Source organism: Choloepus didactylus, chromosome 11 (assembly GCF_015220235.1).
Source record: "Choloepus didactylus isolate mChoDid1 chromosome 11, mChoDid1.pri, whole genome shotgun sequence".
NCBI lineage: Eukaryota > Metazoa > Chordata > Mammalia > Pilosa > Megalonychidae > Choloepus > Choloepus didactylus.
Genome location: NC_051317.1, coordinates 54,057,049 through 54,129,137, shown reverse-complemented (window position 1 = coordinate 54,129,137; position 72,089 = coordinate 54,057,049). Strand labels below are relative to the sequence as shown.

Below are 72,089 nucleotides of genomic sequence, written 5' to 3'. Positions count from 1 at the left end.
CCAGACACTTAGAGAGAAAGCTACTAGAATCAGAAGCTGAAAGCAAAGCAACCCAGGAAGAAAGGACCAGCAGACACCAGCCATGTGCCTTCACAGCAGACAAATGTGTTCCAGATGCCATCAGCCATTCTTCAATGAGGATATCCTGTTGTCAGTGCCTTAGTATGGACACTTTTATAGCCTTAGGATTATGAATTTGTAACCAAATAAACCCCCTTTATAAAAGTCAATCCATTTCTGGTATTTTGCATAATGGAAGCATTAGCAAACTGGAGCAACTAGATATTTATACAACTAGCCCACTAACTTGCTTTGGGTGTCTGCTTAATATTGTCTTAATTGTGAGGCTTCCCCTGATGATCCTTCACAGAATATCCCTACTACCCTCAAATATACAGACATATGGTTATATTTTATCATTATGTTCCTCTGCTTTATTTTTTCTACATAGCATTTATTAACTTCTGAATTAATGTATTTATTTGTTTTGGTTTGGTTTTCCTTCCCCCTATAAAATATTAGTTTGGTAAGAGAGGGACACTTTAAAAAAAAATTTTTGTTTACTTTTAAATACCTAGAAAAGCACCTGGAAAAAACATAGGTGGGTAGTAAATATTTGTTGATGAATGAATAACACAATTGAAACATCATGCTTCTTTGTCTGTTTAAATAGAATTAGATTAAACTTTGCTTAATTTGAAGCAAGGGATTTCAACATCAATTAGGAATGAAAGAGTTTGATTCCTCTCACATTTTATTTTGATTACATGAAAGTAGAACATCTAACAAGCTCCTTCTCAGTCAAAGGAAACATGGATCACATCAAAAAGACATGGATCAAAGGGCATGGGGACTAGGAGAGAAGAATTTAAATGTTCTTTCATTTTCTTTCTTACTTTCTATTGATAAGTAATTATAGGGGATAGTCCACAGTTCTTTGATTTGCTTTAAACCAAGCTGAAAAGGAACAAATTACCTGAAACCTTGAAAGACAACTTCTGTTAAGAAGCAAAGTGCACTTCATAAAGTCCTTGTGAATATCCATGTAATGTAAACAGCTAATTCCAGACCTGAGCGAATAAGTTCCATGCTGTTATTGTTGGGTTAGTTCACTCAAATTAGCTGATCTCCTACTCACACCATCTCATTTCTTGGCTTTTATCTTAGGGGTATGGAGAATAGTAGGTCAATGACTGCATTTAAGTTTGAAATGAAATGAAAGCTCTTCTTGGTGTTTTAACGATGTTCCTTGGGCAGAACTTACTGTTTTGTTTTGCTTTGTTTAAAAAGAGGTAGAGACAGAGACAGAGACAGAGAGATGCATCTTCTAGCATGTTTCTGGCCACAAGAGAGTTAACCTTAATTCAAACTGCATTACAAATGACAGTAAATGTATCTTACAATACCTTGTTGAGAAGACAGTAAATGTCAGGCATGGTTGAATCAGGCTCCCATGATATCCTTAAAGATACAACTTGTTTCCAACTTTTTGCTTTGCTATCCTGTGAACATTCACTTTTATTTTAGACTGCCATCCCTAAAGGTTCAATAAAATCCAAGGTATAGAAGGGCCCATTTTTATGATATCTAATTTAGAGAAATGTGATCTTTCCCCGAGAGATCATCCACTCACCACACCAGATATTTTCTCAGATTAAGATTCAAGTGATTTTGCCTGTGGCAAAGTCACTCAGTAACAAAGGAATAATTGTCTTGATTGGCTTAAATGAATCATGATTTCCTTGAAACTGATGGTATGGTCCCCCTGATGATACAGTGGAAACCATAACAAATGTATGTTATGTTAGCAAGAAATAATTGGAGAATGGATAATTGCAAGACAATCTACAGTGTCTACATGAAACATATGTCTTTGCTGGCATCTGATGTTATTTCTTTACCCCTACCCCAAACTTTATCATTGGGACTTCACTGCCTTCATGATGCTTGCTGATTATCTAAAGTAACAATCCAGGTCTTTCCTCTGATAAGACACAATATACTCCAAAGTTCTACCTCACTCGTTTCCATAGTCTCTTCTTGATACACATTAGTTTCCTTAGAATTGTTAGGACTTAGAAAGGAATGTGATAACATTTACTTGTGTCTTTACCTCTAAATTTCTGGGTATTTCCATAATTTACAAACTTATATTGAAGTTTAAGCTCAGTACCCCAGTCTCATAAATAAGGCTCTCTTGGCTTAAAATGGTTCCACAGACTAAATCAGCTACATAGGCTTTTGTGATAGTCAAGACAGGTGCCCAAACTTGATACTAGATGTTTTACTTTTGTCAGTGTGCTGATTTTATTTTTACCTGCAGTTTCCTCAGTGAGGACCAAAATGTGAAACTGACAGCACTTTCTTAATGAATGTAAAATGCTTAACAACATGTTTGATATCTAGCAAGTGCTCCATAAATGGTTGTTCTGCTTTTGCTCTTATTAGTGTTATTATCATTACTATAATTATTTCTAAATCCCCAGGACCTAGCATAGTATTCAGGCTCTGCCAGCCCTCAGGAAATGTATTTCAAATACATAAATTAATTAATTTTATAAGAAGGGGAGATATATGTCTGTGTCTATAACTTGTTCTAGCACTTAGTTGAAAGGAAGAAGAAAACTGTTGAAGCTAGTACATGCTGAGAACCTCTTAAACAATACCTTTGTAGAACAGATCACTTGGGTTTATTCAATATATGCTTTTTCATCTCTGGAAATCTTTCACATAAGATGGGCAAATCTGTTAAGTAGTAGATTAAAGAGCAAGATGCTATTATAGGTCCCCAATGAGATACAGCTTTAAAGAGGGCCATTTTTTTTTCATGTTTCTTCTTTCTTATATGGGATTTATTCTTTAATTCCTTTAGTTAAAAATCTGATATGCAAATGGGATGGCAGAGTCTTTTCCCATGGAGATAAATTTAGAAGGGGAATGTAGGAGTAACTCACAGAGGGGACAAGGATAAGTGGTAGCTGTAGCAAGACAAAAGGGAAAGTATATTATGGTCACCAGGTCCGGGAATACAGAGTATTATGCCTAGAATAATGCCTTATACCAAGTGGGTGTGGCAAGTGCTTATTTAAGTGGGGTGAAATATTTTAGCAAATTTATTTTCTTAATGCCACAGCAATGTCTTGAGTTCAAACCATTTTTCCTTCTCACCACAAGCTTGATTTTTCCAGGAAAACTTTGAAAGCAACTACTTGTAGAGGCTGACCTAAAAAAGCCTAAATTTATCTGGCTTTATATATACTACATAGTCATTTATGTTAACTGCTTACTAGTTCTGCCTAATCAGCATGCAGTACAACCAGGGAAAAATGATGTGGACATCTGTTTACATAGTGTGGAGCAAGTTGATACATGGTATGCATGGGAATAGTGACTTGGGCACAAGATAAACTTTCAGCAAATGACTGCTTTATTGTTTACACAATGCAAAGGGTCCAAAAGACCAGGAGAAGAGATTCTATTAGGGTTGGTCTCCTAGGAAGGTCAGAACTGCCCTGGTCCAGGTCAGTGGATAGCAGCTCTCCATCCCCTGGAGAGGACAGGGAGGGGGCCCAGCCAATAAGCAAAAGGCATGTATCAAGCAACTTTGTATAAAGTTCCCATCCTGATAAGCAGCTGGGGCTGCTTGTTCCTGGTTTGGGGTTCAAAGTAAGGTCAGGCCTTTCCATTAGACCTAACATCTCTCCCAGGCTGCAAAATGGAAACATTGTACACCTGCACACAAAGAAAAAGAAGGGTAGAAAGAGGCTGGGAGATGGCCGCCAAGGGGTCTGTGACATCCCCAGCACATATGGTAGAATGAATGATGCATTTATCTCTGACAATATTTGAAAATAGACTGAATGATGCCACAGAAATAGGAAAAGAACAGAGAATAGACAATCAGGCAACAAAGAGGGAGATGTCCTCAGTGTTCTAGAGTGAAAAGCAAGTGAGTTGGTGTAGCAGAGTTGAAAAGTGAACACCTACTCCTCTGCAGAGGAGGCTGCCAGTGAAAAGCAAGTTGGTAATTTCAGAAAACCAAGTTATAGGGGTTCCACTGAAGGCAAAATTAACTTTGCAGAGAGGAGGAATGGAAAGGATTGAACACTGGAGGACTGATTGAAATTCTACTGCAGTAGGCAGAATTCTAAAATTGCCACCCTACCAGAAGTTTTCTTGCTCTAATTCTGGGGACTGTGATTATGAAGAGATAACATGTTTGTGGATATGTTATATTTCATGATAAAATGAACTTTTCAGATGTAACTAAGATTACACCTTAAAATGGAGAAATAAACTTGGATTATACAGGTGGGCTTAATCTAATCATACTAGCCTTTTAAAAGCAGAGAATTTTCATGTGCTGGTATTTAGAAGGCTAAATCCTTTATTTGAAGCATGAAGGGGATTTGAAGACGGAGGGGGCCAAGTGCCAAAGAATGCAGGTGAACTTTAGGAGCTGAGAGTGGTCCCTAGCTTATAGCCAGACAGGAAACATGGACTTCAGCCCTAAAATTGGAGGAAATGAATTCAGCCAAAGCTGCAATTAATTTGCAAGAATATCATTCCCCAGAACCTCCAGTTAAGATCTCAACTTGGCTGACAACTTAATTCAGCCTGTGAGTTCCTAAACAGAGAACCCGTTCAAGCTTGAACCAATTTCTGACCTACAGAACTGTGAGAAAATAAATGGTTTTTTTAAATCAGTATGTCTATAAAAATGCTACCCATTGTCTTAGGTAGCCGGAACTGCTACGACAAATACCACACAGTGGGCTAGCTTAAACAGCAAGAATTTATTGACTCACAATTTTAGAGGCTGGAAGTCCCAAATCAAGACATTGGCAAGACCATGCTTTCTCCTGAATTTGGTCACATTCTGGCAATGGCAGTCCCCAGTCACATGGTGATGTCCTTGGTCTCCTGTGACTTCCTCTGGCTTCTGGCTTCTTTTGAGGTGGGATGACCTCCAGTAATTAAGGCCCAACCTGATTCAGTTTGGCCACACCTAAATGGGATCTTAAAAGATCCTAATCACAAATGAATGCACACCTTTACTGATACATATTTAAAGGATCCTATTTACAAATGGAGTCACACTCACTCACAGGAAGGTAGATTAAGAACATGGATTTGTTGGGGTACATGATTCAATCTAGTCACACTCAGTGATAGAAAACTAATAAATCTGAATTCAGCAATGAAACAACTTGTCCCCAGTCAAAACAGGAGAGAGGGAATTATTCTCTGAGGAAAAAATACTGTACTCTCGTGAAAACAGAGGTGGTGAGTGAATGCAGATATATTAAATAATTTAGGCACTGACACCCTCCTCATGTTCCAGGGCCAGAATTCTATCAGTCAAGTGCATTGTGCCACAAAGGAAGCAATTATGAATCATACATTTGGGTGTCTCAGAAAGAAATGGTTATATTCCTGCCTCTTTACCATACTGCAAATCACAACTGTTGACAAGGCTGGTCATCTCTCAAAGAAAATTTTGTTGGGGAGATGGGGCTTTTGCGCTCATGTTCAAGATGTATCATCCACTTTCAATTCTTGAGCAGCAGGGTTGCATTTCTTCCCCACCCCCGATTTTTCCTATGTAGAGAGAGTCTTAATATTGCAGTGTTCTTGGCCTTGTCTTCCCTTTACTCATTTATCCTAGCATGGAATGCATGGTCTGTTTTTAACCTTACATTTGGAGGAAGAAATGGCATGTGTAGCTCAACCCCTTTTCTTCCATTTTTCTCCTTGGGAATCATGATGGCAGGTATTCTTTTGCAGGTGCATCTTGTTAGCTATTAAAGGCCTATCAAGGGGAAAGGATCTGAGGTTTTCTAAGATGGCTGGGCCTGAGGGTGGGGATGGGGAATTTGAGGGGGTGGGGTGAGTCTTCAGTTTCACTCCTTACTAATAGGAAGCCCATTTGACAGAGATGTAAAAAAAAAAATTCTCTGAAATAAGTTTATATTGCAATAAATATATTTTTTTAGTTTCTCCAACTGCCTTTTTGACAAAATTCTCAATTGGTTAAAGTCTTTATTGGGGAAAAGAGAGGTTTTTATGATATAAAGCCCATAATAATTTATCTCTGCCTTTAATTAACTATGCACATTGTCCAAAAAGTCACACTAAATTTAAGGAAATCAAATACCATGAAAGGAGGGAACAGGTAAATACCAGGAGATACAATCAAAAGAAAGTTATAATATTTTTAGTTTTTCTTGTGTCTGACCGACCTAATAAGAGTAAAAGCTATTAGTAATTGATATTCTATTTATTTCTATTTGGTAATTATTTTTGTTTGCATATTTCAACTACTGAATTAACAATTATTAAACAATTACATTGCATATACAAAGATAAATTCTCCAATTATTTGTATTATTTTAATTTTTCTTAATATTTCTGCAATCTATTTGTTTATTTTTTTCATTATTATGACCTCTGTTTTTTAAAAAATAAAATCTGTTCTTACTTTTTGAATGTTTATCTCTTGAATTATTCCTGGAAGGGCTCTTGGACTCTGTCAAAGCAGAAAATCCAGAGAAGAAAGGGATGAAAGCAAACAATTTATTCTTGCTTGTATCAATAGTGGCAACTTTCAAAAGAAAATAATTATTTGTGTGTATGTGTGTGTCTGTGTGTGTGTGTGTGTTTTAAATGGGGTATGGCTCAGGGTAAAAACATACTAAGAGCAAATTCACTGATTCATAGGGAGTGGTCTACAACTTGTCATTTTTTAATATTCCCATGATTTTTATTCATTAGTTGGGGGAAGTCAACAAAATCTGTTTGCAAACATTTGCTTCACAGAATTCATTGTATTTCAGAACTTGTAGCAACTATCTGCTTTTCTAAATCCTGACAAGGACTTTAGGCATGGAACTTCAGTTCAAGGTTCATTAGTTGAAAAGTACAGCTTTCACACTCTGTTTTGGAATACCTCTATATGCAATATAAAGTCTCATTACATCTTAAATGTTAACATATTTTTCCATATTTTCTATATTACATTAACTTTTTTCCTTGAGGGATTATTTACCTGCCTCACTATTGATCACGTTGGTAAAACAGAATTAATTGATCTACTGGCTGTGTTCTTAATAGGAATTTATAGCTTTATAACTGCCTCCATAGCAACTGTTATCTCATTAGATCATGAATATCTGCTTACCTTAATGCTTTCATAATCTGTCCTTGAGGTCAGTGACTATTGTTATTTATAGTTTTTTCCCCCAAATCTAACACTGAACCACAGACAAAATAGATAATAAAAAATTATGTTAAATTGAATTGTGTTAAGTTGTGTTTTTTTTTTAATTGAACGACTGCCACAAATTGGGTTATAGTACACATAGCTAAAATAATAATAAAATACAACTGTGATGAACCTTTTGTTTCAGCTACTTTCATCTGAGATTGAAATAACCTAAAAATACTAATTCATAGGAAAAACTTTTTTTCTCTGCCAACAAAATTCCTACTTACTGTATTTTTCTTACTTGGAACAGATGGAGCAAAAATGTGTACTTGCCGAGATTTTTTAACAAGCTGTGTTTTATCAACACAAAACATAAAACAAATGATGTACAACTATATTAAAATTTTGTTAAAAAATAGAAATGCAAGTACACAGTTTTTGTTCATTCTATGATGTGTATACATCATTGAGAGTAGTCACAACTTAACTTATCCTGACCATAAATCAACACAAATGATACCTATCAATGCCCCATTATCTGAAGGAAAGTTCTATCACTTAAGCAATGGAAAACATATAATAAGATGCCTAATAAATAGTTTCAGCCCCAAGAGTTCATGGTATAATTGAAGGCACTAGGACAATTTCAAAATATAAGAAGCAACAAGGGATTTACTCACAGCAATGCAAAAGACTACTTAAAAAGAACACAAATATAATTAACATAAATAGTTTCATAAACATAATGTGCAGTGTTCATATATCTTTACAGATTATAGAAAGTTATGTTGAGTTTTATTATACATTTTACATAGTTTAGCCACACTATTATCTCTTTTACCATGGTTCATCTTTTGTGAATATTTGGCACATTTCTCTACTATCGTTGAGTTTCTATAGTCCTGTGGTTGTCATTTTATAATCATGCAATACCACTAACAACTCCATAATTTGGTTTTATAATCTCCATTTTAGAAAATGAAAAAATGGAATTCCCAAGAGTTTACATAACTTACCTGGAATCATTTAGTTTGAAAATGACTTAATAAGGGTTTTAAATCAAGTCTATATAACTCCAACACATAAATAATTTCCATTCTTCTACATCCAAAGAATGAGTCTCATTCTTTTTCTATAAATGATGCCACAGTATCAATCTACAATAGCTTTTTAAAAATTCTGGATCAAAAGACATATAAAATCTCAGGAATGGCCTTCCTTGGGTGGGGGTCAGTCATCTAATCTGCCTACATCTGGTTGTTTAGGATATTTTTCCAAAATATTTGGTGAAGTGGTCAATCTCATTCTTAGAAAGTTTATTTCAGAACAAATTCTGTGCCTATATAATTTTTGTGCTATATTCTTTAGGACCAAAGATAACATATTTAGCTTTTCTAAAGAGTCTCTCGCCTCTCAATCAACTTGTTAATTTTGGGGCTCCATTTAATAATAAGTGAGATCCAAAATTTTGATTCTTTAAAATTTTTGGTTGTGACATCTCAAGATTAAATGAATGGCTAGAGATAACCCAGACAGCTGGGAACCAAGTGTTCCAGAGGTCCCTCTGGGTGTTCCAAATGATTCTGGTTTTTGTGCTAGGGCTTCCAGGACACTAACAGAAAATCAAGGATATTTAGTTATTTGGGGCCAATTTAGGTTTCCAAAGAGATTGGGCTGAATATGGAATCTAAGCCCAACAACTTTGCAGCCATTCAGAATGAGGTTCTTAAGAAGAGCAGATTCCCTGACATTGCTTTCTTATCCTTGTCTTTCTTTCAACATTTCCCCAAGATATGAGCATTAGCCAGATCCTTTCTGAGAACTGGACTGGAATAGATGATTAGTGTCATAATGAGATTGCTATACAATTTGAATTATTATAGGGTTTACTCTATTTTATACATGATCTGACTAGCAAAATATGGAGTCCCTTTGTCTAGCCTTCCTTACTGAAGATTAAAGTAATTCCATCATTTATTTATCTTTCAGTGATGATCCACCAAAAAGTTATAACTGAGGGGACAGCAAGATGGTTGCATAGAGAGGAGTGGAATTTAGTTAGTCCCCTGTAACAACTAATGAATAACCAGTAACAACTAGTAGATAATTTGGAACAACTGCCGTGGGGCAACCCTGACTGTCCACACATCGTACGCCAACCTGGATTGGGAGGAATGCCTGAGATCACAGCATAAATCTATAAGTAAAAACTGTGGAAATGTGCCAGGTGCTCCCTCCCACCATGGTAGGCCTTGCTGCAAAACCTTGTTGTGGTAGAGAGCAGCACTCTCCCAGAAAGCGAATATAGCTCATCTGAGCTCCAACTGGGGTTTTAATTAACAAATGTGGACTGCTGAATACAAACTACAAACCCCCAACAAGAAGAGGCTTTTAGTGATGACTGATCTTAGAGAACCAGAAGTCTCATCGGTCCTGGAAAGAGGAGCCCAGAAGTCGAGGTGTTTATTGGTTCCAAAAGGGGGTTTTCTGTCCCTTTTTCTCTCTTTCATCCTGAGGGGCTCAGAGGAGAGAGCCACAACCATTTTCAGTGGAGAAAGCCTCAGCTATTTTCAGTTCTCAGTGCTCTGATTCAGACAGGGGTGGAGATAACAAAGTTAGAGAGACTATTCAAATGCAAATGATAACTCCCTGGGGGGTATATCTTGCCTAAGAGTAAAGAGGTGGGCCCAGCTTTATCTTCAGAATCAAACCCCAGAGCCTGGGGGAAAACAGCAAAAACAAAAACTAAAGCCAAAATACATCTCCTTATACCAGTCAGGAGTGATAGGCTGACAGGTGCCATGTTTGGGGCTGGTTAGGAAAAGTCCAGCAACTGGATACCTCACAGGAATATCTGTCATTCTTCTAAGATACACCCTGAATATAACCCCATTCTGAGACCTCAACCTGTTCTGGTCTGGGAAAATCTGATTGTAGTAACCAATGAAACCAGATGCCTAGACAACAGAAAACTACAATCTATACTAGGAAAAATGAAGATATGGCCCAGTCAAAGGAACAAACTTACACCTCAATAAAGATACAGTTGAGATATTGTTTGACTTTAATGAAACAATCTATTAAAGATTTTCAAAGAAATATGCTAAACCAAATCAATGAGTTCAGCAAAGATATAACAAAAGAGTTGAAGGCTGTAAAGAAAACACTGGGCAAACATAAGGTAGAAATTCAAAGTTTGAAAAAACAACTGGCAGAACTTATGGAAATGAAAGCCACAACACAAGAGATGAAAAATACAATGGAGACATACAACAGCAGATTTCAAGAGGCAGAAGAAAACATTCAGGAACTGGAGAATAAGACACCTGAAGTCCTACACCCAAAAGAACAGATAGGGAAAAGAATGGAAAAATATAAGCAACTTCTCAGGGAATTGAATGACAACATGAAACTCATGAATATATGTGTCATGGGTGTCCCAAAGAAGAAGAGAAGAGAAAAGGGGCAGAAGCAATAATAAAGGAAATAATCAATGAAATTTCACATCTCTTGTGAAAGACAAAAAATTACAGATCCAAGAAGCGCAGCATATCCCAAACAGAATAGATGTGAATAGACCTATGCCATGACACCTAATAATCAGATTACCAAATGTCAGAGACAAAGAGAGAATCCTGAAAGCAGCAAGAGAAAAGCAATCCATCACATACAAAGGAAGCTTGAGAAGATTGTTTGTGGATTTCTCAGTAGAAACTATGGAGGCAAGAGGGAAGTGGTATGAAATATTTAAGATACTGAAAGAGAAAAACCACCAACCAAGAATCCTATATCCAGCAAAACTGTCCTTCAAATATAAGGGGGTTTAAAATCTTCTCTGACAAACAGACAATGAGAGAGTTTGTGAACAAGAAACCTGTGCTACAGGAAATACTAAACAGAGCACTACAGACAGATAAGAAAAGACAGGAGTGAGAGGTTTGGAACACAATTATGGGTGATGGTAGCACAGCAATGTAAGTACACTGAACAAAGATGATTGTGAGTATGGTTGAAAGAGGAAGGTTAGCAGCACATTGAACACCAGAAGGAAAGAGGAAAGATAAAGAGTGGGACTGTATAACTCAGTGCTCAGCAATTGTGATAAAATGTACAAATATGTTTTTACATGAGGGAGAACAAATGAATATCAACCCTGCAAGGTATAAAAAATAGGGTGGTATTGGGGAAAAAAATACAATCAATGCAAACTAGAGACTATAGTTACCAGAAACATTGTATTATGCTTCCTTTAATGTAACAAAGGCAATATAGCAAAGCTAAATGCCTTTAAGAGGGGGACATAAGGGAGGGGTATGAGACTGTTGGCATTGGTGATGTTTTCTGACTCTTTTATTCTATTTTAGGTTAACTCTATCTTTCCTTTTTATCTATCATGCTTTTTTTTTCTCTTTCTTTTCCTTTTTCTTTTGTTTCTCTTCCTTCTTTGACTTTTCCTCCTTCTTTGTGGAAGAAATGGAAATGTCCTTATATAGATAAAGATGATGGAGGTGAATACATAAATATATGACTATACAGGGAACCATCAATTGTTTACTTGGGACAGAAAGTATGGTGGGTGAAAATAACCATGTTTAAAAAAAGTGGATTAATGAAGAAACCTTGAAGGCACTACATTGAGTGAAGTAAGTCAGACACAAAAGGACAAATACAGCATTCTTTCACTGATATGAACTAATTATAATATGTAAACTCATAGACAAGAAATATAAGTTACCTGGTTACAGAATGAGGTTAAAGAATGGGGAGCAGTTGCTTATTATGAGCAGAATGTTCAACTAGGTTGAGCTTAAGTGTTTAGAAATGGACAGAAGTGATGGTAGCATGTTACTTTGAGAATAACTAACAGTGCTGAATGGTGTGTGAATGTGGTGGAGAGGGGAAGCTTAGGGTTACATATGTCACCAGAAGGAAAGCTGAGGTTAAAAGATGGGAATGTATAAGACAGTGAATCTTGTGGTGGACAATCTCTGTGATTAACTGTACAAATATTAGAAATCTCTTTCATGAAATAGAACAAATGTATGACACTATAACTAGAAATTAATAATAGAGGGATATATAGGGAAACATATATAGCTATTGCAAAATACATACTACAGTTAGTCATATTTTAAAATTCTTTCATATATAGTAACAAATGTACTATACCAACACTATGAGTCAATAATGGAGGGGGGCTGGTTATGGGTATAGGAGGATTTGAGTTTTCTTTTTTTGTCATTATTTCTTTTCTGGAGTAATAAAAATGTTCTAAAAATTAAAAAAAAATGATTGTGATGAGCGATGCACAGCTGTATGATGGTACCATGAGCAATTGATTGTGCACTTCGGATCTTTGGATAATTGTATGGTATGTGAGCAATCTCAATAAAATTAAATTTTAAAAAAAGTTATAACCAACCAAATTGCTATCTTAAATTGCTGTTTTCTTCTGCTAAGATTTTTTTAAATTTTCCTTTAGTTTAGATGTTTATTCTATCAATGAAATTGAGGGCTTTTGTTATTATTTTTCATTTTAATTTAAGTATTGATTTGTTCAACCTATCATTCCAAACAATTTATATTTCTTCAGTATCCAGATAATTTGAAGTGTATGTTCCCTACAATTTCAATTACTTAACCTCATTGTCCTCCACAAAATTAAAAAAAAAAAAAAAAAAAAAAAGTTGAGGAGGTGAGAACTAACACCAGAATTAATACCATGTTTTCCAGTATCCATACACAGATCAAATGCATTATATTGGTGTACTAAAATTTAATGCCTGAATGAATGACTTGATTTCAATATGTGGATTTGCTTTGGTATAGCCAAGGTACATGGAAAGAGATACAGGAATATCAGTGACCAATCTGTGCATGTATGGGACCTAGAACATATGATAGAAATTCATTCATTGACAAAAAACTGTCAAGTAACAGTTTTTTTTTCTTTTTAAAATGTTTTTTCCTCCTTATAACATCGCAGTAATGGCATACAAAATATTGCCAATTACATTCTGCTTTCTGTTCAACAGAGTTCAGATGAATTCTAAACTTTTAAATGCAGTGTTTCACAGAGGCCTCTTAATTATTGTCTATAGCATTTTTCATAAATACATTATGCTATTAGCATGTTTTTGCATGAGTAAAGGCTGAAAGCTTTAATAGACACTTCCTCAACCAATAACCTTGCTTGACATGAAACACACATTGTTTTCATAAACAAAGCATGTTTATTTCACAGTCTGTATCTGAGATGAATATATTCAAAATTTATTGATCTTTATTAGAGTATTATCTATATGTTTTTAATGTCTCAATAGGTCATATCAAAATCAATATAATCTTCTGTTTTAAAAATGCATATTTTATATAGTTTGCCTCTCATTATTGGGAGTCCAAAATACATTTTTTTTTATTTTATAAAAATGAGTTTATTCATAGCCACACGTATCTATTTATTGTTGTAAAATGGATTCTGCCTCATAAATTTAAATTGTTAGACTATTAGTCAGATTGAGAAATTTCTAACTTAATTGGTTTTGTTGGGGTAGAATGGGGTGGTGATTTATGGTTAGAGGCAGTTCTAAATATTCCACTTGAAGCATTCTTAAGAGTTGCTCTTAAATTTGCTTCACACATGTGGCTGTCCCCACCCTATCATTGCCTTCTTTCATCTAACAGCCCTTATGATCTATTTGGACTCAGGACATTTAAACGCCAAATGATCTTGTGACCTGATATTTGTGTGGCCTGGGCAACTCTGTGTCTAAGATGGCAGAAGTAAATCAACATTTTTATCAAACCCAGTTTCCATGGCACTGATTATCAAAAAGGATAAGAAAACTGATGGCATGCACACAATTGAACATTTCTATTTGATATAATGTTTGATGTGTTACAATTTGATCTATCTATATATATATATATGTTGTTTATGTATGTATAGCCTTGTGTTTATGGGTATTAGTTTTCTGTTGCTATGCAAACAATTATCACAAACTTAGTGGCTAAAGCAACATTATTATCTCACATGGCACAGGACTCTGTGTACAGCTTAGGGTCTCACAAGATGGCATTCCAGATGTCAACTCGGCAAAGTTCTCCTATGTAGGCTCGACTAGAGAAGAATCTAATTCCAAGCTCATTCAGATTGTAAGCAGAATTCTTTTCCATGTAGCGGTATGGCTGAGTGTCTCAGCCTTTGCTGGCTGTTGTCTAGAGGCCACCCTTAGGTTCTAGAAGCTGCTTACAGTTCTCAGAGGCCATCTGCATTTCCTTGCCTCAGGGGCTACCTCAACATGGGAAAGTCAGCTAGGAGGATCTTTGCTCCAGTTTGCTGAGATGGAGTCTTACATAACACAATGGTGTCTTGCCACATAATGTAACCCAATTAATGGATTCATTAGAAGAAAGTCACAAGCCCTGCCTGCTTCCAAGAGGAGGAGATTACACAAAGATGTGGACACCTGAAGGTGGAATTTTGTTAGAGGTCACTTTAAGGTCTGTCCACCACAATATGTGAGATAATTATTTTTTAAAGTTGGTTAACTAGGGTTGCCATTTTTTTTAAACTCTCTCTTGTCAATGAAAGGAACTCCAGAAAGATTATGAATCAAAGAATTCCAGCCAGCATGTAGTTGTCCTCAACTATGTCAAACTTGTGATAAGTTTTTGTGTGTTTCCATGTTCAGAGGATAATAATCCAGAGAGACATCTTCCCCCTAATATCTATAACAGCAGCACCCTTAGTTTTATAGATCTGTAGACAATTACAGATTATTTTGTTTACCGTTCAGAGAATAGCTCTGCCTATAAAAATGTGGATGTCTCATTCTTAAGTTTGTCTTAAAATTCTATTGAAATATTAAATATAGTCTTGGTCAGAGAGCTGAGAGAAAAAAAATACATGCTGGTATTCCCCAACCAAAAAAAAAACAAAAACAAAAACAAAAAAACATCGATTCACTACACAAATCCATGACTTTTTATATATTATCCTATTTCAAGGTATCTATAAACCTCTGTAAAGATAGACTTTAAATAATAAGTAGGCTTCGCTCAACCCATAGAAAATGATTTGAATTTGATTTTAGATTTTGCCATCATTTTGGATGTATTATGATTACATAAAAATAACATAATTGAGATAATGTAGGTGAATGTGCATAAAAAATGCAAATGAATATTAAAAATAAGTGAAAATTGTAATAGTTACTCATACTCTTAGTATTTTAAATATTTTTCTCTTGAAATTATATATTATTAAAGTTATTCTTACCATGCTCATTATTCAGAATTGAATTAATTTGTTGATTGCCAGGGATGCACTTGTCAACATAATTAGTGCAATGCACCTCAGCATTATTGCTCAGTTAGAGCTATAAACAGTTTTCTTAGCTACTTAGGCCAGCTAGCTTTTGAAGTTCTAAATATAGAAAAAGGTTTTAGCAGAAAAATGCACCTAGTGAAATCAAACAAAAATCTATATAATTGCTCTCAATTGAGTACAGGGATGCTTACCTTGTTAGAAATACACATGTGAATACATGTGTGAATACACGTGTGAAGTGTTAAACTACTTTCGTAACCATAGAGCAGTGAAGAAGAAAATGAGTCATTTGGCCCTTTAATCTGCTAGTGGCAGAGAGAAATTTTCAAATGTCTGCCCTGCAAACCTGAAAAGGCATTTAGTTTTGTGTTTAAAGGTGAACAGGTAAGATAAATAGCTTTAATTGCCTGCTTCCTTCTCAATGCTGGACAAATCTCAATGTCTTCTTATGGAAATATTCCTTGAGAAAACATTTCTGCAATTTAAATAGTACCAATTGTACATTATTTTTATGGTGTTATTTAGGAGAATGATGTGCTTACTCAATGGTAACAGATTATGCATAGAAAAGCCATTTGTCATCAATCATTTGTTGATGACAAGTATCCTGTTACTTGACTAGCTGTAGCCAGGTTCTAAATTCACACAAAAACCTAGCTATGGCCTGGTGAAATTGCAGGTATGCATCTTTCCCCATAGTGAAAGAAACAAAATAATGTATAGGTGCCATGTTATGACTACCTTCTCTATAAATTTTATCGTCATGCTTTCAATTTTCTTAATATAACATTGTTTTATTAATCTTAAAAGTTATGTTAATATATCACCTTTAAAAATTACTGAAAAAGTCATTATTTTGAGAGTGAAGATATCATGTGAACTTCCGTTTCCTCTTTCTCCTTCCGACCAACACTCCCCCTTTCCCCAAGACTTCCCCTCTCCTCACTATCCTTCCTCAGTACACATTCACTATTGTTTGCTTCTGGTTATTTACAAACAATAGAATTGGCTTGCCTGCTCACTCAAGAAGATATTTCTAAGAAAGGACAATGAACATCAAAAGATGTAGATGATATCACCAAGATAAACTGAATAAAAATGATGCTGAGATTAAAATATCTGTAAGAATTTAACAACTGAACTTCCAACATCTTTAAAGTATTCATGATCAAATTCTAGGGAAATGCTAGGGAAATTTTTGTTCATTTGATCTTTGACCTGTAATGGGGTATTTAACTTAATTTAAGTGCCTATGAGAGAATGTTTGGGAAGACAGAGTAATAATTAAAATGGAGATATACTACTGATGCAGAGTCATCAAGAGAAGATTTTTAAAAGAAAACATCTCTAAATTTCTAAATAATATACAAATTCTTATTCTTTTTACTCTACCACAATACCTTTAGTAAGAGAAAATATTTCATGTCAGAGTAGTAAGCAAAATGAAGCACAGTGCCCACATTTTTGTGTTACATGTGTTTTTTTTAATACTTGTGTTCACTCAAAAAAAAGATACTCAACAAATATGTAATGACCTCCTTTATGCAAAATACTTTTCCTGTTGCTCTGAGAAATACAAGGATGAATATATTATTATTATAAATAAAATAATCTCAAAAATGTACATAGAAGTAGAATACTATATAAACAACTCTGTACTATAAGAATATATTAAATATAAAGCAAAGTACAAATTGGAAGCACAATGGAGGGGGCAAAATCTTCAGTCTGTAATTATCAAGGAAGAATTTTGGAGACATTGATATTTCCTCTTGGTTTCTTTAAGGTTAGAGGAGGGTTAAATTTGAATGTGTAATGAAATACTAAAATAAATCTATAGGTTAGGAAGGAAATATCATAACCTATCTTTATGTGTCTTTTCTACATAAGTAGGCTTAAAGATAACTACCTTGTTCTTTCAAAGCACTGGTCTAAGAATGGAGAGCAATTATTATGGAAATTTCTACCCAAAATAATGAGCAAGAGTTTTATTTATTTTCTCTCTAAATTTTGTTGTTTTATTTAAAACTTAGGAAAAAGAGTATTTAAAAATCTTGACTGTATTATGTACTGGTTACACACTCAAATCAATATCTCGAAATAAACCCAGGCTCAGGCAGTACATTTTTTGAGATATTTGTTCTTAATTGATTTGTTATGAAATTCAACAACAAACGATCTATGTCTCCTTGTGTCAAAGTGCCTTATCTGAACTTTTCCCGTTAAAAGAAATTTAACAAATCAACATTGTGAATAAATCTGAATAACATTGTCTTCCTATCATGAAACACTCCACACATGAAAATAATAAAAATAGGATGTCCATAAATCATGAGTTGCCTGGGGCCATCCTGATTTAGGCTTATTGTCTTGAAGTAATGATTAATTGCATCTCATTTCACTTCTCGAAGTGGCTTGGTTTGGACAATAAATTATTTGGTCTCCCTAAATCAAGAGAATGCATATGTTCCAGCCATTCAGTTTAATGATATACTGATATACAACATTAGAATTCTAATTGTCACTACTGCAATCCCACCTTCCCATCTCCTCCAGATTTTTTCTTGAATTTGAAGGCTATAAACATACATGGTTACATCCATGTATGTCTTGATAGTTTGTTGCATGTATATACTGACCACATAAAAATACATGATATCATTTTTCATACTAAAATTTTATATAAATGGAATCCTGTCTCTGCAACTTGTTTTTCTGCATATTATCTTCTTTTTATCATGACCACAGAATACCATTCTGTCTCATATATATATTATATATATGATATATATTTATTACATATAAAATATATATATTTATTATATATAATATATATATGACATATATATGTGCAATGACATATGTATCACTTCTCTTGTTAACAGATACTTAGATTATTACTAACATGTGTCCATTACAAAGATATGTTATACTTACTTCTTTCTACATGTCAGTAAATATAAGTAGCAATGCAGTTTCTTCAAATTAGTGTGGTATTGCTAAACTTGCCCAAACTGGTGTACTAACTTTTAACCCCATCAGGAATGCAAAAGAGGCCACTTTGGAGGGGCAGGGCAAGGTGGCAGAATGGTGAGGTGTAGGTTTTAGTTACTCCTCCAGGGCAGTAGGTAGAAAGACAGAAACTGCATGGACCAGACACCAGAGAGCAACTTGATTTTGGGCATATATCATACAACATTCATGAACAAGTGGAACAGCTTAGTTCAGCAAAATCTGTAAGTTCTCATGACCAGGGGACCCATGCCCCTCCCTGCTAGGCTCAGTCTCATGGGGGGAGGGGCCATCAGTGCTGGGAATGAGGCTTTTATTGAAAACTCAGACTGCAGATCCAAACTCCAAAGATAGATAGACTGTGAATAGACACCAGGGAATCTGGGAGCAGTCAGCCCAGTAGAGGAGATAGGGCTAGCAAACAAACAAACAAACAAACAAACAAAAATAAATACATAAAAACAGAAACTTTGTGGAGTTCTGGTGAACATAGAATGGAGAAGGGCAGGTCTCAAACAGAGTCATTCTCATATGCAAATCCAGAGGACAGGTTTCCTTGTCTGAAGGGCCAGTTTCTCTGCTTTCTTGATTGTTCCTTAATGGTCCTAATCTCCGTGTCTCTTAGCATTCCAATAGCCCATTAGATCTGCAAGGAGGGTCCTTTTTTCTCTTTTTTTAAATCTTTTTCTCTTTTTCTAAAGTAATTACTCTGAGAAGCCCATTACAGAAAGCCTCAAATACTTGCAATTTGGGCCCAGACAAGAGCAGAGCTAAGAGCTCTGAGACACAAAGCAATAAGTCCAGTGGATGAGAAAATTTGCTAAACACAACTTCCCAAGAAAAGGGGGCATAATCTTACAGCAATCTTCCTGGTGGACTGGGAACTCTCCTGCCCAATGCCAGCACCACAGCCCAGAGCTGCTCAAACAACCCAGTGTGACAGGAAGTGTTTCCAACAACACACGCACACACCACAATATCAGGCATGGACAATAGCCTTTCCTGCATGCTCAGCTAACTGTCCCAGAGCTGGGAAGGTGGAGCTGTGTGAAAAGGGGGAAATTAACATTCCCCATTCAGCCATCCTTTCAGCAGACTGGGAACACCACACAGCCCTGCAGCCCAGAACTTCCCTTGGGGGATGGAGTTCACCTGTGATGTAGCACAGTTGTCCCTAAGCAGAGGACCTAGGAGTACACAGCTTGGAAGAGGGACTCACTTGCAAGCCTCAGAGACCATACGCCAATACCAAAGACTTGGGGGTCAGTGGCAGAGACAAACTATGTCAAGACTGAACTGAAGGATTAGACTATTGCAACAGTTTTAAATACCCAGGAACTCCTGGGAGATTTGATTATTAAGGCTCTCCCCCTCCCTAACCACTCACAAACATGCCCCATATGCAGGGTGGGTAACACCAACTACATACCCAAGCTTCGTGCACCAATTGGACCCCACGAGACTTACACCCCCACTCACTACAAAGACAAAGTGGGGGAGAACAGGCTTGAGGGGAATAGGTGGCTTGCAGATGCCACCTGCTGGTTAGTTGGAGAAAGTGTACTCCATGAAGCTGTAGATCTGACAAATTAGAGATAAGGGTTTGAATCAGTCCACATATCCTAAAAGAACCCTATCTAGTTAAGCAAATGCCAAGAGGCCAAAAACAACAGAAAGTATTAAAGAATATGAAAACACCAAACAATATGGATAACCCAAGCCCAAACACCCAAATCAAAAGACCAGAGGAGACACAGTACTTGGAGCAATTAATCAAAGAGCTAAAGGTGAACAATGAGAGCATGGCACAGGATATAAAGGACATGAAGAAGACCCTAGAAGAGCATAAAGAAGAAATTGCAAGAGTAAATAAAAAAATAGACAATCTTATGGAAATAAAAAAAAAAAAACTGTAGACCAAATCAAAAAGATTCTGGATACCACAGGACAAGACTAGAGGAAGCTGAACAGGGAATCAGTGACCTAGAGGATGACAGAATGGAAAAATGAAAGAACAAAAGAAAGAATATGGAAAAAAATTGAAATCAAATTCAGGGATATGATAGATAATATAAAACATCCAAATATAAGGCTCATTGGTGTTCCAGAGGGGAAGAGAAGGGCAAAGATCTAGGAAGACTATTCAAAGAAATTGTTGGGGAAAACTTCCCAAATCTTCTAAACACCATACATACACAAATCATAAATGCCCAGCAAACTCCAAATAAATAAATCCCAAAAAACGCACTCCAAGATATATTCTGATCAGACTGTCAAATACTGAAGAGAAGGAGAAAGTTCTGAAAGCAGCAAGAGAAAAACAATTCACCAGATAAAAAGGAAACAACATAAGACTTAGTAGTGACTACTCAGCAGCCACCATGCAGGCAAGAAGGCAGTGGCATGACATTTAAAATTATGAGAGAGAAAAATTTCCAACCAAGAATTCTTTATCCAGTAAAGCTCTCCTTCAAATATGAGGGAAAGCTTAAATTTTTCACAGACAAACAGATGCTGAGAGAATTTGCTAACAAGAGATGTGCCCTACTTGAGATACTAAAGGGAGTCCTACTAATGGAGAAACAAACAAAGGAGAGAGAAATATGGAGAAAGGTTCAGTACTAAAGAGATTCAGTATGGGTACATTAAAAGACATTAAGAGAAACTGGAAAAAATATATCTGACAAACATAAGCCAAAGGATAAGATGGCTGACTCAAGAAATGCCTTCACAGTAATAACGTTGAATATAAATGGATTAAACTCCCTAATCAAAAGATATAGATTGGCAGAATGGATCAAAAAAAAAAAAAAAAAAAACCATCAATATGCTGCATACAAGAGACTCATCTTAGACACAGGGACAAAAAGAAACTGAAAGTGAAAGGTTGGAAAAAAATATTTCATGCAAGCTACAGCCAAAATAAAGCAGGAGTAGTAATATTAATCTCAGATAAAATAGACTTTAAACGCAAGGAGTTTATGAGAGACAAAGAAGGCCACTACTTACTAATAAAAGGGGCAATTCAACAAGAAGAAATAACAATCATAAATGTTTATGCACCTGATGAAGGTGCCACAAAATACATGAGACAAACACTGGCAAAACTAAAGGATGCAATTGATCTTTCACAATAATTGTGGGAGACTTCAACACATCACTCTCTCCTATAGATAGATCAACCAGACAGAAGACCAATAAGGAAATTGAAAACCTAAACAATCTGATAAATGAATTTGATTTAACAGACATATATAGAACATTGCATCCCAAATTATCAGGATACACATTCTTCTCTAGTGCTCATGAAACTTTCTCCAGAATAGATCATATACTGGGATATAAAACAATCCTCAATAAATTTAAAAAATTGAAATTATTCAAAGCACATTCTCTGACCACAATGGAATACAATTAGAAGTCAATAGCCATCAGAGACTTAGAACATTCACAAATACCTGGAAGTTAAAAAACACACTACTAAACAATCAGTGGGTTAAAGAAGAAATAGGAAGAGAAATTGCTAAATATATGGAGAAGAATGAAAATGAGAACACAACATACCAAAATCTATGGGATGCAGCAAAAGGGATACTGAGGGGAAAATTTATAGCACTAAATGCATAAATTAAAAAGGAAGAAAGAGCTAAAATCAAAGAACTAATGGATCAACTGAAGAAGCTAGAAAATAAACAGCAAACCAATCCTAAACCAAGTAGAAGAAAAGAAATAACAAGAATTAAAGTAGAAATAAATGACATAGAGAACAACAACAACAACAAAAACAGAGAAAATAAATAACACCAAAAGTTGGTTCTTTGAGAAGATCAACAAGATTGACAAGCCCCTAGCTAGAATGACAAAATCAAAGAGAGTGAAAACCCATATAAGCAAACTAATGAATGAGAAAGGTGCATTACTGCAGATCCCAAAGAAGTTTAAAAAATTATAAGAGGATATTATGGACAACTGTATGACAACAAACAGGATAATGCAGAGGAAATGGAAAATTTCCTGGAAATATATGAACAACCTAGACTGACAAAAGAAGAACCAGAAGACCTCAACCAGCCAATCCCAGCAAAGAGATTCAATCAGTCATCAAAAAGCTTCCCACAAATAAATGCCCAGGGCCAGATGGCTTCACAGGGGAGTTCTACGAAAATTTCCAAAAAGAACTGACACCAATCTTACTTAAACTCTCCCAAAACATCGAAGAAAATGGAACGCCACCCAACACATTTTATGAAGCTAACATCAATCTAATACTAAAACCAGGCAAATATGCTACAAAAAAAAAAAAAAAAAAAGGAAAACTACAGGCCTATCTCCCTAATGAATATAGATGCAGAAATTCTCAACAAAATACTTGCAAATTGAATCCAAAGACACATTCTAAAAATCATACACCATGACCAAGTGGGGTTCATTCCAGGCATGCAAGGATGGTTCAATATAAGAAAATCAATCAATGTATTACAACACATTAACAAATCAAAAGACAAAATCAAATGATCATCTCAATAGATGCTAAAAAAGCATTCAACAAAATCCAACATCCGTTTTTGATAAAAACACTTCAAGAGGTAGGAATTGAAGGAAACTTCCTCAATGTGATAAAGAGCATATATGAAAAACCCACAGCCAGCATAGTACTCAATGATGAAAGACTGAAAGCCTTCTCTCTAAGATCAGGGACAAGACAAGGATGCCCACTGTCACCACTGTTATTCAACATTGTGCTGGAAGTGCTAGCCAGGGCAATCTGGCAAGTCACAGTAATAAAAGGCATCAAATTGGAAAGGAAGAAGTAAAACTGCTATTGTTTGCAGATGATATGATCTTATATCTGCAAAACCCTGAGAAATTGATGATACAGCTACTAGAGCTAATAAAGAAATTTAACAAAGTAGCGGGATACAAGATTAATTCACATAAGTCAGTAATGTTTCTATATGCTAAAAATGATCAAATTGAAGAGACACTCAAGAAAAAGATACCATTTTCAATAGCAACTAAAAAAATCAAGTACCTAGGAATAAACTTAACTGAAGATGTAAAAGACCTATACAAAGAAAACTAAATAACTCTCTTAAAAGAAATAGAAGGGGATCTTAAAAGATGGAAAACTATTCCATGTTCATGGATAGGAAGGCTAAATGTCATTAAGATGTCAATTTTACCCAAACTCATCTACAGATTCAATGAAATCCCAATCAAAATTCCAACAACCTACTTTGCAGACTTGGAAAAGCTGGTTATAAAATTTATTTGGAAAGGGAAGATGTCTTGAAATGCTAAAAACACTCTAAAAAAGAAAAATGAAGTGGGAGGACTTACCCTCCCTGACTTTGAAGCTTATTATAAAGCCAGAGTAGTCAAAACAGCATGGTATTGTCAAAAAGAGAGACATACTGATCAATGGAATCAAACTGAGAATTTGGAGATAGACCCCCAGATCTATGGCCAACTGATCTTTGACAAGGTCCCCAAAGCCACTGAACTGGGACATAACAGTCTTTTCAAAAAATGGGGCTGGTAGAGTTGGATATCCATATTCAAAAGAATGAAAGAAGACCCCTACCTCCCACCCTATGCAAAAATTAACTCAAAGTGGATCAAAGATCTCAATATAAAAGACAGTACCATAAAACTCCTAGAAGATAATGTAGGGAAGCATCTTCAAGACCTTGTATTAGGAGGCCACTTCCTAGACTTTACACCCAAAGCACAAGCAACAAAAGAAAAAATAGATAAATGTAAACTCCTCAAGCTTAGAAGTTTCTGTACTTCAAAGAAATTTGTCAAAAAGGTGAAGAGGCAGCCAATTCAATGGGAAAAATTTTTTGGAAACCATGTTTGTGACAGAAGACTGATATCTTGCATATATAAAGAAATCCTCCAACTGAATGACAATAGTACAGACACCCCAATTATAAAATGGGCAAAAGATATGAAAAGACAGTTCTCTGAAGAGGAAATACAAATGGCCAAGAAACACATGAAAAAATGTTCAGCTTCACTAGCTATTAGAGAGATGCAAATTAAGACCACAATGAGATACCCTCTCACGCCAATTAGAATGACTGCCGTTAAACAGAAAGGAAACTACAAATGCTGGAGAGGATGTGAAGAAATTGGAACTCTTATTCATTGTTGGTGGGACTGTATAATGGTTCAGCCACTCTGGAAGTCAGTCTGGCACTTCCTTAGAAAACTAGATACAGAGTTACCCTTCGATCCATCAATTGTATGTCTCATTATATACCCAGAAGATCTGAAAGCAGTGAAATGAACAAATATCTGCATGCCAATGTTCATAGCAGCATTATTCACGGTTGCCAAGAGATGGAAACAACCCAAATGTCCTTCAACAGATGAGTGGATTAATAAAATGTGGTATATACACATGATGGAATACTATGCAGCTATAAGTAGGAACGATGTGGAACAAATGACAACATGGATGAACCTTGAAGACATAATGCTGAGCAAAATAAGCCAGGCACAAAAAGAAATATTATATGCTACCACTAATGTGAACTTTGAGAACTGTAAAACAAGTGGTTTATAATGTAGAATGTAGGGGAACTAGCGATAGTGAGCAGTTAAGGAATGAGGAGTGATAACCCAATAAGAACAGATAAGCTATCATGGGTAAATTTAATGTTCTGGGAATACCCAGGAATGACTATGGTTTGTTAATTTCTGATGGGTATGGTAGGAACAAGTTCACAAACATGTTGCTATGTTAGGTTATTTTCTTGGGGTAGAGTAGGAACATGTTGGAAGTAAAGTAGTTATCTTAGATTAGTTGTCTTTTTCTTACTCCCTTGTTATGGTTTGTTTGAAATGTTTCTTTATTGTATTTTTTCTTTTTTTTTATATAGTAGCTTTAAAAGAAAGAATTAATTAAAAAAAAAATAAAAACAATGAAAAAATATGCAGAGCCCCCTTGAGGAGCTGGTGGAGAATTCAGGGCTGTTGGGCTTCCCCACCTCAATGGTTGTTGATTTGCTCACAGACATAGGGGACTGGTGGTTTGATGGGCTGAGCCCTCCACCACGGGACGTGTCCTTAGGAAGACTGTTGCTGCAAAGGAGAGGCTAGGCCTGCCTATAATTGTGCCTAAGAGCCTCCTCCCGAATGCCTCTTTGTTGCTCAGATGTGGCCTTCTCTCTCTAGCTAAGCCAACTTGGTGGGTGAAATCACTGCCCTCCCCCCCTATGTGGGATCTGACACCCAGAGGAGTGAATCTCCCTTGCAATGTGGAATATGACTCCAGGGAGGAATCTAGACCTAGCATCGTGGGATGGAGAACATCTTCTTTACCAAAAGGGGGATGTGAAAAGAAATGAAATAAGCTTCAGTGGCAGAGAGATTCCAAAAGGAGCCAAGAGGTCACTCTGGTGGGCACTCTTAACATACAATATAGACAACCCTTTTCAGGTTCCAATGAGTTGGAATAGCTATCAGTAAATACCTGAAACTATCAAACTGCAACCCAGAACCCACAAATCTTGAAGATGATTGTATAAAAATGTAGCTTATGAGGGGTGACAATGTGATTGGGAAAGCCATATGGACCATACTCCCCTATGTCTAGTTTATGGATGGATGAGTAGAAAAATGGGGGAAGAAAAAAAAAGGCACCCAATGTTCTTTTTTTGCTTTAATTGTTCTTTTTTCCTTTACTTTTTATTCTTATTGTTTTGTGTGTGTGGTAATGAAAATATCAAAAATTAATTTTGATTATGAATGCACAACTATATAATGGTACTGTAACCAATTGAATGTATGCTTTGTTTTGTATGACTGCATGGTATGTGACTATATCTCAATAAAAATGAATTAAAAAAAAAAAGAATATCAACTGGATGTGTCTCCTTTTCCCATAAAGTTAACATCCCTTTTCAACATGAACATGTTAGGGTGTTCACTGCCTAGACATCCCTGAAGATGAGGGGATTGATTAGACCAGAGGAAGAGGTAGCAACAGACTAGATGGTATTTAACAAAGGATTACGAATACTGAATCGCTATAAAATTTTCTTTTCCTTAGTTGCTAGGGTATTAGAATAGCTAGAAGGAAAGAATAGAAATGGTTGAACTGTAACCTATAGAATCCTTTGAAATTTGTTCTATACTACTTGTTAAATTGTAATTTGAAAGTTATCACCTTTTGGTGTATATATTCCACAATAAGGAAATAATCGAAACTACGGTACTATAACTCATAACATTTTTGGAAATTTCCTATATAACTACTTGTCAAATCATACTTTGAAAGATGTTACCTTTTTGCATATATATTATATTTCACAATAAAGAAATAACTGAAACTGTGGAACTGTAACCCATAACATTCTTTGAAATTTGCTAACTACTTGTTAAAATGAACTTGGGAAGTTATCACTTCTAGGTATATATGTTAAATTCTACAATTAAAAAATCATTAAAAAATTTTTAAATTTTTAAATTTTGGAAAAAATAAAAAAAGAGAGGTCACTTTGCTCCCCATTACTATCAAGGTTAGTATTACTAGAGCAACATTTACTGTTGTCAACAATTTGGGGGTTTTAAATGATTGTTTATGCCAATCAGATAAATTTGATTTATTTCCTTATTTTAATTTGTAATTCTTTGTTTACAAGTGCAGTTTATTTCTTCATATGTTTATTGCAATTTCAGATATTCTCTTCTGTGGATTACCTAGTCATAAATGTTCACTTGTATGCTGATTTATTTCTATTTTCCTCAGTGTTATGTAGTAATTTTAATTTCTGGATCATAATATGTTATTGGCCTTATAAGATTTAAATATATTTCTTCCAGATTGAGGTTTATCTGCTATTCAAGCAATATCATTTACTACAGGCAAACTTATTTTCTTCTCTCTGTGCTACCTTTATTGTTACAAACCTCACAATGTTTTGTTACGTGATTGCTTGTCTGGTTTCCTTTGAGATTGTAAGTTCTTTAAGAACAGCTGTGTTTTCTTCTTCTTTCTAGCTGAAGACACTCAAGATACTGTAACAATAAACATTATGTGGTAATAAAATTATTTTAGTTTTGAGTGGCTGTTAAACATATGACCAGGGAGTATTAGAAAATATTTTTGGCAGAAATTAGAAAAAACAATACACACAGTAAGCCTTACAGTTTTTGACTACAGATTAAAGAAGGAACTGACAGGATAGACTCAGAAATTTATGTTCCTCAAACACTGAAACAAAAAGGCAGCCAGGAAATACGTATTTCATTGGATTGTCCTTTTCTTATCCAAATGCATTGTCAAATAAAGAAAATTCCTTCAGGCAATAAATGTAAGCACAAACTCACCAAAAAATCTCTAGTACTTTGGGCTAGGAAAAATTTGTGCGTTAGTCTTACCAAAAATCCTGTCCAGTCTTTACTACTAAATATTATAGCACTTTTAAATCACATTATTATAAATAGTTTAATTTTACATTATTTCCATTTCAGCATCTTCTTTTGACCCATCTTATGGTTCAGTTTCTTAAGTATCAAATGGGCACAGTGTGAGCTGGTATATGATAATAAGCAACAGCTATCTATGGACAGGTTTTTAAAATAATTGGAGATGGTAATAAACTATTTTGGTACAATATAATTTTTTGAAGTTATGATTAAAGTTACTTTGTATTTATTTTGAAGAAGTTAGGTTTCCTAATTCCTCCAAGATCCCAGGAAATATTATTAACCATAGTCCTTCTTAATTAGCCCCTTTGTATCTTTTAATGACCAGCATATGTAGCAATGAAAGACAATGCTTTATGCATTACCACTTAGCTCTACGTTTTGAAATGTATGAATGAGTCATATTGTATGAGAGCCACTCCTTTGTTACTAGGCTGACAACATGTCATTAAGATTGAGAATGCAAAGATTAATTCCCAAGAGCAATAATCTGGCTTCGTCCATTACGTGTACTCCAGTGAACATTTTCTCGGTTTCCTTCAAATAAATAATTTTCTGTGAATAAAATAATTTTCATACATGACTTCAATAATATAAAAATTGAAAGTAATATTTTGAACCAACATATAGATATAATTAAAATACAATATTTTTAAGATAATTAATTTAAAGATTGGGCTTTAATAATTGCGCTGGAGTTTTACAAATGTGAAGATAGTTGAGATACATAAATCAGTATCTCTTTGTTAGGAGGCAAGGTTATTCCCTAATTCACCCATTAATTAGGCTAGTGTATTTTCAGTGTTTATCCTGAGTTATTTAGTTAATTCATAGTGTTTGCTTTAACTTTTGTTTCCACTTTGAAATGTTATCATATATGCATAATATAATATATTTTCATAATATCACAACTTAAAACATAATATCATGAATTCAAAATCTAGGGCATATTCTTCTTGATATGTGACATAATTCCTTCTTCACTCCCACCCCCAGCCATTACTATGCTAGCAAATATGCAGAAAACAAGCAATTATCCTTCCTATAGTTGCTAAATAAATAGTAAAAAATAGTATGAATATATATGCATATATATATATCATAGATCAAGCAATTGCTAAAAGTGTATCATGCTTTGTTTTTTCTATAAAACATCCTGTGCTCATTACTCAAATGTTGAAGCTATTGACTTTCCCAACAACTTTGGCCTTGTTTCAAACATTCCATTTCTTTATAACTCTTTAAATAATAAACTTTATTTTAAAAATGTTTTAGATTTATGTTTTACATTTAGAGAAGAATTTCACAGGAAGTACAGAGAGTTCCTGTAACCACTACCACCTCCGTCTCACCCTACCACACACACACAGGCATAGTTTCCCTAATTATTAACATCTTTCATTAGTATAGTACATTTGTTACAATTGCTGAACCAATACTGACACACTATTAGTAAGTAAAATCCATAGTTTACATAAAAGTTTACTCTTTGTGTATACAGTTCTATAGCTTTTGACAAATGCATAATGTCATATATACACCTGTGGTATCCGAAATAGTCTCACTGCTCTAAAAATGCATGTTTTTTCCTCTTAAACTCCAATATTAAATAGTATCAGCAAATGTTACAATAAACATGGATAATTTGATGATGGGTGGAAAAAACCCTTTGGCTTGCGTTATATGGATCAAATGCATTACATGGATCATTCACTGCCAGGCCTACATTATACAGAGCATACTGTGATCTTTCACCATTTTTTTTAACAAAATGTTTTAAGTCAAAATTTAATAGTAGAAAAATGGAAATGGGCTTACAGATGGGGAACATTACAGTATGCAAGCACTAGTATTACATCCAGACTGTTGGAGACTCTTAGGTACTCTCTATGGTACATATTCTACAAGGTAAGTCCTGGCAATTTTGAGAGAAAACACTGGAGCCTATATGCATAATAACAATGGAGATTTTTAGAAAGGGAGACTCAATGAAAATAATTGTACATATAATGGACAAATAAGTAATATTTAAATTTTAAAATAAATTAATATATATGTGTATAGTATAGTGAATTATATAAATATTTACATAAAATGGTCACAGTAGTCTGGCCATATTTTATAAGATTTTTATACATATTGCATAGAATTATAATCTTCAAAACTATGCTTGCAGTGAAACTCATCCCCCTTTGACAGGTAACCAAACTTAATAGCAGAAGGTTGTTAAAAGAAATCTGATATGTTAATGCAGAGATGACACACATTCTATGGATGTAAGCTTGTGAAGGCAGGGTTTTCTAGAGAAACAGAAATATATGGAGATTTATCATAAGAATTGGCTCACATGATCATGGGGCTGAGAAGACCAAACTCTGTGAGACAGGCTGCAACCTGGAAACTCCAGTAAAGTTGATGCTGAAGTATTTAGTCTGAATTTGCTATGGGACACTGGCTGGCTGGCTGGAAACTCAGGCAACAGTCAACACTGAAGTTGAGGCAGAGACTCTTCTCACCACTGCAATCTTAGTTCGGACTTTTAGGACTCCCAACTGATGGAGTAAGGAGTCTCTCCACGCTGCTGAGGGCAATCTCCTTTGTTGATTTTAGATTCAGTTAAATGATTGTAGATGCAAATTCCCTATCTAGAAAAATGTCCTCCCAGAACAAGCAAACCAGTGTTTGACCAAAGACTGGATACCATAACCTAGTCAACTTAAAACATCAAATTAGTCATCACGCTTGTGATGCACCTACCTTGATATCTACCACAATCCCAGCGTGGGGGATTTTGCCTGTAGCAGGCTAGTGATATTTTACAAATTGTTGGATATATAAATTCATAAATGAATTTGTGTGAGTGGAGAGTATGGAGCATCCCAGACAGAGGACCGACATCTTTACGCTGGAGGAGGGAGAACTAAAATGTTGCCCTGATATTTTCTGGACTCGTTATATTTACATTGAAGACCAGAAGCAAGTGATTTGTAGAACTAGACTGAATGACAAACAGAAAAGAACATACTGCATCCAGATAAAAACACTTATTCGTGAGAAGTGATCAATAAAAATTGGAATCAGTATGTTTGATTTATTTATTGAGGTATCTAATAAACAAACATTAAGCTCCTTTAAGGATATTTTGTGTTCTTGTCTCCCTATCTAACTGCAGCATATGTCTCACTTTGCCCAGGACATTCTCATTTTATTACTATTTTCCTAATGTAAGTTTTATTAGCACCACATTTCATTCTCAAAAGAGCTCTGGTTTGGACAATAAATTACATAGTTAACCCATAAATCTAAAATGTAGTCAAAACAATTTTCAGCCTTAATTGTTTTTTGACACTACTCAAAAAGGAACATGGTGTCTTTTGCATGTGAATAATATTGGAAGAAATATATTAATCCTGAAATTTTGCTGAAAAAATGAATATTTCATTGGTGGTTGTACCAGTCAGGGCTCTCAAGAAACAGAAGCAATAGGCTATTACTTTATTTCTTGATGTATTTAAAGAGATTTAAAAGTTATTTATTTTATGGAATTGTCTGATGCAATTGAAGGGAACGGGGCTGGCAAGTCTGAAATCCATAGGGCAGATTGGCAAGCTGCAAATTTAAGAGCTAATGTTGTAGTCTTGAGGTAGAATTTCTTTTTCTCTGGAAAAGCTCAGTTTTTTCTCTTAAATCCTCCCATATTTTCAGGGATAATCTCCTTTAATTCAAGTCAACTGACTGTAGATATTGACTAAGTCTATAAAATCCCTCCTCAGCAACATCTAGATTAGTGTTTGATTAAATAATTGGATACTATAGCCTAGTCAAGGTGACAAGATTACGCTTCACAGTGGAATATGACAGGAAGTTGTTCTAAGATTGTACATTTCCAGCACATTCTGAGTTTTATTTAAAAAGCACAAAAAATAAACTCAAAAGGAATGTAGAGATTATCTGACTAATATTTTCATGCTAAACTAGGTATAAAATGCATCAGTGTTTGGGAAATGCTGAAATGGTATACAGACCTAATAATACAGAAGATGAAACTGAGTTTGGGACAGATTAGGTAACATCATCTGATGAGAGCCTGGACGAGAAGTCAATTCCTTGACCTGGTCAATTTACTTTAACTGCAGCACACAGACTTTAATCATTAAAAGGTAACTAGACACAGCTATGTGTATTATCCCAGGAAGGGGAACATAAAATCTATAAAGGGCTCCCAAAGTTATAGAACATCAGAAGAATTCTCTAACACTAAATTCAAAGTTTAAATATAAGAATTGAACATGTTTTTTCTGGATAGTCATTTTAGCTTTCCTTTCATATGTAGCATAATTTATAACCCAGTGTTGCAATAGCTTTTTTTCTCCCTAAAATGTAATTATTTCTAAAGACTCTTCTTTCTTAGGAAGCCATAGAATTTTGGTATGTGTTTAATTTAAGCTATTCCCAGTCTGCTTATCTTCTAATTATTTTTAAATGCTGTATTGAGATTAATTTCAGTGGTACTAATGTATATAATTTAAGTGAAAACATGAAATCAAATTACCACAGGCTTGTGCAATATTTAGGAAAAGCAGCTTAAACTAGGGAAAAGTAGAATTAAGGACTGTATATCATTGAAATGTATAAGTTAATTCTTTCCTACTGTGTTAAGTAAAGGGTTTAGCATGAAATCTTTAGTTCTGAATTAAAGTGTTAGGGGACCTACACGGGAGGCATGTGAGTGAGCAGGGAAGGATTATGAAAGGAAACAATAGCTGTTCTTTAGGGAGTTTTAAATAAAGTGTAGTAAACACACTCAAATTGTTCCTTTTCATTGTTACAATAGCATGTCTTACTGACTGTAATTTTATTTTGATAGCAATTATATTTGCCTAGCTCTCCTTGTAAAGTATAAAAAATAGGATAATTTTTCTTCTATGCGTGTAATTGCAGAATGGTAAAATGGTGCTGATTTGATTTAGTGCAGTAATTTTGTTTGGATTCTGTTGAAATAATCTTTGGACAATAACAAATGTTAGGAAAAGTGGGTTTAAGAATAACAAGACCATTTACATGAAATATCCAGAAAAGACAAATCCTTAGAAAGAGAAACATTTATAGTAGCTAAGAGCAGGGGGGAGAATGAAGATTAAGTGTTTCTTCTTTGAGATGATGAAAATGTCTTCAGGTTGTTGTGATGGTCACATGACTCTGTTAAAATATTAAAATCATTGAATATTAAATAAAGAATAGCTGCACATAATTTAAAAATAAACTCCATGATAAAATTTACCCATGTCATTCGTTGAAGGTATCAAAACTCTTGCAAATGCCTAAAACCTTTTAGCCAATAAACTTCCTCCTAGGGTTGTAATTTAAGAAAATAAATAAGGATGCAAAGACTGTGTTGTAACAATATTTATATCAGTGCTATAAGAGTATTCACACTGGTCATATTTTTGATTAAAAACTTTTAAAAACAAGCAAAACAGAACAATAACAGGAGTAACAAATGTTGTCTTTGGACTTACATAAACAAGAAAATTTGAAGCTCCGTATAATTTTTCAAATGCCGTATGTTGCTATCACTGTATGTGAGAATTTACAAAATCATTTGCATAGTAAGTAGGGAAAGCCCAATGTGTCTACTACTATAAATTGTATTTATGATATAAACTAGAAAGTATTTTGATTTGATTAAATTTAATTATTGTTGTTAAAAATTGAGCAAAAAAAATTTCAAGCTGAGCTCTTAGTACCAGTGTTTATTTAAGCTCCTATATCTGCTGGAGAATTGTTAAGCTCCTCATGTGCTTACTGACCTGGGATACTCTTGAGAACAAAAATAGATGGTGGTGGCACCTTCAATTCAACAGGATGTGTTTGATCTTCTCTGCATTTAAAGTATTAAAGTGTGGGTAGTTTAGCGCAGAAATGGGTGATGTAGTAGTCTGCATGTCTATCCTTGCAAACTGTTCAATCCTGGGTGTCCTAAGAGAATATGTCAGAACTTGAGAGGGACTTTCACTCTGGAAGATCATACCTTTCAATCTGAGTGGAAAAAAATGACCCAAGTTTCCCAGGATAGTCTTGTTTTAGGCATAGTAAATTAAGTTAATTTATAAATAAATTAAGACTTTATCATTATTTTAGCATCTTCCTTTGCTCTCAAGTGTATCAGGTTTGGATGAAAACAAAATACTCATCCCATCAATAAACATCCTGTTGCAATCCTGAATGTGGCTCATCTTCTTGAGACTTTTATGTTCCCCCAAATTATGCAATAAAGTTTTTGGTAGTAAATGCTGATAACCATGATTATTTTTTATTAAAGAAGTTGTGGGTTTCCAGAAAAATCATGCACAAAATACAAGTTTCCCATATGATTAACAATTTGCATTTGTGTGTTACATTTGTTACAATTGATAAAAGTACTTTTTATAATAGTAATATTAATTACAGTCCATGGTTTAACTCAGGGTTCATTGTGTTGTGCAGTTCCATGAACTTCTTAAAAAAAATTATAACATATATACAAATGAAAAATTTCCCTTTAACCACATTCAAATATATAATTCAGTGCTGCTAATTACATTCCCCAGCATCCATTATTAAAATTTTCCATTGTTCCAAATAGAAACTCTGTACATTTTAAGCCTTAACTCTCTATTCCCTACCCTCACTGCATCCCCTGGTAAACTATATTCTAGATTCTGACTCTATGCATTTGCTTATTCTAATAATTCAATATTAGTAAGATCATACAATATTTGTCCTTTTGTGTCTGGCTTATTTCACTCAGCATGACGTCTTCAATGTTCATCGTATACTTTATAATTGTTATAGATTTTTATTCAATTGACGTATTTATCAGTATATAGTGACATTTTTGTCACTCAGAATAATTTTGTCCTACAGTCAATTTAAAGTCTGATTTAGTATAGCTACCCCAGTTCTCTTTTGTTTACTATTTGCATGATTTGTTTTTTCCATCCTGTCATTTTCAGGCTACTAGTGTCTTTGAATTTAAGGTGAGTCTCTTGAAAGCAATACATAGTTGGGTCATGTTTTTTTTTCCCATTCTGCCAATGTTTGCCTTTGACTATAGAGTTCAACTTTTTACATTCAAATAACTACTGATAATGCAAGAGTTTCTTTTGCCATGTTGCTATTCAGTGTCTGTAAGTGTTATGCCTTTTGATCCTCAATTTTTATATTAATGCCTACTTTCCTATTTATTTGATTTTTTTTATATTGTACAATATTGAGCCCCTTCTCATTGTTATCCATATATATTTTTCATATATTTACCATGGGTTTAAATAGCCAGGTATTTTTGGTTTAATACCCATCTTACATCAAAAACTCCTTCAGTGGGTCATCTCTCTCCTTCCCCTACAGATAACTCTCTGGCCTATTATTGATTGAGCTTTCCCAGGGACTTCCTCACTAGGTCTTGTGGTGGCGATAGTACCTTGAAAAACACAGTAATTGCCATTGTGCACCACAAATTTCCTAAGTCATAAGAAGTCTACATCACCATATGCATAACTGAGGAAGCAGCTGGTAAGATAAACACAGGTATATAAAGGTGTCCAGAAAAAACCATACAAAATACAAACAAAAGAGAAGATTAAAAAAATAGGTTTTCAAGAATCTTAAATAAAATATGCAAACATAATAGGTAAATCATATATTAATGTTTGTATTCCTTTCTTCTCAAGGAAGCATTCTTTTTTATGTAATTTCTTATCCTTTTTGGTGACAGCAGTGTCAACTAGAAGATTCCTCTTAGTTTACAAGGAGTAACCTGTATATGAAACTAAATTCTCAGGTACAAACTCTCAGATTCTTATAGTACAAGCCTCCCAATGGCTGCACAAATGTTATATTATCAGTATTTTTATGTATATATAAATCAAGTTCCTGTGTATCTCTGCAACAAGCTGACTCCTGAGATTTGCTCAACTCTCAAACCACTTTCTAGCCAAGAATGTCCTGCCTCAGCCTTACTTTGTTAAAATGTAAGTGCATCTCCTGAATTTGATGGGACCAAGGAAGCTACCTTTTTTTTCTGCATTTTGGATGTGATTTGGGGGTTCAGTTCATGAGATTCACATTGTGTAAATCACTCACTGAGTAAGAAATCAATAGGTGGGTGATTGTAGGAAGACGGTGGAGTAGGAAGCTCCCACATTCAGTCCTTCCACTGGAACAATTATTAAACAGGCAGGAGCTGTCTGGAACAGCTATTTTGAAACTCCAGAGGCAGTAGAATACTGAACAGCATCCAGGGAAGAGGCTGGTAAATTATAGTACAGACCAATAAATTGTTCTCCTCACACATGGCTACTGGCACCTAACCTCCATTCTCATGGCAGGTCTCTGTGGGGACTAACCCTGGCTAGCTCACTGGTAACCGAAAAGGATACAAAAATCATCTTTCCCAAGGCCAGGTGTGGGCATGACCAGTTACTGATCACGGCTGTTGATGAGCAACTTTGGATCCCAGGGCACCCAGCTCTGAGAGCAGTCATTCTCCCAACTTACACTGCACAAAGGTGGCAGTGGAAGAGACTTAAAGATGCTATGCTTCCTCAAGGCTGTGGTGGACATGTTCAAAGGTTGTGTTTTGCCTGGCAAGTCAAGAAAGCTCAGCTTTGGGGAGACATGGAAGAAATTCCTGCTGCCCTTGCCAAACCCCAAGGAGGTATGCAATTGGTCCATGCCCCTATCTAGGTCCCTGGACCTGTTTTGGCTGGAAAATACTGACTTGGGAAATAACTCTACAGGGTGCCCCAATCCAGATTTTGTCCTCCAGGTGAAAAGAGTTTGAGACAATGAAAAACTGTAAGAAATTACAGAGGCAGACAGCCTTAGGCAAAAGCTTGCCTACTTTAAACACCTGGGAGAGGGAGGTCTCTTTCCTCGAAAACAGAGGAGGCAACCAAACCCTTATAAAGAAGGGAAGCCCAAAACAACTTATAAGCACAATCCCAGTACACGACACTATCCCAGAAAAGACAAGGAGGACCCTACACTCTGTATTCACTTGAGCAGATCTTCTTGATAGGAGAACAGAAGCCCAAGAAAATATCTGTCTTATCACAAGCCAGTTACAAAATCAAGACACAGACATCTCAGGGAATAAATTCCAGATTTAACATTTTAAAATACTAAAATATAAAGTATGCAACAAAAGAGTACAAGACAAACAAAGAAACAGGAAATGGCCCATTCAAAGTTAGAAGATAAAAATCCAGAAATCACTAGCAAAGAAGACCAGAATATGGACATTCTGAACCAAGATGTTTTTGGAAAAAGATCTTAAGAATGCTCAAGATGATTCCAAAAGGAGCCGAGAGGTCACTCTGGTGGGCACTGTTATGCACAATACAGACAACCCTTTTTAGGTTCTAATGAATTGGGGTAGCTGGTGGTAGATACCTGAAACTATCAAACTACAACCCAGAACCCATGAATCCTGAAGACGGTTGTATAAAAATGTAGCTTATGAGGGGTGACAATGCGATTGGGAAAGCCATAAGGACCACACTCCCCTTTGTCTAGATTACGGATGGATGAGTAGAAAACTGGGGGAAGGAGGAAAATAAGCAAAGAAACAGATGAAGGCACCCAGTGTTCTTTTTTACTTTAATTGTTCTTTTTCACTTTAATTATTATTGTTGTTATGTGTGTGTGTGTGGTAATGAAGGTGTCAGGGATTGATTTTGGTGATGAATGCACAACTATGTAATAGTACTGTGAACAATCAAATGTACGATTTGTTTTGTACGACTACATGGTATGTGAATATATCTCAATAAAATGAATTTAAAAAAATGCTCAAGGTAATGAAGGAAAACATGTAGGAAAAATTAGAAGATATCAGGAAAGCAATGAATGAGCAAAAAGAGAATCTTATTAAAGAGATAAAAATTTTATAAAGGAACCAAACAGTACCACTGGAGTTGAAGACCACAATAACAGTAATGAAAAATTCCCAGAAGAGCTTCTAAAGCAGATTGGAGGTGGCAAAAAAGGAATAAGTGAATTTGAAGACAAGACAATTGAAATGAATCAGGCTGAGAAGCAGAAAGAAAAAAAAGAATTATAAAAAGTCTAAGTAGCCTAAGAAACCCCTGGGACACCATCAAGTATACAAACATACACATTGTGGGAGTCCCAGAAGGAGAATGAAAGAGAGAAAGGGGCAGAAGAAATATTCAAAAAACTAATGACAGAGAACTTCTGAAATATGACAAAAGATGTGAATAGGCATATCCAAGAATCCCAGAGAACACCAAACAGGATAATCATGAAGAAAAATACACCCTGCCATATATTGATCATATTATTGAATGCAAAATTCAAGGAGAAAGTTCTGAAATCTACAAGAGAAAAGTAACATGCTTTGTACAAGGGAGTCCCAATTAGATTGAGTGCTGATTTCTCATCAGAAACCATGGAGACGAGAAGGCAGTAGAAGTGCTGAAAGGAAACAACTGCCACCAAGAATCTTATGTCCAGTAAGACTTTCTTTCAAAAATGTGGGAATAATTAAGATATTCTCAGATAAATAAAAGCTGAAGGAGTTCATCACCACTAGACCTGTCCTACAAGCAGTGCTAAAGGAAGTGCTTCAACTGAAAGAAAAGGACTCTAGACAGTGGTTCAAAGTAACATAAAGCAATAAAGAACTCCAGTTAGGTAACCATTGGGTAATTATAAATGCCAGTATTATTGTACTGTACTGTTTGGTATCTAACTCCATAGTCACCACTGTTATTCAACATTGTACTGGAAGTTCTTGCCACAGCAATTAGGCAAGGAAAAGAAATAAATGACAACCAAAATTGGAAAAGAAGAATTAAAAGTTTTCCTATTTGCAAATAACATGGTCCTATATAAAGAAAGCCATGAAAAATCCACAACAAAGCTCCAAGAGCTAATGCATGAATACAGCAAAGTAGTGGGGTATAAGAGCAACACCTCAAAATCAGTAGTGTTTCTATACACAAACAATGAACAATCAGAGGAAGAAATGAGGAAAAAACTTTACACTTTCAATAGTAACTAAAAGAATCAAAATATCTAGGAATAAATCTAACCAAAGATGTAAAGGACTTGTACACAGAAAACTACAAAACATTGATAAAAGAAATGAAAGATACCCAAATAAGTGGAAGGAAATTCCCTGTTCATGCATTGGAAGACTAAATATTAAGATGCCAATCCTACCCAAAGTGACTTTTAGAGTCAATGCAATCTCAATCAAAATTCCAACAACATTCTTTGCAGAAATGGAAAAGCCAACCATAAAATTTATATGGAAGGATAAGGGACCTGACCTGAATAGCTAAAACTATCTTGAAAAACAAGAATGAAGTTGGAGGACCTACACTTCCTCAACTTAAAACTTATTACAAAGCCACAATAATTAAAACACCATGGCATTGGCACAAGGACAGACATAATAAATGCCAATGGAGTCAAACTTAGAGCTCAGAAATCAACCTTTATGTGTGTGTCCAACTGATTTTTGACAAGGCAAAGTCTACTCAACTGGGAAAGAATAATCTCTTCAACAAATGGTGCTGGAAAAACTAGATCACCATTTGCAAAAGAAAGAAGGAGGACCTTTAACTCACACCTTATACCAAAATCAACTGAAAATGGATCAAAAACCTAAATAAAGAGCAGAACTATCAAGCTCATGGTGGGGGGGAGGGATAGGGAAGAATCTCAGTGCCTTGTGTTAGGCTCTGATTTCTTAGACTTTATAACCAAAGCACAGCAACAAAAGAAAAAAATAGAACAATATGTCATAAAAGTAAAAAATAAAAATATATATTAAAAAAAAACTTTTGCACCTCAAAATACTTTATCATGACAGCAAAAGGACAACCTACTCAATGGGGTAAAATATTTGGAAACCACATAGCTGATAAAAATTTAACATCCAGAATATATAAAGAAATCCTTCAACTTAACAAAAAGATAAAGAATCCAATTTAAAAATAGGAAAAAGTCTTGAATAGACATCTCTCCAAAGAAGATACACAAATGGACAAACAGTACATGAAAAGATGCTCAACATCAGTAGCCATCACAGAAATGCAAACCCAAACCACAATAAGATACCATTTCACATTCATTAGAATGATTACAATTTTAAAACAGGAAATTATAAGTGTTAGAATGGATACAGAGAAATAGGAACACTCATTCATTGCTGATAGCAATGTAAAACCATGCAGCCACTGTGGAAGAAAAGTTAAGTATAGCATTACTATATGACCCAACAATTCCACTACTGGTATATACCCGAAAGAAGTGAAAGCAGAAACACAAACAGATATTTGCACACTATTGTTCATAGTGGCATTATTCACAATTGTCAAAAGTTTGAAACAAGCCAAGTGTTCATGAACAGATGAATGGATGAACAAAATGTGTTATATATGTATAATGGAATATCATTCAACCATAAAAGAGGAGTGATGTTCTGATACCTGCAAATGCATGGGTGAACCTTGAAGACATTATGGTGGGTGAAATAAGCCAGACACAGAAGGACAAATATTGTATGAGCTCACTGATATAAAATAACTAGAATAAGCAAACTCATAGTGTCAGAATCAAGAATATAGGTTACCAGGGGACAGGATGAGGATAGGAAATGGGAAGTTAATTCTTAAAAGGTACAAAATTCCTATTTGGAATGATGTAAATGTTTGCTAATGGATGTGGTGATGATAGCACAGTATTGTGCAGCACTGATATATATCGGAATGTGGTTCAAAAGGAAATATTGGGTTGATTATATGTAAGAGAATAAACATTTGAAAAGCAATTAATGGAACTCCACTAAATTAAATCATGGACTATAGTTAACAGAATAGTTATAAAAATGTGCTTTCTTCAATAGTAACAAATGTGCCATACCAGTGCAACATTTTGATATTGGGGTGGTATATGGGAGTCTTGTATTTTATGCATGACTATTCTGTAAACTTGCAAGTTCTGTAATAAAAAAAAAGAAGTGAAAGAGAAAGAACTCAGTAGGTGAGAATAAAGTCACTTCCCAGTTGGTATCACATTTCATATCATTTGAATGTTTCTTAGCATGTCTTTTATTTTACTACGTATTTTCATTTCTACTAAAATCTTCTGTTGGGACATTATTGGTTTGTCTTCCATTACAAATTTATTACAAAGTGTTTTAAAAATTAATTTTGAGAAGTATGGACAGAAGAGTAATCCAAGAAAGAGGGGAGGCTATATTAGCCAACCAGTGGAAGGTTGTTTACAAGTAGTGGCTTCCAACTTTCTAGTTGAAAATGATCTAATCCTGAGTTAGCTAATAGATTACTATCTTTTTAGAAATCAACAATTTTCTGGAATTTTCAACATATCGTAGATCATACATGTACCTTTAGAGCTTCTTTCTTACATAATTTTACTTCTAAAATAACTATTTAATAATTTTTAAAGGCCACTAGGTGACTGTTAAACCGTGTTACATTCTTTGTCTTCCTGCCAGTGCTGATGTATTTCACTCCACTGGTAAAATCTATCTCCAGAAAATGGTAGCAACGTGGTCTGCAACCCAACTGATTTGAGTTTTGTTTTCAACTCTTTCATTTATTTCCTATGTGACCTTGGATAAGTTATTTAATTTCCTAAAGATGAGCATCCTCGTCTATAAAATGGGGATAAAATAGCAATAACCTATGATTTATCTCCGTGAATTAAAAATCAAATAAAATACAAAATACTTGGCATATAAGAAAGGTTCAACAAAAGTTAGCTATCCTTTTTTTTTTCACTCAAGGCCTATCTAATCATCCGTATAAATTCTTTCCAGACATATTTAAAATATAATTTATCACCTTTATCTCCAAAGCAAATAGTACTTTTTAAGAGAATAATTTTGGTTTACCTTGTACCTGAAGTACCTAATATGTTCCTAATGTAAATTTATTTTATTCTTGATATTTTAATTTTACATGGATTCAAATAATGTGATCATCTTTGATGTTCTCTGTTGAATGCCAAATATCCAGAACATATTCAATAACAACTCTCACATTCTTTCCACACTACAAAGTATAGAATTTTGGAGAAAGAGTGGTAATACAAGGGTGGGCAATGGAACTTCCAAAGTAAATCACATATGACCCAACAAGTGGTCATTTTTCAGGTTCTTCCACTTGGCTGTTAGAGCTGAGTCATTAGTAACCTAGTATGTCAATGCCAGAGACTTGGGATAAGAGCTCTTGCCTAACCCATCATAAACTTAGAGAATGCAGATAGTGGAGAATGTAAGCTGTCAAGCCTTGAAAATTGAATATGAACATGTTTGCCTGTTATGGAGCCAAATAACAGCAGGAGCTGAGATACAAATCACATTTTTTGACGTTAGATTAAAGTGATAAACAGAGGAGAGGACAGAGAGCAGGCAAGTTGGCAAACAAGATGGCCTCTGGATCAGTGACCATCAGTTACCTTTTGTTCCTCTTGAAACCCCTAATGACATTTTCACGTCAACATCTCAAATTTGTATCATTAATGTGTTTAACAGCAATAGATGCAATTTCCACTTTTTTTAATGTTTTCATTCTATATCACTATATTAAGTGTATTAAATGGACATTAATAACAGAGCAAATTCAATTCTTGAATTTTGATTCCAATTTCACTTCTCCAAAGAATTCTTCAAGTAAATATTTTTATACTAAAACCTCTTATTGTTCACCTGACATTACTTTCAAGCAATTATCTATATAACTCTACATTTATGTCTCTCTGTGTCTATATACATATTTAAAAGTAGAAATAATTGGGGTATATTATATTTAAATTGTTTATAATTTGTACACTCTTTAATTTTCTGTACCAATAAGGCATTAAGGAATAAAATATCGGATGTGAGATAGCATTACCTTTTTTAATGGTTCACTATTGATCACATTAAAATATTAAGAATTTTGAAAAAAGGAAATTTTATTGGAATTTCAGTTAATTGAAATGTGTAAGAAAGTCATGAAGCTTGTTGAAGAGTGCCATTAGCTCATACCTGGAAAATTCTGTGCAGAATTGAAGGATCTTGGAAAATATCCCATTAAAACAATGTCTGATGAGGTTTTTGAAAGTCTCCCTGTGTTGACAAAGGTACATGTGTCGGAGGATGAAGACCACTGCTCACCATGAACTGTAGGCTTTTCCTCAATTGATTTGTGTGAATTAATTCACATTACAAAAACAGATGGCACAGAATGGGAAATTCAAACATAGAAATCTAACATACTGATCAGAGTGTTGTAGGCAGGTAAAAAAAGATTACTCTCCCATCCATATTCAAGAGGCCAAAAGTTTCCATTAATATAAACTCTCTTCCACTTTAATACTTCCTGGATGTAGGTGGAGGCACACCAAAGAATGATACCATTAATCTCATGGCCTATATGAATACTCTCTAATTATGCAAATTATATTCCAGGAATTTTCTGGGGAATGTTGGAAATTTAATTAAGACACTTCACTGCCATTCAGCAAACTACCACCTTTGGTCACTATGATTAAGTTTACATAGCAATTTATTGTGTTAAAAAGATCTCAAGTATTCTATAGAGATCTCAACTAAATCTGTTAGCATATTTAGCTTTAATAAAAAGAGAGTTAAATTGGTTCGGTCTATTCATTTTTATAAATGTTTCTTGTATTGTGCAAGTGATTGGAAAGCTTATACAAATACTTTGTACGACTTTGAAAAACAGTACAAGTGAATAAAAACTGAGCTTGTGTTAATGCTGAATGTGCTTTGAATTAAGAATCCTTGGCTTGCTCAATAGTTTACTAAAAACATAGAGATACTTTAGTCCAAAAATCAAACTTTTTACTCATGAAGCATTATTCGTCGGAAATGTTATGGTCTTCTAAAATGTTCTTCCTCATGCTTTACAGACAATCCATTTTTAAAATGTTATTTTCATACTCAGAGAGCCAGACCCTAGTTAGTAATACTGAATGAAAATAACTCCCTAGAAAATCAATTTTACTTGCTCACAGAACCATTGCCAAAAACTCAAACAAACAAAGCTATTCAGTTAGTCTCCTTGTAACTTAATTAACCCAAGGTGATTTCATATAGTGAACACAATCCCTTTTGTTTATAGCACACAGAAAGTAAATCTAAACAGAAAACCTACATTTTTCCTTCAGAATATATTACGCAGACTGTGATGGCAGTGTCTTACCCACAATTGTCCAAGTCCTTTGAAAATATACGCTCTACAAACATTTTTTTTTTTAAGGAAGCATAGGATACCCAGGGATTTAAGCGGAATGCAATTTATTTATACTCTAAGAAATATTTATCCTTATAATATTATTTTCCCTTAATGTGACCAAAGCCCATATATTTATTTTAAAATCAAAATGTTAAGTTTAGTTTTAAACTATTACTAAATTTACAATTAATTTTAGGAATTTTTCTTCACTAGACAACTGTATAACATTTTATCATTAAAATAGTTACACTGCTGAACAGAGGCCGGAAGTGTTGATGTATTAGTGGCTCTCGGGGTGTAAGGGTGGTGGTAGCGGTGGAAGCGCTCGGATTCTCCCGGTTGTGAGGTGATTTAACTACCACCCAGTGAAGCAAAAGGGCAAAGACCAAGACCAGTAAGACGCGCCATTAATGTGCAATATCCAACGTGTGTGTCATGTTTGACCGGTCACAGATTCATAAGTTCAAAGAGGCCTTCAACAGGATCTGTCAGAACAGAGATGGTTTTATCCACAAGAAAGATCTGCCCGACACGTTTGCCTCCCTGGGGAAAAATCCAACTGATGAGTAGCTGCATGCCATGATAAATGTGGCTCCAAGTCCCAAACATTTTATCATATTTCTCACAGTGTTTTGTGAAAACGGAAATGGAACGGACCCAGAAGATGTCATCAGAAATGCTTTTGTTTGCTTTGATGAAGAAGAAACTGGCACCATCCAGTAGGATTACCTGAGAGAGCTGCTGACAATCATGGGGGATTTGTTTACAGACGAGGAAGTGGACGAGTGGTACAGAGAAGCACCTATTGACGAAAAGAGGAACTTCAACCACATTGACTTCACTCTCCTTAAACACGGAGCAAAGGACAAGGATGACTGAAAGAACTGCAAACGCTGGCCAAACCTTTGTTGCCACTTTGGGTATTGCTGAAACTTTCTCTTAGAGCCTATTGCATGCCACTTTACAGCTTTTGCCTATCTTGTTGTATTTATTTACAGCCATTTGGTGACATGCATGTCAATAATCAGACAGGAAATGGGACTTTTTTAAAGTTGAATAGAATTGGGGGAAAGATCTTTGCCTTATGAAAGTGTAAGGAAAATATTCTCAGATTTTTCATATTCACTGGATTTTTCACATTTTTTTTTTTTGGTAATAAAAACAAAAAGTAAACATTTTGACCCACATATTTTCACCAAATGTTAATTATTTTTGTCATTGTCAGAATAGAAAAATAGGTTGATTTAATGTCCCAACAAATAATTGCAGCCTACATAGAGTCAATGTATTTTCTCAGAGAAAGTTACTCGCTCACCTCTTTCTGAAACATGATTAAACTTGATTATGCGATATGTTTTATATATATATATATATATATATATATATATATATATATACACACACACATACACATACAGTTAGTCACAGAAATAAGAAAATATGTTTAATAAAGTATAAAAACCTTAAAATTCTGTCATTACCTTAATTTTTTAACTGGGTGAATAGGCAGAATGAAAAACTTAATGACTAAGCTTAAAAGTATCTGCATTGGTGTAGTTTAATTTTCATAGGTATTACATGCTTCTTGAATAAACTCATGTGTAGGCTTAATGAGTTTGCAATAGACCTCATCTCTGGCTCTTTAATGTTTTCTTTTATTTCAATTGCTTCACAGTCCTTATATCTGGTTTTATTTATTTATTTCCTTTTATTCTCTATCTCTGCAGATATAGTAACTCAAGTAAGGAAATCCATGTTTACAAAGAAAAGAAAAATAAGCAAAATTGTTATAATTCATACAGCAAAGGTAATATATGGCACACCAACTATTCTTAGAGGTGTGGATCCTATTCTATTGTGATTGGAAGGAAAGAGAAAGTAATTTTTCATTTGTGGGCCATAGATAGAAATAGTTCCAGTATGATTTAATTGTTATGTCATTACTGCCAGAAAGGGAAAATATCTAGAATCAAATCACATGATATTCAAATATCAATAAAGTCCAGAAAAGAAGCTTAAGAAATTAATTAGGAATAGAATCAGACTAATTTAATGGATCTCAATCAAATGATGAATCACTTTGACCGAAGGAAGAATTTCCTACAACTTTTTGTCAAGTCATAAAAGGTGAACGTTACATAAGATTAGGTTAAAGTCTTAAATTAATATCAGAGGAAAGGGTTTGCAGAACAACCTATTGATAAGGTGCAGACTTTGAAAACTCTATTGCAAGAATAATTATCAATGAGTCCATTTTCTCCTTCATGTTTGTGAGAAAATGCCTCATATGTCTTTAACTCCAGATCTCTGCAATGTTCAGAATCAGTCAAGATTCAGCCCTCTGGGAAAGAATCCACAATCAAATTACTGAAGTAAATTAAAATCGTATTGGTAGTATATTTGAAGGTTCTATTTAAAAAAAATCAGTTTAATATTTGTTAGTGAAAGTGTTTTTTCATATTTCGTATTTAAGAAACTTACAAATTAGAAACTAACATTTCCCACAGAAAATTAAAATGTTTAATCTAGCAATTTATTTATGCTTGTGATTTTTAACTTCAAAGGTAGAAGATTAAAAAATTTTAAACAATTTGGAACCATTAGAGAATTTTAGATACAACGTGTTTATCTATTCAGTTTAGGCAATTGACTGGTTGGTTGGTGAAATAACACCAAAGGGTTGAATAGCCATGTCAGACTCACACAGATTATAGATGTTACTCAGACCCAAATGTCACCTATTGTTTATAGCATACAGGCAGTCAACAAAACAAGTGAAATATTTTTCCCGTGGAGAAATCTGAGATCATCAACACAGCTTGCCATAAATCCATCTTCTGATGTAATAGGGAAAGTTCCTGTTCAGATCTAACAGGAACTTAAAAGTGAGGTGTACTCTAAGAAAAACCTAATGTTAACCCTTTCTTTTCTACTTAGCAATCAGATATTCTAAGCATAGATTACTGATGTATTTAATATATTAGAGCAACTCAAATATTTTACATAATTTAGTTAATTAAATTTTAAATAAATCTTTAAAATTTCATCTATTAAACTATTTATTAAGTTCCACTATGTTGAGACCCATTAAATGTGCTGGGCATATATGAGTGCAAAAAAAAAAATTAAGAACAAAGAAAATCTTGTTCCTGTGCAGTGAACACAGTGGATGGGAGAAGAAAATAAGTAGTAGGCAACTAAATTGTAATTGATAATTGTTCAGGCAATATTAGATATTATAATATCTAATAATATTTCTCCTTACCCTATAAACCTCAAAGCAGGATTTTGGCACCGATATGTTAAATTTTTTGACCAGGAAGAGAAGAGACCAGAGCTCAATTGGAGAAAGTTTTATTGTAGCATCGCGTAGGCAGGTTGAAGCCTAAGAGTGGCAACAGCCCCAAACAAAGTTGGGAGTACAGTTTTATAGCTTTTTTGGGAGGAGGTTTGAGGGAATAATTGTTGGTAGGTAAGATGGAGAAGTAAGGAGTTGAGTCAGGAGATTGGTTTGCTCAGGGTAGGATAAGGAGTTGACATCACAGTATGTTCTAGTTTGCCAGTGCTGCCAGAATGCAAAACACCACAGACGGATTGGCTTTTATAAAAAAGGGTTTATTTGGTTACACAGTTACAGTCTTAAGGCCATAAAGTGTCCAAGGTAATGCATCAACAAATGGGTACCTTCACTGGAGGATGGCCAATGGCATCTGGAAAACCTCTGTTAGTTGGGAAGGCATGTGGCTGGTGTCTGCTCCAAGTTCTGGTTTCAAAATGGCTTTCTCCCAGGATGTTCCTCTCTAGGCTTCAGCTTCTCTCCAAAATGTCACTCTTAGTTGCTCTTGGGACATTTGTCCTCCCTTAGCTTCTCTGGAGCAAAAGCCTGCTTTCAAAGGCCATCTCCAAAATGTCTCTGTAAACTGCTTTTCCTCTCTCTGCTCCTGTGCATTCTTCAAACTGTCCCTCTTGGCTGTAGCTCCTTTTCAAAATGTCACTCTCAGCTGCACTGAATTCCTTCTGTTTGTCACCTCATTTATATGGCTCCAGTGATTTAATTTAGACCCACCCTGAATGGGTGGGGTAACAACTCCATGGAAATTATCCAATCAGAGTCATTACCCACAGCTGGGTGGGGCACACCTCCATGGAAACACTCAAAGAATTACAATCTAATCAACACTGATAAGTCTGCCCACACAAGATTACATCAAAGATAATGGTGTTTTGGAGGATATAATACATTCAAACCAGCACACAGTAAGATAAGGAGTTGACTTTATGGGTGTTCATGGTAAGATAAGGAGTTGACATCAGGGAGGTTATTACATTATGGAAAATTTTTGTTTTTGTCCTTGCTCAGACTGTTCCATTAGCTAAGAGTGGGTTTTATGTAAACAGTCACGTCTGTTGTGGGACAGCTTCTAAGGGTGTGTTGTTTATGTTTTGGGGGGGCGGAGTTTTGCCTAACATAAATGATATCTGAAGTCTGGGGTATGACTGAAAAAAATAATTAGGGTTATAAAGTAAATGCATTGTCAAGGAGACTGGAGTAAAGACTTGAAGTAGATGTTGGCTTTAGTCATGTGAAAATCTAGGGGATGGAAAGTTATAGGCAGGGGAACAGACCATGCAGAGGTCTTAAGGCAAGACAGTATTTGGCATTCTTGGAGTGGTCCTTGTGGCATAAGCAGAGTGAATGGGACAAAAGAACGAGATGATGTGAGAGAGATAATAGGGAAGTATATCACCTAAAGTTGAATAGGTTATTGACAAGATGTTGACCCTTACTCTGATAAAGCTTAAACAATTCTGATAGAAATAGGAAACCATTCTGGCTTTAAGCAGAAAAGTGTCATAATCCAACTTCAATGTTAAAAGAATCACTCTGGCTACTTTGTTGAGATAAGATTGGTGGAGGGGCAAGAGTAAAATCAGAGACTGTAGTCAGAACACTAGCAAAATCAAGGTTAAAAATGATGATGGCTCAGAGCAGTGTAATTGTAGTGGATAAAGTGAAATGTAGTCAGACTCTAGATTTTATCTTAAAACACTATTATTCATCTTCATTACTGTAGTGCTGTCCAACTAGTTCTTCTATAACTCATATATTCTATAAATTAAAAATTAGATATATATATATAATTAAAGTTCATTGTTTCATTGTAAGAATACTTCATAGGTAGTGAACTTTGTATATGTTAACAGGAACAACCAGAATGATTTCCTGTTAAAATATTTGTGGGGTAAGAGAAAGAGAGTGATCAAGGAAGAATCCATATTTTTTAGTGATAGCAACAGAAATGATGAAATTGTCAAAAACTGGGATCGGGAAGAGTGTGAGTTTTATAGTTTGGAGTAAGATCAATAGTACAGTTTTTTACAAGTTTGATATGTGATATGGTGATACTAAGAGGACATTTGGATATACAAGTCTAGAGAACAGGTGAGAGAATCATTCAGATGGTATCAATTAGGAAGTAGTCAATATGTCACTATTGTTTAAAGCTTTTAGACTGAATGAAAGCACCAAGAGAATAAGAGTAGAAAAAATATCAGAAAGGATGCAAACATTGACCCCAATTTTAAAAGATCAAAGAGAAGAATGGGACTAAGTAAAAATACAGAGAGAAAATCTATTGAGGTAAGAACAAAATAGAGATAATTAGTTGCTTGGATACCAAGTGAAGAAAGTATTACCAAAAGGAAAATAAAAATTGTTTCAAAACTCTTCAAAAGTCGAGCAAGTTGGGGACTGAGATTTAATCATTGGATTTAGTATATGGAGGAGACTGATGACATTGAGAATAAAAGTTTGTTGGTGTAGTAGAGACAAAGAGGTGATTGAGTAGATTTAAGAGAGACAACAGTGATATTGAATATAACAAGTATAGAAGCTATATTCAAGTAGTTTATTTTCAAAGTCAACTAAGGTAATGATGGCAGATAGAGAGAAAAACCATTGTAACAAACCAACATAAAATAATAGTATTCATTTACTAGCATTGAAAATAAGAAAAGTTTACTTTTTGCTCCTGCAAAAGTTCAGCATGAGTCTCTCCTCAACATGGAGCTTTCTGTTGTATGACTCCCTAGTGTTTTTGAGTCTTTTGTTAATAGCAGTGGAGAGAATGGGAGCAGAGAGCTGCCAGGCATGTGTTCTATATGCATCACTACTGTTCCTTTTCAATTTATCAGAATTCAGTCACATGAGTACTTCTAACTCAAAGGATGCTGGAAAATCTAATCTGTTTGTGTACCTAGCAGAAAAAGTGTACCAATTTGGTGAACTATTAGACCATCTCTACCAATGAGGGATTCTTGAAATGTAACAAGAGAATATTTTAATGCTGATGAATTAGATACAGTAGGGAAAGAAAAATTGATACATTAATGGGAAAATTGCAGAATCAATGCCTGTCAGTAGGCAAAAGAGGATGATATCTAAACACTAGTGGAAGGATTAGTTAAAAGGAGCATGAATGATTTACCTGTAAAAATCTCAGAGAAGACAATGTATGGATGTGGCTTGTGTGGTGGTAAGAATCTGTGGATGTGGCCTTCAAGTCATTTTAATTTTTCAGGAAAGAAGGGAGCAAAGTCATCAGCTGAGTATACAGTAGGAACAAATGTATTGGAGATCTGATAAGAAAGAAAAAGATATATGAGTTGACCAGGAAATTGGTAGACTGAATTGACTAAGAAAATACAGTATAGCTATGGGAATAATTTAAGGATCATTTTAAGTTTTTATCACCTTGAATTTGAAATGAACCCAATAATCATGGTTCTATCTTTTGGCCTGTTTATTTGTTCATTTCTTTTTCACTTCATTTTTTCTCCAGGCATAGTCAGCCACATGTCTACGTGTAGAATACTTAGTGAGTTAGTTTCCACCATGGTTATGTTTTGCCAAATGAGTACAAGATTTGAAAGAGGAATAAGGGAGTTGAGGATATATACTAAGAAGTTATTATTATTATGGACCCTGGGATATATATATAATTTAAGTATGTAAAATAATGTAGATATTATTTAAAGAAATAGGGATTATTAAAATATGGGTAAATCAGTGAATTTGAATTCCTGGTTTGGTCAAAGATTTGTTGGAGTTTGGGTAAAAAAGAAATGTTCTGTAAAGACAGATGATGGAAATTATAAACATATTTAAGGAAATTGAGATTGAGAAGTGGTTGCCTTTGTCATTGGCAATTCCTTCCTCAATATCTAGGAATCCAGGATTTTTCTTCAACTTCTTGCTTTTAAGGACCCTCTCCCACTTTTGGCTCTCTCTCTTGAGTGTCCAACATACCATCAATAGAAATATTTATGCATCCATTGTCTCCAGAAGCTCGAGGAGGCTGATTCCAATATATCATGTCTATCATTTAGCTTTGTTGCTCTCAGATGTAAATCTTACTAGTGATTTATGCCTCCACATTCAGAGAATATTCTTCAATTTTCAAAAGACATTTCCAGGTAAATATCACTCACTAAGTTTAAGGAGAAGAAATTATCACCCCTGAACAGGCAGGAGATGCTGGAGACTCAGCATGGCAATGGCTTTCTTCAAGAAAAGTTCATAATACATCCTTTCTCCTCTCTTTTAATATTTTTGATCTACTACAGATGCAAGCACTTCTGATTTGAATTTTTAGTATATCTTTTTATAGTCTTCAAAGGTATATGGGTCTTACATTCACTTTGGTATCTGACATCTATCATAGATATGCCAGTTGAGAAGAAATCGATAAATATCCATTTAAGATCTTATTATGTAGATTTTTGAATTTGCTAATTTAATAAATAAGATAATTTAAATTTCAAATATGTACAAATAGTATATGTCAATGAAGAAACCCAGGGTCATAGAAAATGGCAAGGAACTTACCTGACACAACTCCACAAGAACCAAATGTAGACAATATTTAAAAGAACAGAGCAAGACAGTTTTATCACCACTGTCAAGACAACAATCAGGCAAGTGAGATACATAAGGCACAAAATTTAAGGAGACACTCGCTTTCTCTCCAAACTTACTTATTTTGTTATATTTTCTAATTGAGGAATGAGTATCATCACTTCACAGACACCTAAATTAGAAGTGTTATCCCAAAACACCTCTCTAATGTGCCCATATCCCCTGAGTAACCAGCTGCTATATATCCAAATTTCCTGATCTTGTTCACAAATGAATGCTTCTCTCAATCCACGTATTTCAGTATAATTTTATTTTGTATTGACAATACTAAAGTGTCTCTCAATTGCTCTTCCTGTATCCGTATCAGTCTTCTAAAATTGACCATCCTCATCTCTGCCTACTGGACTGATCATTCTAAAATGTGAAACTAGCCGTTCCACATCTTTGCTTAAACTTTGCAATGGCTTCCTGTTGCTCAGGTGTCTTAATTTTCCGAACTGCTATGACAAATACCACACAATGCATTGTTTACAAAAAACAAAAACAAAAACAAAAACAAAAAAATAAAAAACAAAAAAAAACAAGCATTCATTTCCTCAAATTTTCAAACACTTGAAGGGCAAAATCAAGATGTCAGCAAAACTATGCTTTCTCTTGGGGTTGGTGTAGTTCTGGTGATAGCAGTCCTCTGTAACATGGAAGACCCCCTGTATGGTTTTCTATGACTTCTTACTTCCCGTTTCTTCTCTTTATGAGACCTCCAGTAATATGATTAAGACTCACTCTGATTCTTGGCCTCACCTATCTAGGATCTTGGCAGATCCTATTCACAAATGAATCCAAACTGGACTCACTTTAACATATTCAAATATGCTGTTTACAAATGGGTACACAGATGCTGGGACATGGATTAAGAACATGTCCTTCTTGGGTACAGGATTCAATCTACCATGCCAAGTAATGAAGTTCACATCATAATCGGCTACTGTTCACCTCCATCACCTTAGTCTCCCAGCATATCCCTGCAGTTTCCCAAATGTGTCATACTGCTCTATTTATCATAGTCTTTGCTCTTACACTATGACTTTTCACACCATACGGTTCCTGTTGGAAGAGACTTGCTCATGTATCAGGGTTCAAATCAAACATTATTTAATATATCAAAATTTTATCTATCCTTCACAAAGATAATTAAACCTTTCTTCTATTCCATAGCCTCTGTTGATTTCTGTCAGAACATGCTTTATCATTTACTTGGCTTAGATTTCCTTGGGAGTCAGCATATACATTTTCCTTCTCTTTATTCATACATCTAGTAGAAGTAGTCAAAACATCAGTTTTAAAATATATGTGTGCTGACTGAGTAAATATAATAGATAAAATAAGAACAGTAAAAGTAATTAGTATTTAATACAGGCTGACTTGAATCCTCTCATTTCTAAAAATTTAAAATCATTCTTTGCTTTTTCAGAATTACCTAGACCATGCTCTAACCTGACACGTGCTCTAAACCTGATACACACTCTAACATTTTAAAGTTATCAGTGATGAACAGTCTGCATTAGTACAAATACTTCTTTCTCAAAAGGCAAGCTTCAAGTTCTCAATCCTCCCCTCAATTCTGAGGGGTCCTTTTAGCACCCGTAAGGTAAGTGAATCTCTCACCTAAGGCCCAGGTGGTCTCTTAACTCTGAAGGATTGTGCTGAGATGGAATCAAAGTTTCACACCTGCAATCACTTCTGCTTGTGACTCAGCTAAATTCTAGGCTAAAAGTTTTCACAAAAAGAACCATAAACCCTATTCCCAAGACAGGTTCAGAGAATTACCTTTTCCTTTCTTCTCCTCTGTCTACATAAGTTCTATAGAGAGCATAAGTTAAACCAAACTCATAATATTCTAAATTCTATAATTTCATAAAATAAACTCAGAGTGAAAACAAAGAATAATATTGTTGGCTTTTTATATTCAGGGGCCTCCCCAGCCTAATCTGGTAGCCCTACAATTCAGTTGCATGAATCTGGCAGTACATGCCTAAAATTTACTATTGAACGACTTACAGTTAAATTCACCTGAAACGTTAAATTATGCAGATAACATTTTCTTCATTTCAAAGTAACCAGGAATAAATGGTAAGCAGTTCTTAACAATGACAATGATACTATTTTTAATCAGCAAAAATCACATTTTTCTCATTTTGATAATGCTCTTTTATCTATAATTAACATCTATATACAACAAAAATGCCTTGGAGAACTACAGCATTTAGTTTTCATCCGAATGATTACACATAGATGCATACCACACAGATATAGATAAGAACACACACATATTGAAAGTTCAGTCTCAGTGTCTTACTATAAAAAGTTGAATCTGCCTTGTTCTAATACTGGCAGGCTCAGAATGTTAACAGAGAAGCAGACAAACAATACAAGCAAAGACATAAAAAATGGTAATGTACATTGTGTTTGACAAAGGTGTATATTTCTGTTTGACATAATCCTGCTCGATGCGGTTACTAGTAAGGTCGAAGTCTGAACCCGAAAGAAGCCAGCATGATAAAAGGCTGTTTTTAGGTAAAAGAAACATGGGCTTACTTCAATAAGGAGAAAATGAAGGAGATGTTAAAGAGTCACAAAGAATGGTTGTGGACATTGAGGAGGAAAAATGGGATCAAGGGGAAATGCAAGCAATGAATTGAAGACAAATGTAAAACTGTGGGTGAAGATGTGAATATTTCAGTGAAAAAAATGTGCTAAACAGTGGTTAACTAAGTAGAACTCTACTCCCCATACATTTATACACATTAAAATAACAATCTCTCTTCCTATTCTCCCATAAGCAAAGACATTTTAAAATTCAAGTGTGGGGGTGGCAGATGTAAAGAGAAGATACACTTCTGCTGGGGTCTGGATTCAATGGGATATCCCTCCTTCCCTGGCAACTCTTTGAGCAGACTCTGCCGTATGCAGGTTGCCACGAGGCCATGACTGAAGCAATGGAGCCTCACCAGTACATGTTGGATGAAATATCATGAGAAAGCACATTCTACTCACACACTTGTTTCCCTTTTAAATTTTTGGTAATTTTCTACAGCATCATGTACTCAGCAAGAGAATTAAATTACTTTTAAAAATAATGATAAAAGTCAAATAGCCTTTTTTTATGTTTCTTGTTTTTCTTCTTTCCCTAAATGCAGATTTGTACCATAAAATAATATTCCATTACTATTAAACAGTTTTAACTTTTTTACAGAAAAGTAGAAGAAGGATGGTATAATATTTTTTTTTAAACAAAACCTGGTATAGCTGAAGCTACTAAAGGTATTAAAATCAGTTAATATAGGACTTGATTAATCTTCCATTTCATGGTTATTTCAGTAGAAAGTTATTCTCGAGTGCTGACCACTTAAGATACAAATGGTGTGCTGAAATGACGACCCATATACTTTTTCACTAATTTATTTTCTTAAACATGACAATGTGATGAATAGAACATGGGTCAGGCAAAAACAAAAATATACAATAGTCTGGTTTTACTTTGAATTAAAAAAGAATTACACTCTTTGACCAAAAATAAAAAATTGCTGGACAATTTCTTAGTATTCTATTTTACTTTTTCTTTGCAAAAAAGTCATAATTCTAAACTTTCTCAGACTTGTTAAAATGCCACCAACCTTTGACTAAGTGATGCTAGGACAATCTGTTATCCTTATAAGACATATAATTTTATCTCTATTTTACCTCTGGCCAAAATTAATTCTACTGTATTAAGAACTTAAGTAAACAAGGGGAAGCTACAAAATGTTGCAGGTTAAATATTTATAATAAGTATGAGAAAGAAAATTCTGAAAGACACAAAACCCATAAAGCTTAAAATAAAAGACTGTTGCATTTCACTAAGAATTCAATTAATTATAATTTTCTATATAGAAATTGAAAAGACAGACTGCCAACTGGGAGAAAATACATTTTATACTGGTAAAGATTTTGATTTCAAAATAGATAAATACCCACTAAATAATAGTATCAATATAACCAATCCAGAAGGAAAAAAGGGGTAAAACTTGTAAGCAGGCATTTTAGGGGGAAGCTGAATAGAAAACAATCACCTGAAAATATTTTTAAAATGTCAACAATGAGGAAAATGGAAGTTAAATCAGCTGGAAAATAATTTATCATTATTTTGTAAACCTGAATATTTGCATAAGAATCAACCATGAAATGCCACTGCTACTTCACAGCTAATTGAAACTTCTTCACAAATAAATCAGAAGACAGCTCAATAGAGCTCACAACAGCAATCAATCTAAATGTCCAACATCAAGAGAATGTATAAAAATATTGTGAGCTATTCATAATATTTACATACATATACACACAAGCAAATTCCACCTAAATGATAGTCAAAGACATATAAAAGACAACAGTATAATAGTATGTTGCTTAAAGTTATATACTTATATGGTATATTTTAAAAATTAAATAATGAACACAATAATGTAGCAGAATTGTTACCTACTGTTTAAGAAAAGAATGAGATGAGATGGCTTTATATATTCAATTTTTTCTCTGTGTGGATTCACCCATGTTTATTTTATTGTTTTTCTTTATTCAATATTGACTATAAATATCCTTTTTAGATATTAAATATTTAGTTAAGCAAAACAAAGATCTCCAATTATAAAAATAAAAGTAAAAAGCATCATAGAGCATAGTAGCAAAGTATATTTCTATATCTATATTTATTCAATTGTGTGTTAATTTATTACAAGACTTTCTTAAAATTTAATTTTATTGAGATTGTTCACATACCATACTATTATCCAAAGATCCAAAGTATTTACAATCAGTTGCCCATAGTACCATTATACAGCTGTGCATCCATCACCACAATTTTTTTTTTTTAATTTTTAGAACATTTTCATTACTCCAGAAAAAAAATAAAGACAAAAAAAGAAAACTCAAATCCTCTCATAACCCTACTCACCCACCCCCATTATTGACTCATAGTATTGGTGGAGTACATTTGTTTCTGTTGATGAAAGAATGTTAAAATACTACTAACTGTAGTATATAGTTTGTGATAGGTATATTTTTCCCTATATGTGCCTCTCATTAACTTCTGCTTATAACATCATACATTTGTTCTATTTCATGAAAGAGATTTCTAATATTTGTACAGTTAATCACAGACATTGCCCATTACAAGATTCACTGTTTTGTACATTCCCATCTTTTAGCCTCCAACTTTCTTTCTGGTGATATATGTGACTCTGAGCTTCCTATTTCCACCACATTCACACACCATTCAGCACTGTTAGATATTCTCACAGTGTGCTACCATCATCTCCATACATTTCCAAACATTTAAGTTCAACCTAGTTGAATATTCTGCTCATAATAAGCAACCCCTCCCCATTCTTTAGCCTTGTTCTATATCCTGGTAACTTATATTTCTTTGTCTATGAGTTTACAAATTATAATTAGTTCATATCAGTGGGAACATGTAATATCTGTCCTTATGTGTCTGGCTTAATACATTCAGTACAGTGCCGTCAAGGTTTCTCATCAACCTGTATTTTTTTTTTTTTAAGATAGTTTTGTTCAAACACCATACATTCCATCCTAAGTAAACAATTGATGGTTCCCTGTATAGTCATATATTTATGTGTTCACCACCATAACCACTCTCTATATAAGGACATCTCCATTTCTTCCAAAAAGGAGGAGGAAGAGTCAAAGAAGGTAGAGAGACAAAAGAAAAAGAAAAAAGAATGGAGAAAAAAAAACACATGATAGCTAGGAATCAACAAAAGGAAAGATAGAGTTAACCTGAAGTAGAATAAAAGAGTCAGACAACATCACCAATGCAAGAGTCCCATACCCTTCCCTTATGCCCCACTCTTACAGGCATTTAGATTTGGTATATTGCCTTTGTTACATTAAAGGAAGCATAATACAATGTTTCTGCTAACTATAGTCTCTAGTTTGCATTGATTGTATTTTTCCGCCAATACCACCCAATTTTTAACACCTTGCAGGGTTAACATTCATTTGATTTCCCTCATGTAGAAACATATTTGTACATTTTATCAAAATTGTTGAGCACTCTAGGTTTCACCATATTACACAGTCCGAGTCTTTATCTTTCCTCTTTCCTTCTGGTGTCCCACATGCTCCTCCTAACCTTCCTCTTTCAACCATACTAACAGTCATCTCTGTTCAGTGTACATATATTGCTGTGCTACCATCACCCAAAATTGTGTTCCAAACTCACTCCTGTCTTTTACTATCTGTCTGTAGTGCTCTCTTTAGTATTTCCTGTAGCACAGGTATCTTGTTCACAAACTCTGTCATTGTCTGTTTGTCAGAGATTATTTTAAACTCTTCCTCATATTTGGAGGACAGTTTTGTCAGATATATGATTCTTGGTTGGTGGTTTTTCTCTTTTAGTATCTTAAATATATCACACTACTTTCTTCTTGCCTCCATAGTTTCTATTGAGAAATCTGCACAGTCTTATCAAGCTTCCTTTGTATATGATACACCACTTTTTTCTTGCTACTTTCGGGATTCTCTCTTTGTCTTTGACATTTGATAATCTGATTATTAAGTGTCTTGGCATAGGCCTATTCAGTTCTATTTTGTTTGAGGTATGCTATGCTTCTTTCATCTGTAATTTTATGTCTTTCATAAGAGATGGGAAATTTTCATTGATTATTTCCTGTATTATTTCTTCTGCCCCTTCTCCCTTCTCTTCTTCTGGGACACCCATGATGGATACATTCATGCATTTCATGTTGTCATTCAATTCCCTGAGATGTTGCTCATATTTTTCCATTCATTTCCCTATCTGTTCTTTTGTGTGTAGGATTTCTGGTGTCTTGTTCTCTAGTTCCTGAGTGTTTTCTTCTGCTTCTTGAGATCTGCTGTTGTAGTTTTCCATTGTGTCTTTCATCTCTTACGTTGTGCCTTTCTTTTCCATAGATTCTGTCAGTTGTTTTTTCAATCTTTTGATTTGTATGGAATGCCAGCTGTTTTTTCAAACTTTTGATTTCTACCTTATGTTCATCCAGTGTTTTCATTATACCCTTCATCTCTTTTGCCATATCTTCCCTAAACTTGTTGAATTGATTTAGCATTAGTTGTTTCAATTTCTGTATCTCAATTGAGTGTAAGTTTGTTCCTCTGACTGGGCTGTATCTTTGTTTTTCTTAGTGTAGGTTGTAGTTTTCTGTTGTCTAGGCATCTGGTTTTCTTGGTTATCCCAACCAGGTTTTCCCAGACCAGAACGGTTTCAGGTCTCAGAAGGGGCAATACTTAGTATCAGGTTTCCCTGAGGGGTGTGTCTTAGAAGAATGACATATTTTGTGAGGTCTCTAGCCACTGTGCTTTTCCTAATCTGCCCAGCTGGTGGCACCTGTCAGCCTGTCACTCCTGACTGGTGTAAGGAGGTGTGGCCTGCTTAGTTTCTGTTTTGGCTGTTTTCCCCCAGGCTCTGGGGTCTGGTTCTGAATGGAAGGCCAGTGGTAGAGCTGGGCACCACCTCCTTCCTGTTAGGGAAGATACACCCCCTAGGGAATTATCTTCTACATTTAAATAGGTTCTTTGTCTCTCTGACTCTGATACCTCCACCCTTGTCTGGGTCAGAGTGCTGTGAACTGAAAATAGTTGTGGCTTTCTCCACTGAGCTGCTCAGGTTGAGAGAGAAAAAAGTGACTGAAAGCCCCATTTCAGAGCCAGCCCACAGATCCCCAGATTCACTCATTTGCCAGAGGTAACACCTGGCTTTCTGGGCTCCCCCTCCTGGGACAGCAGTCTTCTGGTTCTTTAAGGTCAGTCATCATTAAAAGCCTCTGTTTGCTTGTTGGTGATTTGTGGCATGTATTAAGCAGCCCACATTTGTTAATTAAAATCCCAGTTGGAGTTGGAGTGAGGAATATTCACTTGTTCAGAGAATGCTGCTTTCTACCACAGCGAGGTTTTGCCATTCAGCCTGCCATGGAGGGAGGGAGATTCTGGCATGTTTCCATAGCTTTTATTTACAGATTTTATGCTGCGATCTCAGTCATTCCTCCCAATCGAGGTTGGTGTATGATATGTGGACAGTCAAAGTTGTCCCCCAGCAGTTTTTCCAGATTATTTTACTAGTTGTTCCTGGTTGTTTATTTGTTGTTCCAGGGGACTAACTAACTTCCACTCCTCTCTATGCTGCCATCTTCTCTCCCTCCCACAAGACATTTTTTTTTAATCTACCAAAATTGTGCAATATTTTACTTCACCCCAATTTCATATAACAAGGAGATATTATCAGATGGATTTACTTAATAAATAAATTTAATTAAGAAAAACACCTAAGTGAAGCTCATTCTGATGAACTCAGGATTTTCTATAGTCTTTCTGATGTCTCATATTTGAAAATTAAAATATAATTTCTGAAAAGTTAACATCCCAGGGAGAGGCAAAATGGCAAATATAAATCTCTACATATCTTTTAATCTGTACATTGAATGTTTTAGGAGATTACTTCTTGAGAGACACATTTTAATGATGCTGTGTAGTAATTCTATAAAGACATTTTTAATTATTGCTCTGTTTTAGGCTCTGGTGATACAACAATGAGCAACAATCCCATATATTCTTGGCCTATCATACCACATGTTTCATACTAGTAGTGTAAAAGGCAGTTTGGGGTTTAATTATATCTATCAAGAAGGACACGTTCAAGTCCTAATCCCTAGTCTAGTGGATATGAATCCATTTGTAAAAAGGACCTTTGACAATGCTACTATTGGTGATGGAAGATTGCCAGAGTGTTACAGACTCCAGGAGGAAGCAAGTCATGCCAGTTTCTTGTTTCTGGACTTCTAACCTCCCAATCATGAGACAATTAATTCCTGTTATTTAAGCCAGACCATTGGGTGGTGTTTGTCATAGAATCTTGGCAAACTAAGACAGGCAGCTACATTATAGAATGGTATAGTCATTGAAGGAGGAAAATTTAGTTTACTTTTGGAGTGAAAAAGTGACTTTGGAATTCAGTTAATTCTATCTAGTAGAAATTATTATACACATGTCTGAATTAGAAGCAGTATTTAGGTGAACAGTAAAAGGAGGACTATTTTAAGAAGAGTGCATAGAATATTTGAAGGCATGGAGGCAGGAAGAGCAGGGTGCACATTTGGGAAATGAAGCAATTCAATTTGTCTAGCACTCAAGGTGAAGGGGATAATTGCAAGAGATGACACAGAAGAGTTAAGTAAAGATAAATTAATGTAGGGGTTGGAAATACACAATACTGTGTTAAGATTTTATCCAGAATATAATAGAGAGTCTTTGCAGTGCTTTAAACAAGAGAGTTACATGATCAAATTTGGCTTAAAAACACATTGTGTAAGTCAAATGAAGGATGGTTGGTGAGCACAGAAGTAGGTAAGAGACTGTTATTATAATCCAAGCAATCTTATGGTGGAGAAAACAGGGACAATGGAAGTGTAATGGAGCAAACAATGGGCAGGTTAGGGTGAAACTTTAATTTACAGGACTTGGATTTTAAGTGTATGTGACAGAGGCGAGAAAGACAAACCACTCCAGTACACAGTATTTCTGGCTTGAGCAAAGTGCATGATGGTTACTGAAAGAGAAGCAGGGTTGTTTAATAAAACTTAGAAGTTAAGTTTTACAAGTGGAAAATATGAATAAGGATGTCAGAAAGGACTTGGAAATAAAGGACTGTGTTTCAGGAAAATATAATTGTTAGTGTCTTCATGTAAATGGTAAGCAGTGAGATTGGCAAAAGGAGTACAGAGAATAAGCAAAGAAAGGGGCAGAGAGATACCATCAGGAATGTTTACATTATGGGGTCGGTAGAAGACAAAGTGTATATAAAAAAGATTAAGAAATTAGACTTTTAGAGAACTGTCATGGATACAAAAAAAGAGTATTTCAAGGAGACAGACAAGCAATACTATTGAATGCTTTTAAAGACTCAGGTAAGATAGGGATTTTGGTGTCCCATAATATTAAAAATATTCTTTATTGCTGTTGAGAGAAATTTCAGTGATGTGAAGTTGAAGACAGGTGAGATAGCAGTAAGTTAAGAGGTGGTGAAAAGTGATGTTTTTTTTCAAAATTTTGGCTGTGAAGGGGAGAACAATTCATTTGCATCTAGAGGGGATTTGGGAGTTGTAGAAACTTCTGTGAGATGAGCAGGATTTGAATGCAAATTTGAAAGAATCATGAGATAGGAAGAATTTGAAAGTAGATAGCAATTTGGTATTGTATAGAATGAAATTTCAGGAAAGTATTTTCAGGAAGGACTGTAATGTAGACAAAAATCTACTCTCTAAACAGAAATGGGAGGGAATCAATGTAGAAACACATAAATGTAGAAATATATATTAATAAATAACATAAACTAATAAAACATATATACTTTATTGAGATATAGTTTGCATGTTATGAAATTAAAATTGTTAAAGTATACAATGCAATGGTTTTTAGTATAGTCAAAAGGTTGTGCAACCATCACCACCATCTAATTCCTGAATATTGTGTTCACCTCAAAAAGAAATGTCACTCTCATTAATAGTCACTTTTGATGCACCTTCACCCAGTCCTGGACAAACATTTATCTAATTTTTATCTCCATGGATTTACCTACATTTCATGTAAATGGAATATTTTGTGTCTGACTTTTTTCACTTATTGTAATGTTTTCAAGGTTCATCCATATTGTGGCATGTTTCAATGTTTTATTCATTTTATGACCAATTAGTATGCCATTTATGGATATGCTTCATTTTATTTATTGATTCATCAATTGGCACACATATGGGTTGTTCTTTGTCTTTGGCATTATAAATGGTGCTGTTGTGAACAGTGGAGAACACATTTTGTGTGGGCAAATGTTTTCAATTCATAGGTATATAACTAGGAGTGGAATTTCTGGGTCATATCGTAACTCTATGTTTAATATTTTGAAGAACTGCCAAATGTTTTTCAAAGCCACTGCAAAGTTTTATTACACTTCCAGAAATGTATGAGAATTCCAATTTCTCCACATCCTCATCAACAACTGTTATTGTATGTCTAATGGGTGGGAAATGGTATCCCATTATGGTTTTGATTTTCCTTTCCCTAATGTCTAACAATGTTGAGCATGTTTTTGTGTTTATAGCCACTTGTGTCTTCTTTGTATAAATGTCTATTCAAATCCTTTGCCCATTTAAAAACAAACTGTGATAACATTTAATATAATACAAAATTTCCTATTTTAACCCTTTTTAAGCATACAATCAGTGGCATTAATTACATTCACAATGCTATGCAAACATTACCACCATTTATAACCAAAATTTTCATTGCTTCAAACAAAAATACTGTAGCTATTAAGCAATAGCCCCCAATAACCCCCTACTATTTGGCTCCTGGTAATATCTAATCTGCTTTCCCTCTCAATGAATTTACTTATTTTGGATATTTCATATAAATAAAATCATTCAATATTTGTCATTTTGTTTCTGGCTTATTTCATTTAGCGTAATGTTTTCAAAGTCCATCCATGTGGTAACATGTACCAATACTTCATTCTTTTCTATGGTTGGATAATATTCCATTTTATGCATATACCACATTTTGTTTATTCATTCTTCTATTGAAGGGTACTTGTGTTGCTTCCACCTTTTGGCTATGTTGAATAAACTGCTATTTTCATTGGTACACAAGTGTCTGTTCAAATGCCCTGTTTTCAATTATTTTTGTGTACAGCTAGAAGTGGAATTGCCAGTTCATATGGTAGTTCTACAAATGTAAACTTCTTGCAGAATCACCAAAGTATTTTCCACATCAGCTGCACCAATTTGCATTGCCATCAATGTATGAGGGTTCCAGTTTTTCCACATCCTCACTAATACTTGTTATTTTCCATTTTTAAAATAATAGCTAACCTAGTGGACATGAATTGATATCTAATTGTGGTTTTAATTTGCATTTCCCTGATGAGTAATGATGTTGAGTGTCTTTTCATATGTTGATTGCCCATTTGTAAACTGTCTTTGGAGAAATCTCTATACAAATCCTTTGCCCATTTTAAAATTTTGTAGGTTGACTTTTAGCAGTTGACTGCAGTAGTTCTTTATGTATTCTAGATATTAAAATCCCTATCAGATATATGATTTGCAACTATTTTCTCCCATTGTGTAGTTTGTCTTTTCACTTTGTTAGTAATGCCATTTGATAAACAAAAGTTTCCTTAATTTTATAATATCTAATTATCTATTTTCCAGTTGTTGCTCATGATTTTGATATCATATCTAAGAATCCATTGCCAAATCAAAGGTCATGAAGATTTCCCCCTGCCCCATATTCTTGTAAGCATTTTATTGTTTTACCTCTTATACTTAGGTCCTTGAACCATAGTGAGTTAATATTTGCATATGATGTGAAGTGGGGGTCTATCTTCATTTTTTTATTTTTTCATGTGGCTATCCTGTTCTCCTGCAACATTTGTGGCAGAGATTATTCTTTACTCCACTGAATGTACTTTAAACTCTATTGAAAATCAATTGCCCATAGTTGCATGGGTTTTTTCTGGACTCTCAATTATATTACATTAGTCTATATATCAGTCCTTTATGGCAGTAACACACTCTTGATTATTGTAGGTTTGTAGTAAATTTTGAAATTAAGTGTGTTGCTCAAGTTTTAATTTTGGGGTGTGGCTTTTTATTGTTGAGTTATAAGAATTCTTTATGCTATTTCAATATACATACAACATGAGATATATGATTTGCAAAATTTCTCCATATTATGTGTGTTTTCTTTTAAATTTTTCAACAGTGTCCTTTTAAGGACAGAAGGTTTGTTTTGCATGAAGCTCAGTGTATCTGTTTTGTGTCATTTGTGCTTTTGTGTTGTAGCTACCAAATCATTGCCTGATCCAAGGGCACAAAGATTACTCCAATATTTTCTTTTAAGAGTTTTGTATTTTATCTCTTACATTTCAGTCAGTGAGTTAATGATTTGCAAGGGAATATCCATTGTTTGCAAGTGAATATCCATTTTTCCCAGCACAATTTGTTCAAAAGACTAATATATTCCCATTGAAATGTCTTGGCCCTCGTTGAAAATAATTTGATCATAAATGTAAGTAGTTATTTCTGTATTCTTAATTCTTTCACTTATCTCTGTGCCTATACTGTATCTAGTATCAGGGGGTTTTCATTAATGTCTGCTTATAGAAAGTTTTTGAATTGGGATATATAAATCCTCCAAGTTCTTCTATTTCAAAATTGTTTTTGCAATTCCAAGTCCCTTGCATTCCCATATGTATTATAGGATCATCTTTTCAATTTTTGAAAAAAAAGAAAAAAAACAGCCAGAATTTTTTTTCTATCCACTATTTCAAATGTTTACTTCCTTTATTCTGTTTGTTTTTGGGTTATGCTAACTTTCTTCTTCTAGTTTCTTAAACTGGAAGGTTAATTATTGTTTTGATGTATATATATATAATTTATTTTAATGCAATTTTACTGATATATACTCATACACCATGTAAGCCATCCAAAGTATACAATCAATGGCTCACATTATCATCATATAATTGTGAATTCATCAATAAAATCAATTTTAGAACATTTTCATTACCCCAAAATATAGAAAAATTATATAAAAATAAAAAAAGAAATAAAAAAGAACAACTAAACCATCCCATACCCCTTTATTATTTATATATTTCTGTCATTATTTTATTACTCATCCACCCATAAACTGATTAAATGGGGTGTCAGTCATCAGGTTTGGACTATCATATGGTCACATGATAAAGGCTATATAGGTATACAGTTATCATCAAGAATTGTCTACTGGATTACCATTCAAAAGATTCAGGTATTTCCTTCTAGCTATTCTAATACACTATTAATTAAAAAAGAATAACTATATGATGCACAAGAATTACCTCCAGATTGACCTCTCGATTCTGTCTGAGATTTCTCTGCCACTGAGGCTTTTTGTTTTTATTTATTTTCTCCCTTTTGGTTAAGATATCATTCTCAATCCCACAATGCCAGGACCAGGATAATCCCTGGGATTCATGCCCCTCATTGCAAGGGAAACTTACACCCCTGAGAGTCATGTCCCACATAATGGGGAGGGTAGTGAGTTTATTGCAGACTTGGCTGAGAGAAAGAGGTCACATCTGAGCAACAAAAGACATTATCCGGGGGTGACTCTCAAGAATAATTGTTAGTAGGCTTATCTTCTCCTTTGCAAGAATAAGTTTCATAAGAGCAAGACCAAGATTGAGGACTTGACATATTAAATTGGGATTCCCTATCAGAAATTCCCCAGGTGAGGAAGATTAATATTTCCACATTTTCCCCCAGACCCTCAAGGGGATATTGCAAATACTTTTTGTTTTTTCAAGTTTTTTGGCCAAAATACTCTGAGGGTGCATTGGGGCATCATATTAAACTGTACAGAATAACAAGATCTCATTCCTCATTCTAGATTCCATGCAAGCATGATGTTTAAATTGACTGTACAGGTTACATTATAAAGCATGCTATAAGGAATATAAGTTTTGTACCAAATAAACATCTCTGAAAATTACAGTCAAAACTCAGTAATAAATGTGACTGCTGTAAGAACTTACAACCTATGAATGTTTACAATAAGCCTCATTGAACACTCCACAGTCCTATATCATTGATTGCCCAACCTCTTCCATATTCTATCCCCTGGTACCTATGCTTTCAAATTCAATTCTCAGCATTTGCTCATTAGAGTAATTTTATATTAGTGAGGCCTTACAAATAAAAATATTTGTTATTTTTGTTTCTGGCTTATTTCACTCAACATAATGCTGTCAAATTTCATTCACCTAATTGCATACCTCATGACTTCATTTGTTCTTGAAGCCATTCAGTATTCCATTGTATGTATACATCACAGTTCACCCTTCCATTCACCCACGGATATACCCTTAGGCCACCTCCATTAATTACAAATTGTAAACACAGCTGCCATTAGCACCACTGTGTAAAGTTTATTAGTGTCCCTGCTTTCAGTTCTTTCAGGCAGTATACCAAATAATGGGGTTGCAGGATCATATGACAATCCTATACTTAGCCTCCTGTGGAACCACCACACTGCAGAGAGGCTGTGCCATTCTTCTTCCCTACCAACAGTGACTGGATATATCTCTCTGTCCATATCTTCACTAGCACTTATATATTTCTGTTTATTTTTTAAACAGTTTTATTCACATACCATGCAATCCATCCTGAGTGTAAAATCAATAGATCCCAGTATAATCACATAATTATGCTTTCACCACCACAATTTATATGAAAACAATTCTATTTCTTCTGCCAAAAAAAAAAAAAAATGAAGAGGAAGGAAAGAAAGAAAAAAAGTAAAAGAATAAAGAATAAAAAAATAAAATAAAATCAAAAAGGGGATATAACAACAAGGTTCCCTCACCTCTTCCTTATATTCCCCTCTGTTGACATTAGTTTTGGTATATTGCCTTTGTTACAGTTAATGGAAGAACATTACAATGTTATTGTTAACTATAGACCCTAGTTTTCATTGATTGCATTTTTTTCCCATATACCATCCTATTTTCAACACTTTGCAATGTTGACATTCACTCTATCTCCCTCATGTAAAAACTTCCTTATATTTCTATGTTTCATCACCATCATTGTCCACTCTAGTTTTGCTAAGTTATACAGTCCAAATTTTATCTTTTGTCTTTCTTTCTGGTGTCATACCCTAGCCTTCCTCCTTCAACCATACTCACACTCATCTTTGTTCATTATACATAAAATATTGTGCTACCATCACATAGTATTGTGCTATACACATGCAAAAACATTTTTATACTTGTACCATTTAGTCACTATCATTGACCATTCTATATTTCACTAAGTTATACAGTCCCACTCTTTATTGGGTACGTTTCCTTTTGGTGTCATGTATGCCTCTAGCCCTCCTCTTTTAGCTTTACTCATTGAACATCTTTGTTCAGTGTACTTACAATATTGTGCTACCATCACATGATATTATGATATCCATTTCTGGATCTTTACAATCAATCCTGTTGAATGTTCTGTACTCCTTCAGCAACAAATGCCCAATCTTTACCCTCTTTCTATCTCCTGATATCCTGTGTTCTTAATTTGACTTTCAGAGTTTGCTCATTATACTTCATATTAGTGAGACCATACAGTATTTGTCCTTCTGTTTCTTGCTAATTTCATTTAATATGATGTCCTCAAGTTTTACCCACATTGTTATATGCATCATGACTTTATTTTGTCTTACAGTAGTGTAATATGCTATCATATGTATATACCACAGTTTATCTGCTAGTCCATTGATGGACATTTGGGCCATTTCCATCTCTTGGCAATTGTGAATAATGCTGCCATAAATATTGGTTTACAAACGTCTGTTTACATCCTAGCCTTCAGTTCCCCCAAGAATATACCTAGTAATGGGATTGTTGGATCATACAGCTCCTGAGGAACCACCAAACTACCTTCCAGAGCAGTTGCAGCATTCTGCATCCCCACCAACAGGGGAATAAGTGTATTACTTTCTCCACATCCTCTTCAAAACTTGCAGTTTCTGTTTATTTGATAATGGCTATCCTAATAGGTGTGAGTGATAACTCATTGTGATTCGATTTACATTTTCCTAATAGCTAGTGAAGTTGAGCATCCTTTTATGTTTGTGAGCCATTTGTATTCCCTCTTTGGAAAATTGTATGTCCATGTCTTTTGCACATTTTTAATTGAGTTATTTATTTTTTGTTGCTCCATTGTAGGATCTATTTATTATTCTGGATATTAAATCCTCATCTGATATGTGGTTTACAAATATTATCTCCCATATGTAGGCTGCCTTTTTACTTTCCTGTCAAAATCCTTTGAAGCACACAAGTTTTCAATTTTAAGATCCCATTTATCTATCTCTTCTTTCATTGCTTGCACTGTGGTTGTAAGGTCTAGGAAACTGCCTCCTATCACAAGTTCTTTAAGATATTTCCTTATATTTTCTTCTAAAAGTTTTATGGTCTTAGATCTAATGTTTAGATCTTCATTCCATTTTGAGTTAATTTTTATATAAGATGTGAGGTAGGGGTCCTGTTTCATTCTTCTGGGTGGGAATATCCAGTTCTCAAGCACAATTTGTTGAAGAGGCTACTCTGTCCCAGTTGTGTCAACTTGAACCCCTTATCAAAGATCACTTGTTAGATGAGAGGGTCTATTTCTGAATACTCAATTTGATTCCATTGGTCAATATACCTATTTCCATGCCAATACCATGCTGTTCTGACCACTGTACCTATGAAATATGTTTTAAAGTCAGGAAGTATGAGACGTCCCACTTCATTTTTCTTTCTGAAGATATTTTTAGCTATTCAGGGCACCCTGTTCATCTAAATAAATATGATTATTGGGTTTTCTATTTCTGTAAAGTAAGTTGTCAGGATTTTAACTGGTATTGCATTGAATCTGTAAATCAATTTGGTTAGAAGTGAAATCTTAACAATAGTTTGTCTTCCAATCCATGTACATGGTATGTCCTTCCATTTATTTAGGTCTTCTGATTTCTTTTAGGAATTTTTGATAGTTTTCTGTGTATAGGTCTTTAATATCCTTGGTTAAATTTACTCCTAAATATTTGGTTCTTTTGTTTGCTATTGTAAATGGATTTTTTTTCTTTACTTCCTCCTCAGAGTACTCCTTACTAGCAAATAGAAATGCTACTAATTTTTTTGCACATTGATCTTGTATCCTGCCACTTTGCTCTACTCATTTGTAGCTATAGTATCTTTATTGTAGATTTTTCAGTATTTTCTACATACAGGATCATGCCATCTGCAAACAGTGAAAGTTTTACTTCTTCCTTTCCAGTTTGTATGACTTTTATTTCCTTTCCTTGTCTAATTGCTCTAGGTAGAAGTTCCAGCACAGTGTTGACTAACAGAGGGAATAGTGGTCATCCTTCTCTTGTTCCTGATTTAGAGGGAAAGCTTCAGTCTTTCCCCATTGAGTATGATGTCATCTGTATGTTTTTCACATATTGTCTTTATCATGTTGAGGATGTTTCCTTATATTCTTATACTTTTAAGTGTTTCCATAAAGAAAAGATGCTGAATTTTGTCAAGTGCTTTTTCTGCATCAATTGAGATGATCATATATTTTTCCTCTTTAATTTACTGATGTGGTTTATTGCATTAATTGATTTTCTTGTGTTAAACCACCCTTGCATACCTGGAATTAAACGCATTGGGCCATGGTGTATAATTCTTTTAATGTGCTGCTGGATTCAATTTGCAAGTATTTTCTTCAGGATTTTTGAATCTATATTCATTAGAAAGATTGGTCTTTAATTTTCTTTTCTTTTGGTATCTGTTTTTGGATTTTATAATGAAATTTTATTGAGATATATTTGCATAACATACAATTCTTCAAAGTGTACAATCAGTTGTTCATAGTATCACCATATAGTTGTGCATTCATCACCAAAGTCATTCTTTGAATATTTTCATTGCTTCAAAAAATAAAATAAAAATTAAAATAAAAAGAACATCTGAACAATTACATTCCTCTCCTCCCTTGATTGTTCATTTACTGTTTTTAAACACTCATTCATCGTTTTTTCTACTTTATCAAAAAATTAAAAACAAACAATAGAAAACATTTCAAACAAAACTGAAACAAGGGAATAAGAAAAAACAAATAACCTAAAATAACTACATTTCTGTGAACTTGTTCATACCATAACCCCCAGAAATTAACAAACAAGAGCCATTCCTGAGCTTTCCCATAACATTAAGTTTACCCTCCATAGTTTATCTGTTCTTATTAGATTATCATTACCCCTTCACTATTTGCTGTCCATCTCTAGGCCCCCTGCATTCTACAATATAAAACATTTATTTTACATTTTTTCAGGTTTCACATTAGTGGTAACATACAATATCTCTCTATTTGTGCCTGGCTTATTTGCTCAGCATTAAGTCTTCAAAGTTCATACATGTTGTCATATGTATCATGACCTCATTCCTTCTTACTGCCATGTAGTATTTCATTGTGTGTTCATACCACATTTTGTTTAACCACTCATCTGTTGAAGGACATTTAGATTGCTTTCATCTTTTGGCAATTATGAATAACACTGCTATGAACATTGATGTGCAAATATCTGTTTGTGTCACTGTTTTAGATCTTCTGAGTATATACTAAGAAGTGAAATTGCTGGATCAAATGGTAGCTCTATATCTAGTTTTCTAAGGAACTACCAGAATGACTCCCAGAGTGGCTGTATCATTACACAGTCCCACCAACAATGAATAAGAGTTCCAATTCCTCCACATCCACTCCAACATTTGTATTTTCCTGTTTGTTTAATGGCAGCCAATCTAAATGGTGTGAGATGAAATCTCATTGTGGTCTTAAAAGCCTCTCCCTAATAACTAGTGAAGATGAACATTTTTTTCATGCGTTTTTGGCCATTTATATTTCCTCTTCAGAGAGATGTCTTTTCATATCTTTTTCCCATTTTATATTTGGGCTGTCTGTACTATGCTTGCAGAGTTGTTGGATTTCTTTATATGTGTAAGATATCAGCCTTTTGTCAGATACATGGCTCCCAAATATTTTTTTTCCCATTGAGTTGGCTACCTCGTCACCTTTTTGATAAATTCCTTTGAGGTACAGAAGATTTTAAGTTTGGAGTTCCCATTTATCTATTTTTCTTTTATTTCTTTTTGGGTGTAAGTTCTAAGAAGTGACCTCCTAAAACAAGGTATTGAAGATCTTTCTCTACATTATATTCTAGGAGTTTTATGGTACTGTCCTTTATATTGAGGTCTTT

At 34.5% G+C, this 72,089-nt stretch overlaps 1 pseudogene; it reads left to right on the top strand.

Annotated features, from left to right (window-relative positions):
* Positions 1 to 30,861: 30,861 nt before the first annotated feature.
* On the top strand, positions 30,862 to 45,154 carry LOC119506019 (annotated as a pseudogene).
* The last annotated feature ends 26,935 nt before the right edge of the window (positions 45,155 to 72,089 follow it).